The sequence below is a fragment of the Semicossyphus pulcher genome, unplaced genomic scaffold (assembly GCF_022749685.1).
Source record: "Semicossyphus pulcher isolate SPU_LCO1_2020_fin unplaced genomic scaffold, fSemPul1.0.p SCAF_11, whole genome shotgun sequence".
Taxonomy (NCBI): Eukaryota; Metazoa; Chordata; class Actinopteri; order Labriformes; family Labridae; genus Semicossyphus; species Semicossyphus pulcher.
Window position 1 is genome coordinate 26,481,835 of NW_027211615.1, and position 63,172 is coordinate 26,545,006.

The 63,172-nt window shown below is 42.9% G+C and overlaps 2 protein-coding genes across 2 annotated transcripts in view; one reads left to right on the forward strand and one right to left on the reverse strand.

The window, feature by feature from the left end:
- Nucleotides 1-2,028: 2,028 nt before the first annotated feature.
- Nucleotides 2,029-45,866, forward strand: ncoa1 (nuclear receptor coactivator 1). The gene is made up of 21 exons (XM_069687055.1): nt 2,029-2,210; nt 21,198-21,303; nt 27,222-27,388; nt 27,511-27,617; nt 27,740-27,917; nt 30,353-30,532; nt 32,221-32,313; nt 32,836-32,976; nt 33,490-33,637; nt 34,153-35,125; nt 35,222-35,449; nt 37,071-37,419; nt 39,141-39,323; nt 39,721-39,835; nt 39,957-40,125; nt 40,223-40,540; nt 40,662-40,763; nt 41,916-42,342; nt 42,521-42,689; nt 42,779-42,968; nt 44,664-45,866. Exons 2-21 carry the CDS (start codon nt 21,215-21,217, stop codon nt 44,841-44,843), a joined length of 4,506 nt encoding a protein of 1,501 aa, XP_069543156.1. The 5' UTR covers nt 2,029-2,210; nt 21,198-21,214; the 3' UTR covers nt 44,844-45,866.
- Nucleotides 45,867-58,437: 12,571 nt separating this feature from the next.
- The window catches only part of unc93a (unc-93 homolog A), a 9,427-nt gene continuing 4,692 nt past the window's right edge, over nt 58,438-63,172 (reverse strand). The window contains exons 4-8 of the mRNA XM_069657616.1: nt 62,693-62,818; nt 61,346-61,557; nt 61,118-61,253; nt 60,827-60,958; nt 58,438-59,367 (exon numbers count right to left, since the gene is read on the reverse strand). Of these exons, the coding sequence (XP_069513717.1) occupies nt 59,078-59,367; nt 60,827-60,958; nt 61,118-61,253; nt 61,346-61,557; nt 62,693-62,818 (896 nt within the window). The 3' untranslated portion in view covers nt 58,438-59,077. The remainder of the gene's footprint in view (nt 59,368-60,826; nt 60,959-61,117; nt 61,254-61,345; nt 61,558-62,692; nt 62,819-63,172) is intronic.

Here is a 63,172-nt window from a genome sequence, read left to right on the forward strand (position 1 = left end):
AATCAGTGGTGTAGACTTGTCTGCTCTGTGTGCGCTGGAACTGTCTGTTAAAGTGGATGTGTGTCTCTGCTCCCTTAAGTTGAAGCATCTTGCGCTGACAGTTTATAGCTGTGGTGGATAATCTGTCTACTGATGACAGCCTGCATATAATGTAGGTCTTTAATTATTGTCCTGCACACAAAGTCTAATGCTAAAAAACACTATTACGGTCGTATACCCATCAGCCATAACATTATGACCACTGACAGGTGAAGGGAATGACATTGATTCTCTTGTTACAGTGGCACCTGTCAGTGGGCGGGACATGTGAGGCAGCAAGTGAACCTTTTGTCCTTGAAGTTGATGAAGCAGGAAAAATGGGCAAGCGTAAGGATGTGAGCGACTTCGACAAGGGCCAAGTTGTGATGGCTCAACGACTGGGTCAGAGCATCTCCAAAACTGCAGCTCATGTGCGGTGTTCCCGTCTGCAGCGGTCAGGAGCTACCAGAAGCGGTCCAAGGAAGGCGAACAGGGTAACGGGCAGTTCACGGCTCATTCATGAGCGCGTGGAGCGAAAGCTGGCCTTTGTTGTCCGATCCAACAGAAGAGCCACCGAAGCTCAAACTTCTGAAAGTTAATGCTGGTTCTGATAGAAAGGTGTCAGAACACACAGAGCATCACAGTTTGTTGTGTATGGGGCTGCGTAGCTGCAGACCGGTCAGGGTGCCCATGCTGACCCCTGTCCACCTGCAGAAAGCGCCTACAATGGCCAAGTGTGCATCGGAAATGGACCAAGAAGGCTTTGGCCAATGTCCTTCTGGGAAACCTTGGGTCCTGATTGACGTGGATGTTATTTTGACACGTACCACCTACCTAAACATTGTTGCAGACTAAGAACACCCCTTCTTGGAAACAGTTTTACCTAATGGCCTCTTTCAGCAGCATAAGGTGCCCTGCCACACTGTTTTGCCAGCACCACAGGGACCAACAAAATATTAGTGTTAAGGCTGATCTGTTCGTATGTGCTCAAAATGGGTACAGGTGTTTGTTAAAGAGTTGCCTCCCCTTTTCACTGCATACTTGCATACTGTTTAAATGGAGGGGGATCGAGCTTGTGCAGAGTCATGACTTTAAACTCAAGTTGCTGCTTCTGATGCCGCATCTCCAGCCGCACTCTCGCTGTAACAAACACAACCTGCACTGAAATTCAGACCATGTTCATTTGTAAGAGAGAAAAGATGATCAGCCACGCGGTCACTTTCATGACAGCGACACACGATGCAGATGAATTATTTGAGCTTGCTTGTTTTGCTTTTTGGATCATTCAGCGCCGATTTCTTGACCTTGGACAAAAACAATCCACATGCTAACCTTTCTATAGATATCCCAAACATTTAACCTCGACCTGCTGAACTCTGACTCTGACTGAGCCCTGTAATCCGTCTGGTTGACCTCTTTGCTGCCCCTTTATGGCTTTCTACTATTAGCTTCCTCTGGCTCTTGAATGTTATCAGTATTACTTGTTTTCCCTTCATCCTCCACCTCATCAGTTCCTCGTTTTCTCAACTTTTATCAATCACGTCACAGTTATAGGGCTCTCTAAATAAACTTTAGACACTCGGCTTTCGTGACATTTTCTGAGATAGGTAAACAATAGTTCATTTACATGCACACCAACAACCAACTGGACAAGAGGGTCAACTGTAGGGGGTCTAAACGGGATGACTGACCGTTACAGTACGTTAAATCGTCCTCGGTGACTTCATGACTTCTGTTTTACCAGTAGTCTTCTCATATTCATTACTTCCCCATGTTTGTTAATATCCTGAATATTTTAGGACAGATTTTAACATCACTCTTGCAGGGAAGTATTTTTTTGGTCAGAATCACACGTCAGGATTGTCGATAACTTGCATGACAAATTAACTCTCGCCATCTGATGCCTAAACCTCCTGCGCTGCATCCTCACAGTGTTTTCTCTTTCCCCGTTGTCTTCCTGCAGTCAGAGGCCAGCAGGCTTCTCCCTGCACCTGGGATGGTGCCATGTGACCGAGCGGCCGTGGAGCCATAACCCCACAAACCCCGCTCCGTCATCTCGACTCCAAGCTGCCCGCCCACACCTGATCTCGCCTCCCTCCAGCGCTCCTCCTTCCTCCCTTTATCTTCGCTCTGAGCCCTGGACGAGGCCACCACAGCCACCACATGACTCACCCACTGGAGCCCTAGATCAAGTGAGTAACACAGATGCTCGGTGCCGTAGTGTGTTTCACCTTTAAGCCACAGGTGGATCCAGTGTTGCAGCATATTGTGTATTTTGGCTCCTTGTCTTGCAGAACCAACATTATCACACTCTGTTTATTATTCCGCACTGATTCTTACTGCATGTTCTTATCGTGTTACTTTAAAGACTGAAAATACACAGTTCTATTTGTTGTTTTAATGTGTGAGCCTCTAACTAAGACTTAAGGCCATGTTTGTAGGATGGTAGAGGTGAAGTGAGGTCATTATTCAGAGAAAGTACAGCAAGGAGGAGGAGGACGATGACGGACGAGGAGCTGCTTATTTTACTGTATTTAGCTGAAAACGAGCCATGAACTTTTTGGACGGGGTTGTTCCTAACTTTGCTGCTCGTGGGGCTGCAGCTAAAGATTGTTTTCATTCTAATATGTTTTATTTCTGTCTGTTGTTGCATAACCATTATGTCTGCAAATTATTTGAATCACAGCTCTGAAAGCTCAAGGTAACATCAAATATTAACAGCATATAAAAGAGAGAATAGCAGCATATCCTCACATTTGAGAGGCTGGAGGCAGTGAATAGTTGGTCCGCTTCCTTGATAAAATCGTTGATTATCAAAGCAGTGTAGATTAAATTTCTGTTGATCCACTTAAAGCTTAATTGTCCCAGCAGCAGCTGCTAATAGCTTTCCCTTGACTATTGACGAGCCCAGCCATCACTATACATTAGGGCTGCACTATACTGAACAAAACTATTACTATTGACAGATTTTTATGTGATTTTTAAAAGAAATTATACAAGAAACACAGTGTGTTTTCATGTCTATATAAAAATTGAACTTTGAAAACACATTACTTTGTATTATTTGGGACTATTAAAGTGATAATTTTGAAGATTTTGATTTAAATAAATGTCTGTTAAGTCACACAGAATCACTGAATGAGGTAACACAATGGTGATTGAGCCTATGGCTCACTGATGAAAGCCTTTGCATTTGCAGTATTACAGACTGGGTGTCTGTGGTGATATTTGTGGACAAAATCCCAAGCAGCGCCCAGTTAGTGACACGTTTTCCATCAGCCAGCAGTGGTTGGTCTGCCAGAGAGGGTAGGCGGAGCTAAGCGGCTGCTTTTCCGCTCTCTGCAAGTGTCGGGAGTAAACAGTAATCTACTATGGCTGAACAAACAAAGAAGAGATGGATGACTACAGATACAACTTCAACAAGAAGTGAAAATCCAAAGAAAAAGAAACAAACTCGACGCTCTGATGAAGGCATACTAAAAAGGAAAGCGACTGTAGAGGTAGACTGCCTTCTAATCGCCATTTGGTCCCGCCAAATAGAACAAAACTGAGAACTTCGAGATTATATCTTAAAGTCCATTTTCTTCTAACAAAACACAACCTATCCTACTTTTACCACACATGCTTCAGCGATTCAGCCTTTTGAATAGGTCGAGCGAGTTCAGGTGGAGCGCCACGTTTCTTTAGCCTACAAAATAAATACATCTACCATTTCTAACGGCGATCAAATGTATGTTTAATCACCGCATTACCGGTTATGTGACGCCAACCGCTGGGTGGACCCAGAGACCGCCATCACCGCCTTCTCTCTTTTGTTTTTTCATGTTTATTGTCTTACATATACGCCTATAGGAGTGCATATGGTGTGAAATTACGACATTACACGTAAAAATACATAAGATTCATATCTGCCAAACAAACCGTAGGTGAATAGAGAAAAGCTAAGCGCCACGACTACTCACAACCTCATGCCTTGATCATCCGGCCGAAATGATCTGTAAGCAGCGTTGCGTGCTTATTTACAGGCAGGTGACACAAAGACTCTGCAGCTTCGCAGTCAGTTCACTCTCATAAAGGGCTGCACTCCTGTGATAACAGGCGGACCTTTCCTGTAGATTAGCAAAGGAAATCCAGAAACTGGCGAGTTTTCGTTTTGCACAGAGCAACAATAAAGCAGCAGCTTGACGTGTTTCACTTAATTTGCTTCACTCTCGCACGTCCTGCAGTGCGACTATTGCACATGCACACATCGCAGTTGCAATTGTTCAATGATATATCGTGCAGCCTTACTATACATCAGCTTCTTCTACAGAATACAGTGTCCATCCAATACACAGTGACCTCTGCAGATGTCCCTTGTTTTATTGTATTAAAAAATAATTGTTTTTTCTGCAAAGATCGACGTACTGACCGATTCAAAATGCAGCTTTCAAGAGTCATGAAGTTTGAGTAGTGGCACAAGAAGTCCGTAGTGCTGTCATAGTTGAAATGTTATAGTAACATGTCAGTTGTTTTGATTTAAAAGGGCCTAAATGCAGAGGGAGAGAGAGACTTGTTTCATTGGCTTTTGTTGTGTTTTACTGCTGACCTTTATTTGAGCCCCTTTATGTGTTTCAAAGAGCACATTAAGGTTGTCTAAAGACCATCAGTGACATAGGAAGAGAATATTCTTACTATGTAAAAAGAAACGTCTTCAACTGCATGTAAGGAAGGTTTTTCATCCAGATTGAAAAACATGAATCTTCAAGACTCCAATCTGTCTCAGTAAGGACCTAATAGTTCCTCAGTTTAATTCTGAAGAGGCGCAGTCAGTTCAGGCTAAAACAGCGAAGATGGAGAATGCAGAAAGATAATACCCCTCCCTCGCTGGCTCCTCTGCATTATTCCCCTGTGCTGTGCGCTCTCAGCCCCCAAACCCTCTGCGCGGCTCTGCTGAACATCCCAGCTCGGCTGACTAGGCCTCCCTCAGCGCTGCGCGGGTTGAAATGAGGACACGCACGCCCCCGCTCACGCTCACAAATCGCAGCGATGGAGTTCAATAAATGATGAATATTCATGTGGATTTATCAGTCTGGCAGCGAACGTGTTTGAGATTGAAAATGCGCTGTGAAAAATGAGGTGAGCAGAGAAACGCAGAGCGGCTGTGAAAGGCAGATATGCAGAAGAGCCTGTCTAAATAGATTACGTAATACACTATAATTACTATTCCTGGTTTAACTGATATATTTAGAGATATATGCCACTATTTTCTACGATGTCAGAAGGGAAGTTATAGTTTCTTTCAGCCTAAAATGCACTCAAAGCACTCCTCTTCTAAGGACGAGTATACGTCAGGGTAATGCATACTGCATGATTTGTCAGGAACATATTCTTTATGTCTCTCCTCCTAGATCTCACGTTTCTGCTCCCATTGCTACACAGACATGAGAAATGACTGTGGGCAGGCTGTAACTCACTGCTTCTCCACACTATGCATTCTATACACCGAGGATTTGGCCTAATGTAGCAGAGCGTGTGTGGAGCTGTGGGCAGTCCAAGGTTAGTTCTTAGTCTTGGTAAACATCCTGCATCTGGGTGTACACAGATGGTGGGGAACAATGGACTGGAGCCTAACAGGGTTTGGGTTGAGGGGCAGGGGCTCTTAAAGGTCCACGCTAGTTTTGTTTTCTGCAAGTTTAAACCTGTCCAGGCCGTGTCATGCTCGAATTATTTACCTCTGACTATTTTCTCAGCATTCCATAGTGTTTTTAGCAATTTTACGCTGCTGTTGGCTTCTAATAGTTTCACAGTATGGGAAACGACCTTTAGAGGCCTTATACTCATAACACTAAGAGGTAATCAGGCACCGTAAAGAACTATGTTTAGAACAGTGGCAGCTTTTTTAGTCTTTTGGTGCTTTTAGTCGAGTTTTAGTCGACGAAAACTCAACATTTTAGTCCAGTTTTAGTCAATAAAAAGTCACACTTCAATCAAAACGTTTTCTCTCTCCCTCCAGTCTCCCTCTTCTCGTTTTCACCTGTTTGCTTCAGGTAAAATTAACACTTTAAATGTCAGCTGATCATCCAAACAGTAAAAGAACGATGAGTACACAGCATGTAAAGATCACTTTTCATCATCGCTTCTCATGTAAACAGTCTGACTGAAGCAGACAGTCGATGATTGCTCCCGAAGAAGCGTCAAGTGACGCGTAGAACGACCCTTTTTCTGTGAGCGCGCAGCAGTAAGCCTGGGTGACGGAGAAAGTTCACAACCACCTGCATGATACCCGTTATCTCCAACTGGTGTTTGAAGCTTTAAACTATCATGGATGTTAAATGTCCAACAGCCAAACACAAGCATTTTAGTCCCGTCTCGTTAACTATCTATTTTTCTATTTCTATTTTTAGCTCATTTTTGTCTCGTCTTCGTCATGGAAAAAAGATCATTGGCGAACATTTATCGTCATAATTTTCATTATTGAAATTAACACTGGATTAGAACCCAAATTAATCATCTTAAATTCTTGTGATGCATCATTTTTTAATTAAGCAGTTAAAGTCGAGCTGAAACGGCATCTCGAGAGTATCTAGCTTCCGTATCGATTGAATCAGGACGTGCAGGCGGGACATATCATTAGAGGGATTTGATTTGATCGTTGAGAAGTGGGCGTAGACAGACGTTCTCCACAGCGCAGTAGCTAGCTAACTGACCGAGCGTTCTTGGTGCTCTGCGGCTAAATGTTGCAGATTGATTGGTTGAAATTGTTTGGTGCTAACTTACGTAAGCACGTGTGAAATTTAGTTTTACCGGAAGAAAAAATGATCCGATTTTGATATAAGAATATGAAGAAATGGATTTTCTTATTTTTTTTGGCCTATATTGTCAAATAAATGCACAATATTACCGGGAATGTGATCTAAAAGGATTAAAATGACATTTTTCACTTTAAACATTTTATGTATTTTCTACAATACCAGTTAGAATGTATCCGAGTCATTTTGCAAAACACCACGGATTAAAACTGTGATTAGAGCTGAAACCAGAAATCTACCAGTGAATCAACTGGAAAAAATCCTGCAGCCAGTTTCATATTCAATTGGTTCAAGTATATTTTCAATTATTATGCCAAATATTTGCTTTTTCCAGACTCTAAAAATAGAGAACTTCTGTTGTTATTTGACCTTGATTATAAAAAATTACATATTTTAGGATTTTTCTCTCTGTTGAAGACGGCAAGTCGGCTGTTGGAACTGTGATGGCCTCTTTTTAATTATGTCCAGACATGTTGTAGAACAAATAATCAATGAAACAGGTTAATGTTTTCTGCCAATTCATCGCCTAAAAGACCAGCGGAGTAATTGAGAAAAGATTGATTGACAGCCTGAATCATTTCACCTCTTCCAAAACTTCTCATTGCATACATACTTTGTAATCGGTGCTTCTGACTGCATTAACACACAACCATAACAGGCTTGATGTGATGAGGCAGATGTATAACACTTAAAGTGATTGACAGCAGCTTGAGATACTGCTGACGCGAGCGATTCGTTGCCGGTTTATATGAGTCGGATGAATTGAGTGAGAGAGATGAGTTGGCCATGCATGCATGCAGAGCGGTTTCAAAGCGTGGATGTTGTCGGTTTTTACTTGGCGTAACGTTTCATAATTGGTTTGTTGTTGATGGTTCAGCACCTGTGGTGAGGGTCTGCAGCTGATCGGTGCAGAATCTGGAGCACCTTTTTGCTTCAGTGCTTAAACAGCAGCGTGGGATTTTGTTGCAGGATTGAACCTCAAAGTCTGCACATGCTGATGCAGATTGAGAAAATTTGTCTTTGATGTGGCTCACAGTAAGCACATGGGTTGCACCTGTATGCTCCAGTAGTGTTTTTTTCCACTGGTGAGACGCCTAGCAGGGGGAAGTATGACCTCATCTATGCTGCCCTGATTTCTCTAAGAAACGATGTTACAGAATTTAAATAATTTATAACTGAAACCACGTTTTAACTCGAGCCAAAGTTGTAACAGTCCACTTTTGATACACTTGCCAAAACCCTCTTGTCCCTCAGAGAAAGCTCTTCAAACACAATTAGATTAATTTGGATTAGATCAATTATGCATGCAGACAGGCTGATGTTTTGTTTGGGAGAGTAATTCCGGCGCAGCCTCTAAAATTAGGAAAATTGAATCTTTGTGTTCAACTGAAGGTCATGAAATGTCAAATTGCTGCCCGGTTGCAAATAACCTGCAATAAATGCGCTATATTACAAACCCAGATCAATAACAGTCCGACTATATTAGCAGGGAAATTGCTTAAACATGCTTTTAGATTAGTGCAGACAGGCTGAAATGATGCAGGTGTTTAGGTGCGTAGTAGTGGTTTATCAATGGTAGAGTGATGGATATGAATGAATCCGTTCACTCTGTGCTCATGTGGAGGCAACATGCACACAGATCCCATAAATCCCTGCTTGATGCGTCATCACAGCAGGAAATCTGCTCAATTAAACCTCCTATAATGAAGCTCCACACAGACAATAGTGACAATTTATGAATGGAATTCAACATTTCACAATTGACGACACGTTAAGGATCTGTTTCACTTAATATATACGAGTCTATTCCAGGAGTTGGTGTGTCCATTGTTGCCCTGATTGACTGTAGCTGTGTACATTCTCTGGTCATGTCCTATATTCAAGAGGGTGGGCCTTAGCAACAGTGACTGAGCAGCTTCTCATGGAACGTACCAACTCAGTGCAGCAGAGAGGGGTGGTCACGCTGCGTGCACTAGCTCTGTTGTTTTACCTTTGTTAAAATTAACAGCTACTACTACATCAAACCTATGTGAGCTTGTTGGACGTCCCATTTTAGAAAAACCATTGGCATTATAATTGAGCCTGATCCCCCCTTTGCAGCCGTGTTCCTGCAAGTGTGTCTGTGCATTTGTGCCCATTCAGCCCAAAGAGTATTTGCAAGGTCAGGCACTGATGCTGGACAAGAAGGCCTTGCTTGCAATCGACGTTTTAATTCCTCCTAAAGGTTGTCGATATGTTGGACATCAGGGCTCCGTGCAGGTTAAGTGGAGCTCCACCCCAGCTGGTCTAAACATTTCTTAATGTGCACTGGGTTACAGCCACCCTTAAAGAACAAAGGGCCTTCTCCAAACTGTTGCGACATATTCATAAATGTCCAGTTGCTTAAATGTTTCAACACTCATTGCTCTGTATATTTGCTTTGTGTGCAACTTTGTGACTGATCTGTTGTCGCTCCTTGGTACTTCCACTTGGCAATAATAACACTTATACTAACACTTAATACTTTCTATAGTATTTTGAATTTGTTGTCTCTACAAACCGCTGATCCGAACAGCTGTTGTGATACTGTTCGCTGCTTGCGTAGGTATACAGGGCCGTTGTGCAGAGTAAGATATAGTGCCGAGGGGACAGGGCTGTCTGACGTTAAGGCGAAGCGGTGATAAAAAACTAAAATACAACGTACACTTAAACTTTCCTTATATGTCGGACACTTTTAAGTGGCTAAAGCTCTTGGTACTCCTGACCCCGTGCTTAGCTTAGCTTCTGTGTGTACAGCTGGCTTCTCCTGTTCCGTGCTGACCGTTTTCTGTACATAGTACACTTACTATTGATAAGTAGCTCATACAACCCCACTTCTAAAAAGGCGAGCTATCTCTTTAATAACAATTGTTTGATAAAGCAGTAATTAGTTGAGAATAGTCAGTCCATATTTCTACTTTCAGGTACCACTGACTCAGTGTTTACCGCGTCGATCTGCGTAGATTTATGAAGTGACAGAAAAAAGTGCCAAGTTAAAAGTTAATGAGCTCTTTATGACCTATTCTAAAGCCTAAATGTTTGTCACTGGAGATTTCATAGCTACGTATCGGATTTTCTGCACTGTAACGGGTGTAGCTGAAACACCTTAACTCAAGCCCTTTTTACACTGCGGTTCCGCCTCAACACCTTAATGAAGCTCCGCCGTCATGCGGCCGTTGCCATTTTACACTGGACCGAGCAACGCCAGTGTGTGTTTTTACACAGCGTTCTGGTGTTGCCGCAGCTAAACGTGCGCGAGGTGTAAACAAACAGCGCGTGCTTCAAACACGCTCACGGCTCTGAGGCGGAACCACTGTTCCGGCCTGCTGGCGTCATTGTTTACACAGACGCCGATTCGCCTCTGTTACTGCCTCCGATGCTGGGTCAGAGGTGGAACGGCTTTTCTGCTTTTTACACAGAAGGTGGAACGTAACAGAGTTGTAATAATCCAGCCTTGAACTGGCAGTGTAACAGGGGCTACAGATTAATAGAGATGACCAAATGACCTTAGTTACATAGTGCAGGAAGCATATTTGTCCCGGTTACCACTCTGTGCTTCCGATCATATCTGGAGTTTCAACATCATGTGTTCTCAAAGATGCCAGAATATTAAGAATGTACGATACTGAAAGCTTATTTAGTAGACTTAATAGGATAATGTGTTTGATTGTGTCAAGCTTGCTCTCTATTTCCCATCCGTTTACTCATCCCTCCCTCTACGTCTCCTCCCAGTAATCCACATCCTTTACTCCCTACTCTCTACCTATGGTCTCTTCCTCACTCCCTCCTCTGCAAGCCATACATTGCCGCTGTGAGTGTGTGTACGTGCACGTGACGAGTACAGCTCGCAGAATGAGAAACGGAAGGAGGGGGAATCTCTGAAAGAAGGAAGACGAGCCTAAAGACATTGAAACGGCAGGCGGGCTGTAATGGAGAGCCTGTGGAGGCATTGGGCTGTGTGTCTCAGCGGTTTGGCTCTGCTGCGCCGTCGCTGCTGCTTTTTCTTCTTCCTCTTCGGAGACTGAAAGCCCGATCCTCCAGCGTACGTCACACCGAGAGGTGGAGGGGGGGGGGTGAGGTCAGAAGGTGTTGGAGGCTGACCTGGTGTACAGGTGTGTGGATTACACTGTGGTGTTTTTCTTCCTCTTAAGTCTTTGTTGTTTACTGTAAGGCTGGTATGTGGGAAAGTGCAACTGAGGCTATGCTCACACTGCAGCTGAAATACTTCTGATTATGATTGTTTGAGTTTTATGTCACACAGATTGGACGTAATTGTAAGTGCATGCTGTGAAAATGTCACCTTTATTTTAATGACTGCTGTTGGCTGCATACATACCTTTTTAAACAGCTCCGTTAAGGGCAATAATTTAGCAGCTAAGATTGTTTATTCACTTTGTGTTAAGCTGTAGATGAATGCTTTTAGATGTGCTTTGTTTACAGTTATTTAAACAACAGAGTTAAGTGTATTTCGGCTTAGAAAGCCCCTATTTTAATACTTGTTTAAATGAAAGGAAGCAGGACAAAGAGATACGTTAAACTGGAGTTTTTACGTTGTAATTCCCTTTACTGAACCGACCTTTTCATAGTTACTCAGAAAACTGAATATTTTATCGCTGAATTGTGCTCCTGAGTTATGAGAATAAAATTGCCTGCCTTTTTGAGGTAGTTATCGCAATCATAGACGAGTGTCACTTAAAATGCCACAGCCAGTGTTACACCATTATTTGGCTGTAACCACCCCAGCCCAGTTGGCCGGACTTGCAGTGTTTATGTTTGTATGTATACGGGTTGCTGAGTAATTGTTCATGCACGTGTGAAAGTTCACACTGAACTGGGTGTAGACTGTGTGATACCAGATCTGTTTGAAAACCCATTTAACAGTTCTGGTGTAGCAGGTGGTAGCTTTTCCTCAGTCGTGCACGTTTATTAATAAAAGCAGAGAGAGTTGCAAAGTGTGAACAGAGCCTTTATTTTGAAAATCTGCTGCTGAACTTCAGTGCAGTTTAATTTTCAAGAGAAGACCTACTATTATTATTATTCAGGTCGTTTATTACAGGTAATTTCAAATGTGTTAATGTCATTGCATGTTTAACTGTGCAAAGCAGCAGAAGCATGTTAAAGTTAAGGTTCTATACATGCATGTGCACATTGCACAAATATAGTATTCACTAGAGGTGGGACAAAATACCAATATCGCACCACATCGTCGCCCCAACTGGTGTGATACAATTGTCGTATCGCTGGCAGCAAATATTCATATTTTACTTAAAAAGAAAATTCAGCGCTCAAACAGATCGCCCTGCCAGTTTGAGTCATAGCATCATTGTTTATCTTAATTTGTGTCAGAATCTGTGAAACTAATTGCATTGAATAATACATCAATCCTGCACTTCACCTTTCTAGGGGCATTTTATATTCTTTAGTTAATCAGACATCGTGATGTATCGTTATATGATGCTTTTGCAATATATCAATTATTGCAGAATCGCTGTATCGTGGTATTATCGTTATTGTGGGCCACGTGTCACATCCCCGAGTATTAACCATATACTGTACATGATGTACATCCCAATTAAAAAAAAACAAACAGGTTATATGTATGGAATAAAGCTACAACAGGTGATTTATTGATAAGCCAATTGACAGAAATGCAGTATATTCTCTAACTTTTTTGTAGAGCCAGATAGATATGAGATTTTATTAAACCCATAACACCAATTTGATGGGGAAAAAGTCTACTTTAAGGTGGACAATACAGTGCATTTTTAAGGTTAAAACACTTTTCTATGTGGATTATGTACTGTTTTTTTAATTTAATTATTAGGGTGAGAATTGCAGCGTAACACACGATACGATACGTGGCCCACGATATCGATAATATCGCGATATAGCGATTCTGCGATAATTGATATAAATCATGATATCTGATAAACCTCCTCGGCCAATTAATTTTCCTTCACTTTACTCCCATTCATGTCATAAGCGCCACCGCGAGGAGTCATGAAGTAGTGATGCAACGAGTCAAATTCAAAGCAAAATCTCTTTAGAGCGCCAAATATTTGTAACTTAAAATAGGGATATTTGGCACCAGCCTATGGATAATTACACTGCGCGATTTAGGATGACAATATATTGCCAAATCAATATTTTGTCCCCTATTCATTATGCAACGCTGCTCAGGAGGCTGCTTTCCTAAACATATCAATTGCTTTGTCAGCGTTTCTAGTGTAGACCCCTGTTTGCTCAGCTTTGATGCTAAGCTACATGAGCTGCAGACAGTGCTGAAGTTAAAGCAATCATTGTTTTCAAATCTGCCCAAAACAAACCTTAACTCCATAACTCCCAGTTAGTGTTTGTTTGTTTACATTAAAGTCCTTCTTCTACCTTTGTGTTAAACATGCATCTGTCTGAGTTTGACAACAGTAGTGCATTCACTTGACTTCACCACGGCACATGAACTGAAAGCAGCTCTCGCAGTGTCACAGCGTCAGTGTTGTTTGAGAGCCTGCAGGCGGGTCGCAACAAATACAGCCAAATTATTTATATTACTGCCAAGAGTGGATGAAGGCAGCTGGACGCTGAAACATATTACCTTTTAACGCTGATGGTCAATGTCTTGTTTATGTCTTTGGGAGGTCTTAATACAAGCAAAGTTTGGTGGTCAGTGATTTAGCTGGTCAGCCGACACTTTAATACCTCACACTCATGACTGTGCTCGGAGAATTGTGTACACTAGATTTGCAGTATATGGTGAATCCAAAAATGTGTGTTCCTTTAAGAATTATAAATGTTTGACAACTTTGCAGTCGCTTTTATGAAATCTCAGCTGTGGAGAATGTTTCAAGATAACAACCGAGACATGATACGACAGTCTTGACGGTTTATAACTCGGTGTTAGCTACTTAAAGAAATTACATTTTCAGAGTTTGTGGCTTTAAATTTATTTGGAAAATAGTAAAAGACACAGACAGCTAGTTTATGAACTTTTGAGAGGTTGGTTGATTGAGTTCTCATGACAGAAGGAGAGCAGACTAAGGCAGTGGTATATATAATATTATACAACACTTGTTTCAGTGTATCACTCCGCCTCAGCCTGCTGTTCTGAACTCTGTTAATTAACATCACGGCAGACCGTGTGTGTCTACATTGATCAAGCTGGCACCTCTGAATCACATAGCAGACTCGTGTGTTGACGCAGGTTTTTCAGACCCGGGGAAGACCTGCTTATAGATTTTCCCATTGTGTACTCCTGTCGGTCTCTTTTCTGCTGCGTCACCGCGCTGCTCGGACGAAGACGGGTAGAATTTGTAGCTGAGATGACGAGGAGTCGCAGAAGTTACTGACGGAGCATAGCATCACGCCGGAGAGGGGAGGAGATTAGCCGGGTTTTGTGTTCCCATCGATTCCAATCGGAGTCGAGGCGATGATTACCCGGGTCTGAATGAGGATTGTAACATTTCCCACTAAGCAAAAAAGCCAGGTGTTAGCAGGTTTTTTGACCAGTGGGAAAAGGCCTTTATTTCACTGGTTGTTGATAAATGAAAACAAACTGATAAATGTACATGATAAAAACAGCTGATCTGAGGTCACCTGGTGACACAGAGTGCAGGAGAATATTTGGGTTGCTTGGCAACAACAGTCCAGTTTCAGTTGAGTTGGTGGAGCAAAAAATAATCTGTTAATTGATTGTTACTGTTACCTTCTATTTGCCGCTTGTATAACTGTTGTCTAAAAGCAACATCACACTCGAGATCGTGATTCTACTGAATAGTCTGAATAGAATCACAGCTGTGCTGATATTCAGTACGACATCAGCCTCTCTCATGTGATGTTGCTTAATCAGTAATATCCTTATAAACAAAGGAGACAAACCTTTGATGTATAAAGGAGATCAGAGAATGAGACATACCCATACTATGAGAACAGATTGTTGTTGTTGTTGTTGTGTGCATTGACACCTTTTCAACAACCGGCTAGGCTGTGAATCAAACCACCGCCTCAGGTGTGTGTGAAGCAAATGGATTTCAATCTGTCTGGACGGAGATCAGATACCTGCCTGATCCAGCCAAGATGCAGTGACAGAAGACAAACTGTTGCACCGTGTTAACTGCGAGTTTTTACATCTACACAGGTAGAAAAAATATCTGTCAGGTGTAAGTAAAATATTTGACAGATAACAAAGGGTTTCTTGCAATATTTTGCATTATTTTATTCTAAACATTGACACTGTAGGAAGACGAGACTGTAGGGAACCCGCTGACCAACGCTCACAATGTTGCTCTGTTCTGTCTGACCGCAGTTCATCAGGTTTACATCCATCATGTGTGTTCTTGGTCGTCCCTTTTATAAGTTGATTCTGTTGTGATGTGGAGGCAAAGCTGGAGGGGTTTCTGAGTGTAATGATGTTGCCTTTACTGGATTATAAAAACTGACCAGGAGGAAGTAAGTGTTGGAAGGCAAACAGGAAAGCCCAGAAATATCATGACGGCAATGTGGGGAAACCTGGCTGAACTTAGCTCGTCAGTCGGTCACAACAAGCTGTCAGCAGCCGTCACTCTGTAGGAAAGTGAGGCATGTTTTCCCAGTACGAACACAAGAGTTATCGCATGTTTATGTTTTAATTTGTATATAATAATGATCCATTTAAGGTCGGAGTGCAGCATGTCAGAGTTTGTCTTGCCTGGCACTAGATGTCTCGGGTCCAAAATGATGGATTCAAACCCTAACGGCCCTGAGAAACTAATTCCTTGATCCAACTAGACATGAAAATATATATTAACAAGACTAGGTCAAAACCTAGTATGTGGCTGACTGCTTCAGGTCAATGTGCGCTTTTGTGGGCAACACTGGAAGCGTGGCGTGTGCGTGACGGCAGCGGGACGTGTTCATTTTCATTTTAAATGTAGAGAATAGGAGGCTCGCCTATTTTTACCGTGTGCTGCGCGCGGTTCTCGGCCAAAAATACACGTTGAAAATGAATTGTGATGAGTCCTATTGATCTGACAGCAATATTAACATCTCTTCTTGTCGTAAAAGTCACAGGCATGGAGAGTAAATTAGGTCAACACTTCCAGTATGCTTTTTCAAAGTAAAAGCCTGATCTGGAAGTCTCACTCCCCTCATTTGTACACAGTGCTTTTATTTTGAAGTGTTTCCCGGGCCGTTGTTGTTGTTATTTTCTTTACTTTAGTTGTAACTTTTCAGGAAGTTATTTGATTGACTCATTGCGGTTCCTGCTTAATTTTCTTTGAAATAAAAACATAGTCATAAGTCTCCCGCAGGCCATAAGTGTATATGTTAGTAAAAATAAATGAATAACATCATGTTACAGACGTAACTTGGGTGCGATCTCTCCCTCTCTCCCCCTCGCTCGCTCTCCGTCTCTTCGTCTCAGCTCATACGTTTTTCCACTGTGTGTTAATTAAGGTCCCGTTTCTAATGTAAATAAGATCGTCTTCTGTTAAGACCAACGCACGGAAACCTTTGAAACAAAGACCAGAAACTACCCCTGTATATGCACACTGCGGAGGACAGCGGTCACTCAGTCAGTCACTCAGTCAGATACAGACCCATGTGTAGGGCTGACCCCGGCTGTCAGCCAAAAATATATAGATATATATGCTTGCCTGTTTTTTTCCCCAAGATATAATAGACCTAACCCAATGAATGTCAGAGAGTAGAGAGGCCAGAGATCACTCTTATCTTGGGTCTGTTTTATGGACCAAACAAATCAGGTTATTCAAATTCTCACCCATTATACTATAGAAACAATTTATAATGTCATGTTATGTCTTTTTGAATTTCATCGTAGTCTATTGTCACATATCTTGTTGCGATGGTTGCCATTTGAGATGCTGTATTCCTCTATTTTTCCCGAGGACAGTCCGTCACACTAAATAGCACTTATGTTCTTGACATCTTTGTCAACGGTTTGCATGGAGACCCTCAAATATGACTTTAGATATCTATTTTCTTGAGGCTTCTTTTTCAACTCGGTGTAGATGGTACCTGCCTTTCCTTGCTCGGCCTAATCATCATGCAAGTTACACACCCAGCACGCACACGTTTCTCTCTTGTCGACCGTTGATGAACCACAGTCCACTTGGATTTCAAGGGCGCAATGACGTGGACTCAAACCTCTGAATGTCCCGTTCAGGTCTTGGAGCTTATGGTCCTGAACATCATGGAAAACAATTCATGTATCATGTCAACTCTACCTCCAGCAACCTTGTCTGAGTTGTATCTGTACATACACAAGCAGAATTTGGCCATTCAACATCACAAATGAACAGCATCGTCATGGCAACGCTATTATGGAAAGATGGAGCCTCTCTGCTCGGTTTTAAACGGTTGTCACTTCACAATAACCCCAGCCCACATAGTGTTTTTGTGTTATATGATTTTTTTTAAAGTCTTATTAAGGCGAATAAGGCTCCATGTTCATTTGCATACTGAGCGGGAAAGTGAGATTCGATCACAAGTGGTCACTGACTTATGACTGTGACAAGGTGAAGAACAAAAAAATTGTGGCGAGTGAAAATGTTAAGTGGCTAACCACTAGCCACGGTGGCTGGTGAGCAAAAAAGTTAATGTCAAGCCCCTGCACATACTCGTATCGTCAGCTAAGTAATTTGCTTCACTTATCAACAGTCGGGTATTTTATTCTGAAACAATAAAAAGTACTATTAAAGGGTTGAGTATTGCAAGTGTTGTTACCAGAGATGGGAACCACCAGAGGCCCAACGATAAGATATGTTAGGGATGATGCATACTTTCGGCGGATTGATATGATTACACTTAGTCCTCCAGATTGTGTGATTAGAGCTGCATCCCTAGCAACGGTCTGTTCTTCATAACAACGGTCTGTTCTTCATAACAACACTCTGTTCTTCATAACAACAGTCTGTTCTTCATAACAACGGCCTGTTCTTCATAACAACACTCTGTTCTTCATAACAACGGTCTGTTCTTCATAACAACACTTTGTTCTTCATAACAACACTCTGTTCTTCATAACAACACTCTGTTCTTCATAACAAGTCTGTTCTTCATAACAACGGTCTGTTCTTCATAACAAGTCTGTTCTTCATAACAATGGTCTGTTCTTCATAACAACAGTCTGTTCTTCATAACAATGGTCTGTTCTTCATAACAACGGTCTGTTCTTCATAACAACAGTCTGTTCTTCATAACAACGGCCTGTTCTTCATAACAACACTCTGTTCTTCATAACAACGGCCTGTTCTTCATAACAACACTCTGTTCTTCATAACAACGGTCTGTTCTTCATAACAACACTTTGTTCTTCATAACAACACTTTGTTCTTCATAACAACACTCTGTTCTTCATAACAAGTCTGTTCTTCATAACAACGGTCTGTTCTTCATAACAAGTCTGTTCTTCATAACAATGGTCTGTTCTTCATAACAACGGTCTGTTCTTCATAACAATGGTCTGTTCTTCATAACAACAGTCTGTTCTTCATAACAATGGTCTGTTCTTCATAACAACAGTCTGTTCTTCATAACAACACTCTGTTCTTCATAACAACGGTCTGTTCTTCATAACAAGTCTGTTCTTCATAACAATGGTCTGTTCTTCATAACAACGGTCTGTTCTTCATAACAATGGTCTGTTCTTCATAACAAGTCTGTTCTTCATAACAACGGTCTGTTCTTCATAACAAGTCTGTTCTTCATAACAATGGTCTGTTCTTCATAACAACAGTCTGTTCTTCATAACAATGGTCTGTTCTTCATAACAACAGTCTGTTCTTCATAACAATGGTCTGTTCTTCATAACAACAGTCTGTTCTTCATAACAATGGTCTGTTCTTCATAACAACACTCTGTTCTTCATAACAACGGTCTGTTCTTCATAACAACGGTCTGTTCTTCATAACAACGGTCTGTTCTTCATAACAATGGTCTGTTCTTAATAACAACGGTCTGTTCTTCATAACAACAGTCTGTTCTTCATAACAATGGTCTGTTCTTCATAACAACGGTCTGTTCTTCATAACAACACTTTGTTCTTCATAACAACGGTGTGTTATCGAGAAATAACAGACCTCAGATTGTTGTTCTTAACCAATCAGAATCCAGTATTTAACACAGCCGTGTAATAACGTTGCTATACCTCTGTCACATTATAGTATTGCAGATTTACAACACTTATGCAGTATGTTGAATATTGCAGAATATGTTTTACAATTAACAACCTTATTTTAACTGCAAATTAAGTCCCCTATGAAATTGTGTCAACGTTTTGCTTTTATTAAAACAACTTCAGTTTTTTTGTCCAATTTTGAACAATGCATCTAAAAAAAAAAAAGTTTGCAGCCCCTTCAGTGCATAGGAGATTTTAAAGTGATTTACTGCTATTCTTTTTTTAAATAAAACTTAAATGGTATTTGCAACATTGTAATAATTTAAATGTGTGTATCAGTAAAAGATTGCCAGATAAAATAATGTGATACTATGCTTTATCATTTTTCCCCCTAACCCTTATTGCTGCATTGTGGAACTAGTGTTTTGTTTCTGCCACATAAACCAGCAAAGAAAACACCGGTTAAGTGGAAATGTATCTCCACACTCAGTGTGAGCCTGCACACATACATACAGTACGCCCTGGCCCTGAATCTTAGTATGCATGTGGTCGCTCTAAAGCCTCTTTTGATAATCAGGTTTTCTCAGGTCACGATTTGACTGAACCATACTTACAGTTTCAGCTGCATATTCTGAAGCCAAGAATCCCTCAGAAACGGGGCTAATTTGTATTTGCATTGAGTGCTAATGTGCAGCAGCCGTGATCTCATTTCTCGCTGTGGTGGATGGATCTTTTTTAAGTGCTGCGTGTCAGCAGCACAAGAAGGGGCCGAGGAGGAGAGGGGTGATTTGAGGTGAAATGTAAACAAGGCTAGTCAGGAAGGATTAGCGTCCTGTGAGCAGCCTGGCCCTGCGGCGGCACCCGACACTGGGACAATGGCGGCTTGTTTTCTGCAGTTTGCCCGCAGATTTATACATTTTGTGCGTGTGTGTATAATTTGTGTGTATGTCCATCATGTACACATTTAAAGATATAACAACAGGGATGTGATTTCAGTCCTTGTTTTGTGTACATTTTGGCTTCCTTTACAGTATGCAAAGAGTAATTTAAGGCTTTAAGAAACCTGATTTATGTCAACAGACAGGTTATGAATGAAAAAATTCGCCATGTCTGTCTTTATGTTTTGTTGTTATGCCAGGAAATCCAACTGTGCTGCTCTTTGGAGCTTTGTTTGTGCGTGTCTGCATTGATAAATTGCATTTAAATTACATTTCCGATACTAATAAGAGGGTTTCAACTTTAATATTTGCCTTAATGATTCATGCGGCAGCCCTGTTAACTATCCTCCATACACGATGTGCTTTCATCAAGCATTGCTGCGCTTTCTGTTGCCATGGTTACCCTCCTGATGCAGCAGAGAGAGAGAGGGATGCAGACTGTAGACTCTGCAGATTGAAGAACAGGCACGAGTCCATTGATGGAGACTGAGGAGGAATCTCAGAGGCAAACAAGACAAGATATAAGGGAGGATATTAAATTGAATGCAGTTATGTACAATATTAATTCAAACAACAGCGGAAAAAATGCTGTAGAGTTCAAATCTGCAGCAGCACGAGTGTTTTTGTGCAGAGCAGCACAGAGCAAACATCTTTGTTTTATCAAAATTCAGCGATTTATTTTAAGCATATTAATACAAGAATAAAATGTAAATGTATATAATACGATTTGGTAAGTTAAATTTGTATAATTGTAACTGTATAATGCAACTTTAAAAGAATATATAGTGATATAATGTAAGAATATAAAGTATATACGTTTAATTTGACTAATGCAACTGCTAGAGTAACATTTAGGTAACTTTTTAAAACCATAAATTATATATAATTCTTTTAACAACCTTATATTACTTTAATTGTAAGTTAGAAATATTAAAAAATGACTGACTATTTTCTGATTATCTTATTTTATATGTTTGCCTATTTATGGGCTGCGCAGTATGAAAAAGGAAATAGATTTTGTAAAATTGTACTCCATGAAGCTCTCTATTGACGACGTCCCGTTTAATACAGTGCAGTTATAGTGACTGTATGAACGCAGCTGTTACATAAGTGATGATTGTGTCTGAAAACCTGTCGTACAGTTTCATCACAGGCATCCAAACAATAATAACAGAGTATAACATGAACTTGTTGCTGGCAGTGACAGCTCCAGCAGCCACTTGTGTGATAACCTGTTCTGATGAAATGAATAAAGGTCAGAATCAACGGTCGAGCTTTGGGATTTAACTTGTCTTTCTTTACTCTTGTGTTTCTCCTCTGCAGGTCAGTTGAAGCTGAAAATGAGTGCAGTAGGGGAAAACCCTCTGGACCCTGCGACGCCAGAGTCGCGCAAGAGGAAGGGCTCGCCATGCGACACATCAGGGCAGAGGTAAAGAAACACGTTTCTGTTTTGTGAGACGTCACAATAACAATTACAAGGCAAAAAGACATTCCTGCCTTGACATAATGTAGTCATTTTGTGCACAGGGGCATAACAAACATATTATGTTGCCCTCTATACCTGCATTAACAATTAATGACATTATTTATATTTATTTCTAAGCACATAATAATTTCTTATCTTCTGTTTTGAGACATTAGAGCTAAAAGTAGATACACAGAATTTTATTATATTGATTATTTTTATTTTGATAAACTAAAAATAACCTTTAATACCAAACTTTCCCCTGTTTCACTTTCAATAATGTGACTTTTTGCTGCTTTTCTTTGTTAACTATAATTGTAAATGCAAATATTTTTGCACCACTGGCTAGACAAATTCAAACATTCACGCTTTAGGAAATAGTTGCAGGCATTCTTCAAAATATTTTAGGGACCACTGTAGGGCTGCAACAAATTATTATTTTCGTTAGTCAGAACCCACAGGAAGTTGTGAAGCTGCGATTCAGCGAATTCATACAAATGCAGCGAATCGCTGCAACTTTTCGGAAAATTTCCCCCACGGGCGTCGATGTGTACATGACCAAATACTGACCTCCATAGGTCTGCAGTGTTGTATAAACATCAGAGAGTATCGTTTACTGAGTCTTAAACATCTCCAGAACGATGCAGTGAAGCAGACAGCTGCGCCGTCTAACGAGGCTCCAGTGCGATCGTCTTCTTTCATGAGCGTCCTCATCCGGCCTCAAAGTCTTTAATGAGACTTTACACTGAAAACATTTGACACGTCTAATTCTCAATGTCTTCTTGTGATTATTTACCCATGTTGACAACTGTTAGCCGTTCACTTAACCACTTCCTGGTGCCTTTAACTTTACACCAACCAGAGGCGTTACAAACACGAGTCAGTGCTGATCTCGAAGAGTGATTGTACAGTGAGACAGTAATCACCGTCTCTTATCAGCAATAGCAAGTAGCTAAGAGCTTACATGTGTAGCTTCTTCTTTGCGAATATGGATAGAATTGAAATTACTATACCATGGCAATTTCCTTTAGTTTCATTTACACATTTTATTTCTCATCTTCACGCGGAAATTGACCGAAAGTGGAGTCAGAAGACAAACAGTTCGCTCAGTCAATAGATGGCTTTATTGGAGCGTTTGTAGCTTACCATGGATGTGTAATGTGCTGCACACAAAAAACCTCAAAACATCACAACTTGCAGTGCAACTTTTTCAACAGTCTGCAGCGAAATCAGGCTTTTTAGGCTGCGACAATCAGAGAAGGAAAGCTGCTAGATCCTGGAGGGACTGATGGAAAAGCGCTGATTATCGAAACATTTAGGATTTCGCAATGGCCGATCTTGTGATCTCGCGAATCCAGCTGCTTGGGCCAGCGCTCCGCTGCGCTGCAGATCACACACGCTTCCTGTGGGCGAGGGCTCACCTCGCCCTACAGACCAGAACCGCGGCACAGACGGAACACGCCAGACACGGATCCTGTGGGATCGAGATGTTACGCCGCTCATGTCCCTCGATAGAGCTGAGGATACTGATAGATGTGTAGTTGGAGAACCTGTGGCTCACAAAGGCATATCAGTCACTCGTTCGTGTGGAGAGTGGAGACTCTGAGGGGCCTTCTGAGTGCTCTCTTGTGTCTGAAATGTTGTATACTGATCGGGGAACTTCAGTAGAAGAAGAAGCAAACCCATGTGGATGTGTAAAAAGGTTGCGGTTAGGGCAGGCTTTAAGGTAGGTCTTGTAGTAGTTGGTATCAGCTGTATTGGCCCTAGTAAGTGTAAACGTCCAAAGAGACTGACTCTGGTTTGGTAATTAAGGAATGACTGTACTGTACTGTACTGTGCACTGTGTGTGTGAGAATCTATAAGGCCCAATAGCTGATGTAAGCTGATGTAAGAGCCCAGCTAGCATTTTTACAGCAACTACACGCAGCCACTGACCTGCGCATTCACACAGCAGCTTCCTCTCCCCTCCCTCTCTCCCTGCCTCGGTCACCACGCCTGTGTGTTCTGGCTGGCCAATGCACTGACCTACTTTTGCTGTTGTCGTCTCTCTCTCTCTCTCACACACACACACGCTCACATATACACACATTCCTTTTTTTCATGTTTACCACATACCTTGCTCGTCGGTTTGAAAGTATATTATTGAAACTTGAGAGTAAGGTTGAACACAAAGCGTAAAAGCCTGGAGTTTGAGTGTCAGTGCTCGACCTGCTCATGTTCAGCAACTTTTATGTTTACATAATACAGTAACACATCACAGGCAGCTGAGTTGTACTGCATGTTGTCATCTTACCTTTAAGTTCACAAACACTGATGATGATAATTTGTTCTCCACTTTTTTCTCCTGATTAAGTTACATTGGAGTATTTTCTTCTGTACATCTATGTGGGTATACTGTAGGCACTTTAACAGATGTGTCTTGGATTGAAGACTCAAAAAACGTTTTGTTTTGGGTGGCTGATAGATTTGTTGTTACAACTGACCCTTCGCTAAGCCCCTCCCTTGAACAGCCAATGTCCAATCCTACGTTAGCAACCATAACTAGGCACGGGAGGCCTGTCAAGCTTTCAGATGCCATAACGGCGTGCATGTGGAATCTGCAAGTCTGACAGCAGACATCCTCAAAGTTTAGAGAGTGTCATATTTTAGCTTTTTCTCAGCCAAAAACTCAAGAGAGAGAACATTTTGGAAGACCGCACTCGCAGCTTAATCCATCAAAGATCAACAAAAACTCCAAGTTAAGACGCTAGCTAACTTGGCTAGGTTAGCATGTTAGCGAAGAAAGACGGTTCAATATTAATTATAAGTTAATCCAGATCCAGTGTTTGGAGTTAGTTAAAGGGAGTCATAACTAAACATTAGCTTAAAATAAAACAATATACTGACTTACCCTGCTGTGGAAGAACATTGTTGTTCCTGTGTATGACTGTCCTCAGCATGAATTGTCAGGACGTGGGATGCCTGACGCTTGCGTTGGGACCGGTGAGCTTCTGCCTGGATCCTCTTCATTCTCAACACTCCGTTGTCGTCCTTTCTGTCGACTTCTCTCTGATATTCGGGAACTGCTTTTCCAGAAATTTGCTCTTACTTCCCTTGGAACATCTCTCACTGTTATAGTTGAAAACGCCACAATATTTACATGCCGGTACGAAAGCTTGACAGGCGTAGCAACAGTAACCAAGGGGGGCAAGGGGTCAATTCCATCTTTTTTCATTGTTCATGCCATCTCTTAATTTTTCAAATTCCAAATAAAAATGTTGATTGATCATTTAATCATTTATATGATGTTTTATTTAAAGTTATAATCTCGAAGATCTCAGTTTCGCTCTCTTTGGCGGCACCTATGGCGATAAACTGTAATTGCGGGAGCACACTTCCCAGATATCCAGACAGTGCTGCATGTGTGACGTCCACGGTTGGCTCCGGTTGTAACTCTTGATTTTCCTGGCTGACGGTCGCTTTCCTTTTTAGACTGTTTGCTTCATCTGAGCGTCGAGTTTGTTTCTTTTTCTTTGGATTTTCACTTCTTGTTGAAGTTGTATCTGTAGTCATCGATCTTTTCTCTGTTTGTTCAGCCATAGTAGATTACTGTTTACTCGCAACACTTGCAGAGAGCGGAAAAGCAGCCGCTTAGCTCCGCCTACCCTCTCTGGCAGCCGAACACCTAACTGGGCACTGCTTGTGATTTTTTCCGTGAAAGTTGCACCCAGTCTGTAATACTGCAAATGCAAAGGCTTTCATCAGCGGGCCATAGGCTCAATCACCAAAATGTCACCTTGAATGAACTAATGATTATTTAAAGAAACAAGTGTTTTAAATTTTGGGACGTGTTTCCGCGAGGATAGGGAAAAAAGTTAAATAAGAGCCCTGGTTCCACCGACTTTATATCAAGGCCACATCCGCCGACACATCTCTGCCCCAACAAAACACTCTAAAATATCTGCCTGAATAATCCAGTTTTGTTTAAACCTTTGGACTAACACAGAATACAATATTCACATTGAAGCAGCTGGAACCAGTAAAATTCTGGCTAATTTCTGCCTAAAACGTCTTGAACGATCCACCACAGAAGTTCCCTATAAATGTTCCGTCATGCAAGTAACTAATTAATTACTGCTCTCTCAATGTCGTCCCTCAATGAAGCTGAGAAATATATTGTTTGTGTTCCTGTCGGCCAACAGAACAATGAGCCACTCACAGTCAGCGCCAGGTTGAGGTTATTCTTGTCTGAGCACATCCTCCAGTCTCCCCCAGCTTCACTTTTCCTGCTAATTACTTCCTCACTGTTCTGCCACTCAGAGCCCGCTGTTCTGTATTAGTGAGTAATAACAGTGTGTTCTGCCTACAGTGACAATTACAGGTTAAACACGCGTCTTCTTACAAATGTTAGTGTCTGATTGTTCCCCTCACAGATTATTAGATTTTGTCATTGTTTTGGGAGTAAAATGCATTTGCTTTAATATCTTTAATATAAAAGTTTTTTAATTCACTTTCATTTCATGTTAGAGTTTTGTTTGTTTTTACTAATTGTGCTTGTCATCTGAAGAGTGTTAGGATTCTAAAGTAACTGTTTTATTATGTATCAGTACAGATAATATAGCTCAAAGACCTGATTAATCTCTATTTACAGATTAATTTCTATTTATTTTCATTTGAAACACATTCACAAATATAGCGGACTATCTGTTTTCACCACGTCGAGTTTGCAATCCATCTAGCTACCAGTGCTACAGCTGAGCTCAGCCTACGGTAACGTTGACTGTTGTGGGGATGGCGGCTGCACTAGTGATCCTAACAGCGCATACAGAGCTAGATTATAGCGTCAAAATAAGTGCAACACAATAAAATTCCCACTCTGTGCATTTTATACTGGTAGATTTGTAGACTTGGGCCCTGATTTTGTTATCTGAAGTGTTCTGGTTTCACTCTGTTGTCGAGTAGTATTGGCAAGTTCTGTATCAGCATGCTTTGGTTGCATGCAGGTGAAACAGTCCATGTGGAGAGCAAAAGAGGCGTAATCTGCTCTGTAAACAAACATGTGCATATAAGTGCAGCTTACAATCTGCTACCCTCCAATTCCACAGGATCTGTCTCCGGCGTGTTCCGTGTGCGCCGCGACCGCCAGAGTCGATCGCGCCCTTTCAAGCCAATGCTCGTGATTCCACAGCACGCGCCGCGGTCCGTCTCCGGCGTGTCTCCGCTCTGCTTGACTAAAGATATGCGCCCGGTCTATTTTTGACGGAGGCCGCTTCAAGCACGCGTCAAGCTGAATAGAGCAGATATCGCCGAGATCTCGTGAATCCAGCTGCTTGGGCTACGCTGCGGATCAGACCCGCTTCCTGTGGGCAAGGGCTCGCGCCGTCTGATGGACAAGAACCGCGGCACAGACGGAACGCGCCGGACACGGATCCTGTGGTCTTGGTCTAAAATCCTTTATTGGTAGCTGCTGGTTACACAGCAAGCTCCAGTGGCCGTCACTCCCAGAGGCCATATCGTTATCAGACAATAACACTGATTGACTTAAAATAAACCTGTCAATAATTAAATAATCGTTTGATTTTTCAGATAAACATTCAAAGCTTCACAGCTTCTCAGAATTTGAGAATGAGCCTCTCTGTCGTACATTAAAAGACATTTATTTTGGACAACAGAAATCCATTTGAAGAGCTTATCTTAGACCCTTGGTAAAAATGTTCACACTTTCCTGATGTGTTATAGACCAAAATATTACTTTAGAAAAGAAAAGCTGATTAAACTATACAAAAAACAAGCCCTAAATCCCTTCTCACCTTTCTACTGTAACTTTATAAATAACGACTCACTGTAAGAGATAACACGTCTGAACCTCGCATCTGTCTAAAAATGTGTTTTTCATTCTGCAGTCTGGAGAAGCGGAGACGGGAGCTGGAGTGCCGCTACATCGAGGAGCTGGCCGAGCTGCTGTCATCCAACATGGGCGACATTGCCAGTCTCAGTGTCAAACCTGACAAGTGCCACATCCTCAAGAGCACCGTGGACCAAATCCAGCAGATGAAGCGGCGTGAGCAGGGTGAGCACACACACACACACACACACACAAACTACAATATTTACTCCTGTGATTAAGCCTGAATGCTTTGTGTTGATTCTGTTGTTGTGCTACAAAGATTTGTCCTTGTTTCCCCCTGACAGAGAAAGCAGCCCTTCTGTCTCCGGATGATGAGGTGCAGAAGAGCGACATCTCCTCCAGTAGCCAGGGGCTGGTGGAGAAAGAGGCACTGGGGCCCATGCTGCTAGAGGTGAACAATACACACACAATCACACACACGCAACATTTTCTCCCCAGCACCACTGCTGGGATTTTTCACTCCCGTCTCAACACACGCAATCTGATTCCCCTCTCCTCTGTCTCCTCCTTCAGGCCCTCGATGGGTTTTTCTTCGTCGTCAACCGGGAGGGCCGCATCGTCTTTGTCTCTGAGAACGTGACCGGTTACCTTGGATACGGCCAGGAGGAGCTGATGACCTCAAGTGTCTACAGCATCCTCCACGTGGGAGACCACAATGAATTCGTTCGTAATCTGCTGCCCAAAAGCCTGGGTGAGTGGGCTGAGACCGGTCTGCTGTCTAAGCGTCCTCGGTTTAAGATGCCAATGGCGGGTATTTTATTAAAAGATATTTAATAATTGCATTTGAATGTCTTCACATTCAGTGCCAGTGGAGCCCTTTCAAAGAGGCAGTAAAACTCCTCTTGAAAGTTTTGGCTGCAAAATCAAGTACAAGAAGACCTTCATACAGATAATAAACTTGGATTATAGAGCAAAATACTGCAGCTGAAGTAAACTTTAGGATGGATATAGAAAGTTAGAATAACAAACTATTGAAATATTACAAAGACACAATTTAAAGTTTGTTTCATAAAGCTGCGAATTGTCCAGGAGAGAGGAGTCAATGTAAGGAGGCGGCGAATGTGTGGGTGAGTTTTGAGGAGTGAGGGAAACAAAGGCTTTCTTCACTTTCTTCACAATTGCTGAAGATTTTTTTAATTTTACAGCTGCAACCTTGAGAGGTAAGAGTATAATGAAAAAGCAGGAGGCGTGAATGAGGTCGCATGAGGACAAAAGACAGAAACAATATTCACCTCGGCTCTCCTTTCTCCTTGGAAACAGAGATCTCCAAAACAGGAGAGTCTTTCAGTGCAGCTTCATGCCGACTTATATAAACTCAGAAAACTTTAAAAAAAGTTATATTCTTTGTGATAATTGCAGAGTAGATGTTCTTTTTAACTTTTATAATAGTTTTGAATGTTTATTTTTACTCAGATTTCAGATTTATTCCAAACTTCCAGAAGCTTTAATCACTTATATGTTTAGTATGGTTGTAAATCACAACCTGCTTATGAGCGATCACAAATTAAAGAGGTGAATTCTCCCCTGGAAAAAGACACTGTCAGTCAAAGCTGGTGATAAAAGCAATAATATTTGAAATTGGCGCCATAGCTGTGGAGAAAGTTGTGCAAACAGCTCTTGGTTTCGCCCATTCTACATTCCTACAACACCCAGAATGCATTGCGTCCCTCCCTCTGAAAGGAACAGCCCTGCGAGAGACGCTGGAGTGAAATACTAGCGTTTTAGAGTCAAGGACATTGATCGCTGCAGGCATTGGAGGTCTGGCGGAGGTTTTCCAGGGCCCATTGGAGAAGCAGATATCGTCCTCTAAAGGCACAGAGCAAAATTGCTAATGATATTAGCTCTCCATAATAGCATGATGGGACTGAGGTTGAAAATCGGCGAACTGGCCCTTTAAATCCAAGGGGAAAACACTTACTGTAAAATCTGGAGTATAAGATGCAGTCTGTTTTTGGGGGGTCTCCCACAGGGAAAAAAAGGTTTTCTACAGCTGTCTATTCATAAAAACATGTATACAAATTATTTCAACACTATTATTAAAAACACACAAATTACAGCCTACCATCTGTTTTCACCTGAACGAGTTTGTAATCCTGCTAGCTACCTGTGCTGTAGTTGAGCTCAGCCGACGGTAACGTTGATTGTTGTGAGGATTGCGGCTGCACTGGCGATCGTGACTGCGCATGTCCGTGACGAAGCTTTAGCTAGATTGCAGCGCCATCGTCTGGGTCAGATACTGTAACACAATAAAATACCTCTCCGGTATATCTGTCGCACCGGTATTTTTTTTATTTTTATTCTATTTAACCAGGAATAAAGCTCCTTGAGATTAAAAATCTCTTTTTCAAGAGTGTCCTGGCCAAGACAGGCAGCACATTAATAAATAAATAAACAAACAATGAGCAGCCATACATGCAAACATAACACAGAATATGAGACTATAATACAATAAAAGACATGAAACAGGTGAAACCAGTCACTCTTTGTCTCAAACAACCACAACCATAAGTATCTCAAGCAGAACATCTACAGCCAGATGTGTCTGCCTCCACGTGATTCAAGAGCACCTTTAAAGCATCCAATGAGACCAGCTCCTTTAGTTCCAGGTCTTTTAGTAATTCGTTATGGGAGCAGCACACTTTTTCCCCACTTTACTAGGACGCACTCCACTTTTTAGATGGAGAGAAAAAGAATTAAAAGTGCCTCTTGTACACTAAATGTTAGGGTGATTTAAAAGCAGTGTTATCAAAGAAGCAGCTGTTTGTTTGGATGATGTGGTTTAAATAAATACTGTGTCCTGTCGACCATGGTGTGGACTACTTGCAGTCATGCTGAAGTATCCCATGAGGGTGTTTGTTAGATGTTTAAAAAGTGAAGTGTCTTAAAGGTGCCCTTTGACATGTTCTTTAAACAAATCTACTGTTTACATGTTGCTCACCCAAACACGACATGTGTATCCTTTAAGCCAAACAAACCCATTGAGAGCATTTCCTTCCTCATGAAACGTGCAACACTAGCTTCGTAATCTGCAAGACATTTGTTTATTTCTGTCTTGTCAATAATAAGAGTACATTTTATTTTACTCACTGATACTTAACTCTGTGTTTATGTTCCTTGTCTGTGCAGTAAACGGTGGGCCGTGGCCACAGGAACCTGCCCGCAGGAACAGCCACACCTTTAACTGTCGCATGCTGAAGAGGCCGCCGGACGAGGTGGATTCAGAAAATCCAGAGGCTCGGCAGCAATACGAGATCATGCAGTGTTTCACCGTGTCACAACCACGGACCTTGCAGGAGGAGGGAGATGGTACATAGACACAACAACACACACGCCCAACAAGTGTACACAGTTTACAGGCGATGAGTCGTCATTTAGTCGAAGGCATCAATACTGAGGATTTAAAGAAGGAAATGAATGTCGGGAATGAATCCAGTTTAATAAAACAAATTGATAGATGATAAACTTTCTTTTATCATCTTTTCTCTTCTTAACTCACGAGTGAAAGTTCTGAAGAGCTAAAAAAGATGGCATTTCATTGTTTTGGTGCAATGGCCTTGATAAAGTCGTATGATGTCGCTCCTGCATTGCAGATTAACTGTGCAGCTCTGCTCTGCCTGCTCATTCTGATAAGCAAAGCCCCCTCATGTACCTCACGGTTTCTTTCCATTTCTGTATCCCGGTGCCTGTCGTTTGCATCAAAGCTGTGATTGACGGCTCATTCAGCACATTTCCAAGCTCGTTTGTTATACATACAAAGAAGCCAGAATAATGATTTTATAAGAGTTTAATCGGGTCTCATAAATATATTTTTACCACCTATGAGTGTCTGAGAGCGATATTAGAAATATATAAATGTAGTGTTTTGTGCAGATAAGACATCAATGTAATACTCCAAAACATGTGTGGGCTTTGTGTGTACAATCGGTTTTCAAACTGAATGAAATCTGCACTCGGTCTGATTTAGATTTTTTCAGCTTCCTCACTTTTTTGGAATAAGGGTTGCACATGTTTATATTTAGTGTCATTTCATGGCCATTGTCTACTTCTGTGTTTTGACCTTTGACCTTTGACGCCTTTATTTAGCAGTGTTCATTTTGTTAACGGAAATTATGACGATAAATGTTCGTCATTTTTTTTCCCCTGACGAAGACGAGACATTGACGAGCTTAAAATAGATCTTTGATGATAAAAACTCTGACGACATGTATGATTTGTTTTCGTTAACGAGACGAGACGGGACTAAAATGTTTATGGTGGCTATCGGACATTCAAAATGCATATTCTGCCCCACTGTGAGTCTAATCTGTCCGTCAAAATACGTGTAACTGGACAACCCGGTTAGAGATAACAGGTATCATGAAAGCGTTTATGAATGTTCTCAGGATTTCTGCTTCAGGCTCTGTGCGCGCTCACAGAAAAAAAGGGCGTTTTACGCGTCATTTGACGGGCGATCATCAGCTGTCTGCTTCAGTCAAACTGATTAAATGTGAGGTGATGATGATAAGTAATCTTTACATGCTGTGTCCTCATCGTTCTTTTACTGTATGGATGATCTGCGGAAATTAAAGTGTTAATGTCACCTGAAGCAAACAGGTAACAACGAGAAGAGGGAGACTGGAGCAGGGGTCATGTTTTGAAAGTAATGACTGTCTATTGACTAAAACTGGACTCAAATGTTTTGAGTTGTGGTCGACTAAAACTATAAAGGGTAAAAATTACTAAAATGTGACTAAAACTAAGAAGCATTTTCATCTAATGACTGAGACTAAATCTAAAATAGCTGCCAAAATTTACAGTTATTTATAGAGCGAGGACAGTGGGTAGTGTCAGAAACAGGGGAAGAGAGAGTGGGGATGACACGCGGCAAAGGGCCGAGGGTGGGAGCGTCGCATCAGGACCGCTGAGCTAAACCGGCGCACCATCTTTTTGATAGCAGTTCTGACACCTGTTTCTTCCTGTGTCCCCGTTCCCACTTGTGTCCTGTCTTTCTCCAGACCTGCAGAGCTGTCTGATCTGTATTGCCTGTCGGATGCCTCGAGCCCAGCCTTTCAGCACTGAGTCTTTCATCACCAAGCAGGACCCCACAGGTAGCACACACACAAAAAAGACACGCGCGTAGAAACAAGTACAAAATGAAAGTCCCAAAAGTCCTTGAATTACCGGGACACAAGAAAATGTTTTCCACATGGGCACAGTCATGGAAAAGGATCGTTTCCAAAGGCATATTTTTGGCTTACGTTTCTGGAAACTAGAAAAACATGCAGATACTTTAATACATGTGAAGACAATGGAGGAAAAGCATTTCAATTGTGCACAATCCTTTTTGCAGAGTTTCTCTGCTTGTTTTGTGTAGGACAGTTGCCTTTAACATTTATGATCTCACTTTTAACCCATGCACTGACCCCTTTACAAGAGAAAATAACCTTTAAACATTATTTTATTTCCTTACATAATAATAATTTAAAAAAGTAGCATAAACAGACATCTTAGGAGATGTTTGCACCCAAAAACAATGTACATTTTCATCACCTGTGTGGAGGCTTCTGCAGATGTCCAAATCTGTGTGGACTAATATTTGCACGTGTGTGTGCGTGTGTGCTCCGCTGCAGGGAAGATCATCTCCATAGAAACTAGTGCTTTGCGAGCGACAGGCCGGCCTGGCTGGGAGGACCTGGTCAGGAAGTGCATCTACGCTTTCTTTCAGCCGCAGGGCAAAGAGCCCTCCCACGCCAAGAAGCTGCTGCATGAGGGTGAGTAGCAGCGATTGATTGTTCAGCTTTCACTCGCAGAAATCATTGACAGGCGCTGCGCCAGCTTCGTCATGGTTACCGGAGTTTCAGCTCCACTTCAGTATCATTACAATGGATCGACTTCAATACTGTGATTTCAATAACTTTTCAGAGTAGCTGGAGATGTGTTGTGCGAGGTTAGCTCTCATTAGTATCACCTTTAGAGTGTGCAGGGCTACAGATTTATCCGGAAAGCAAAGAAAGCAAGGTGACATTTTTAAATAGCTTTAGTTTTGATTGACAAAATAACATGCAAAAACATCAGATATACTCAATTTGCTATGTAAGAAAAGACCAAAGCAGAAATGAATCACACTGCTGAACCTGTAACAATCGAATGTTTAACATTTTACCTCATTTAAGCGCAAGCAAATTCTGGTTTGGGTTGTTTTTCTAACCCTGTGTTTGCCTCCTTCTTCTGCCCTGTTTGTAAATGTGTGTCTCATATGAATGCATGTTTTGTTTCTCCACCAGTGATGACCCACGGCACGGCCATCAGCCCGCTGTACCATTTCACATTAAGTGATGGCACCCCGCTCAGCGCTCAGACCCGCTGCAAGTTCTGCTGCCCCCCCAACCCTGACGTACAGCCCTTCATAATGGGCATTCACACTATTGACAGGTACTGTGTTGGACACATACACACACACTAATGCACAGATTTCCATGCATTCATTTAGTGCATTATGCAGATATAGTAACAGCCAGTCCTGTCTTACTCTGCTGTGATTGGCTAGGAAAGCTAGACGTATCAAACTCAGGACTTCTGACGAGGATAAAGTGAAGGAAAAAAACGTGGATATTTTAAGCTAAACTCATGAAGTGGTTAACAAAGTGAGATGTTGCAGTTTTGTTAGCTTCAGGTAGGAATAGATAATAAACAATAAACAATAAACGAGTTCATATAGATTTTTGTCCTGAAACAACATGGGCAAGGAAGCTGTCAGTTTTGCTGTAGTCTTCCACTGATTAGCAGAACTCATGAACTCATATCATCCTTAATCTAGCTAACTAGAATTGAGTACAGGAAGCTAAATATATGTTTAAACCAGGATAAGACTCATAACATGGATACCAGCATGTATGCTTTTTTCTGCTCAGGTTACAGTTACCTCTTATTGTCCTCCTTTCTCTCAGGGAACACAACACTGCTAGCTCTCAGGAAAACACTAACCCCAGCCTTCCACCCAACCTCGGCAGCCTTGCCCAGACTCCCTCCCGCTCCCCGTCCCTTCCTCCCGGCAGTAACTGGACTCAAGGCTCAGGCGTTTCTGGCAACAACAGCAACGCCTCCCCCCACGGACACAACCCAACCACACCCACAGGCTACCTGACGCCCAATCGGACCTGCTCCCAGCAGGTCAACAGCCCCTCTCCTTTGAGCAGCCCACTCACAGCCACCCCTACCTCTTTTATGTCGCCCAGGATGCCACGGGCCAGTCCTGGGTCAGGGGGGAGTCCTCGGGTACCGGGGAACCCCTTCTCTCCTTCCACACCAGGCCTCCATTCCCCAACAGGGGCACTAAGCAGCGGAGGCAGCCTCAACAGGCAGCAGTCTGGGGGTGATAGTAGTAGTAGTAGTGGTGCCAACGGTGGGTCGTCGGGGACCTTCTCCCTGTCCTCTCCTGCCCCTCAGAGACAAGCCAGTACACCCACCGGCACCCCTACTCGGCCTCCATCTGCAAAACCCCCAGAGGACGGAGAAGGAGGGGGAGAGGACTCTGGTAAAGCCCCCCTTCCTTCTGCCTCTCCGCTGGGAAACCCTAGATCGAATCAGCTCCTGGATAGCAATGGGACGGGAGCTGAATCTAACAACAACAGCATCCATTGCACCTCATCACCTCATCCTCCGAACCCTCCTCCTGTCCCTCAGTGCCCTGCCTCACACAGTACGTTAACAGAACGACATAAGATCCTGCACCGGCTGCTCCAGGACAGCAGCCCCAACGACGCCTCCACCACAGCGGAGGAAGGAGTAAACAAAAATCAACTAGAGATCAAGAAGGAGCCGCCTGCCAGTCCTGCACTGGCTGCAGGAGTTCCCAAGGCCAACTCCAGAGAGCCTCAGGACCATCAGCTGCTCCGGTTTCTCCTGGATACAGACGAAAAGGTTACAATTAAATATAGCCCTCACATTTCTTACTTTCCCCACCTTTAAACCATCCTTGTTTTGCATGTTAAACTAACATGTTATTTGTCTTTGAAGGACTTGGGGGACCTGCCGCCTCCCTCTGCTCTCAGCCTGCAGACGGTTAGAGTAAAAGTGGAGAAGAGGTCCAGCGGGGAGGGGCCGGGCTCGACGGGGTCTACTGCCGCAGCAGCAGGTGCATCTAAACCTGCAGGAGTCGCCAGCAGCCCGTCTTGCTTAAGTCCTAAATCGAGCCCTGTGGGAGAGAACCGCAGGGACAGCCGCAGGGACAGCCGGGACTCCACGGTACAGTTGTGATCTGCAATAACCAGAACTACCTTAAAAGATCAAGGTTTAAAACCGTACCTTAAAGTGATCTTTATCATTCCTAATCATCTCCTTTTTTTCAATTATATTACACTTATACTGGTATCTGCTTTTAAAATACCATATTGGTAAGGTTTTGGATCCCAAGAGGATTAAATATACACAAGTTCAAAAGTGTTCTTGCTTATCTTCACAACCACCTCGACCAATGTGATCAAACTGAGTAACCGACTGAGCAATCCTTTTAATCTAAGGGAGCTTCGTTCTTCGTTCGATCGTTCACGCCTCAACAATATGGGTCTAAATTCTTCATGTAAGATCAGGAATTATATATGTTGAGACAAATGTATGTATGTTGGGGGTGGGGGCAGCCGCGAGCAGTCAATATTTTTACAGTCGCAAGTTATTTCATTGTTATTCTTCTGCGTCATGACGTCAGTCGTTTTTCAGCGTGTGTCATTCGTCCACTGAGCAGCTCCAGTCAACGCAACGCTGTCTAAGACGACGGTGAAGGCAGCAGCGGAGTCTGACTCGGTTCAGAGTGAAGGTTTCCGTGCGTGCGTGTACATGCGCGTTGGCCTTACCGCGAGTAGTTGTTTTATTTCTGCCATTACGTTGAGCACATTTCTTTGTGTTGGGAATGCTATAAAAACAATAAACGTTTGAATAATTGAGGAAGATGAATCGTTTAGATTAATCGACTAATCGGTAAAAGAGGAAGGGAAGGAGGAAGGGTGGAAGAATTGAGTAGGATGGATGGGTATAAGTGGGCTTGTAGGTGTGGTTTAGGCATCGTCCTGCGCTGAATCATAACACCTGCTAGCTAGCTTGTAGGTCTTGTGCATCACAGGGGAGGGACACAGTACTTTAACAAAGCTTTTCAGTAAACGCAGATATTACTAAAACCCCCAAGTGCAGGATGCAGCATCGACAGGAAGTGGCAAACTCTTACATATATCCTCAGCTACTCGGGGAAGATACTGGGACATAGCTATCAACAGACCTGAGATATATGCATCAGAAGTTTGGCCTGATGGAGAAGAATGAATCACAGACCGTCATGAGAAGTAATTAACCTTTGAAAAGTAATTAACCTCATTTAAATGAAACCAGGTTTAAATTAAACTGCATAGTATTTGTGGTGAATCTAACCATCAACCGCCAGTAAATGATTCAGGCTTCATTAGGACGGCCATGACACCCAAATCATAACTGTAATAATCCAATAATTGAAATGTGTGACTTCTTTCAGGGACCCGTTCACAATTAAGCACGGGTATTTTCCTCTATTGAGCCTTGCTCCCGCATTGGCAGCTCCCCGACAGCCGTTGTAAATCATGCTGGATGTTTATTTTCTTGGACTTTGCCTCCACTGTGGGCTCGGCTACCAGCTGCAGCCTTTGAAGCTCGCTGGCCTTTGACCTTTTGTCTCTCCCCATCTCTCTGTCACTGATCCTCTGCCCCCCCTCTTTTCTGCCACCCATTATTCCTTAATTCTTTACTCTTTCACTCCATTACACCATTCATTCCTCCATCCTCATCTTCTTGTTTCTATCCCCTTTCATGTGTTTCTGCTTTGCTCTCATTTTCCCGCCCTCAGATGTCGGGTGGCCCTGTTGACATGGACCCTCTCACCCAGCTGCTGCCTGGCCTGAGAGGCCCGAGTGGGGCCAAGCAGGGCAGCGAGGATTCAACAACCCCTGGAGGAGGCCCCCAGCTCCACTCTCCAGCCCCCCAACCCCCAGCCCAGCTCCAGTCCCCCGTGCCTCAGCTCCAGTCCCCCCTGTCCCAGCCCCAGTCCCTGCCGCAGTTGCATTCACCATCACCGCAGCTCCACTCCCCCTCCCCCCAGCTCAAACTGCAGTCGCCCACTCAGCTCCAGCCCGGCGAGGCCAGCACTCCCCGCAACGTCAATGTGAAGAGAGAGCCTCCAGGCACTCCTAACAGAGGTACAGTTTCCGCTCCACGGGGAGGGAAGGGACGAGTTAAGCATAATATACCACTTATGGACAGTGAAGAGCAGTCTCAGTATTTAGGCTGGGAAGCTTTTTTTGTTCAACATATTTCAAACGCAGAGGAGAGTCAAAGTGCTTCACACCGGCAGAGAAATCATTAGAGTGACTTTTAATAACGAGGAAAAACAGTTATACTTAATTTTATTAGATAATTTAGTAGATAAATTGTCATGATTTTGCATTTGGAAATAAGAAAAATACTTATTTATTGTTGTTATAATCATTCGTAGTAGCAGCGGTAGTGGTAGTAGTTTTAGCAGTAATAGCATTAGTAGTAGCAGTAGTGGTTTATTATCATAGTAGTAGTAGCAGTTTTAGCAGTAATAGTAGTAGCTGTAGCAGTAGTAGTAATGTTAAAGTAGCAGTAGTAGTAAATGTAGCAGTAGTAGTAATGTTATAGTAGCAGTAGTAGTAGCTGTAGTGGTTTTATTATCACAGTAGCTGTAGCAGTAGTAGTAAGTGTAGCAGTAGTAGTAGCTGTAGCAGTAGTAGTAAGTGTAGCAGTAGTGGTAGCTGTAGCAGTAGTAGTAAATGTAGCAGTAGTAGTAATGTTATAGTAGCAGTAGTAGTAGCTGTAGTGGTTTTATTATCACAGTAGCTGTAGCAGTAGTAGTAAGTGTAGCAGTAGTAGTAGTAGCTGTAGCAGTAGTAGTAGCAGTAGTAGTAGTAATGTTATAGAAGCAGTAGTAATAGCTGTAGTGGTTTTATTATCATAGTCGTAGTAGCAGTTTTAGCAGTAGTAGTAGCTGTAGCAGTAGTAGTAGTAGTAGCTGTAGTGGTTTTATTATCACAGTAGCTGTAGCAGTAGTAGTAAGTGTAGCAGTAGTAGTAAGTGTAGCAGTAGTAGTAGTAGCTGTAGCAGTAGTAGTAGCAGTAGCTGTAGTGGTTTTATTATCACAGTAGCTGTAGCAGTAGTAGTAGAAGCTGTAGCAGTAGTAGTAAATGTAGCAGTAGTAGTAGTAGCTGTAGCAGTAGTAGTAGAAGCTGTAGCAGTAGTAGTAGTAATGTTATAGAAGCAGTAGTAATAGCTGTAGTGGTTTTATTATCATAGTAGTAGTAGCAGTTTTAGCAGAAGTAGTAGTCTTATTGTTATTGTAGTACTAGTAGTAGTAGCACTGGCTGTAGTAGTAGTGTTATTATTATGGTAGCAGTAGTAGTAATAGCAGCCTCCAGTTCAATAGTATCATCCAGGCAGGTCTCTATGCATTCATTCATTTACCTACACATTATAAGTCTGTGTGCCGCCTAGTGGCTATTAGAAGGTACTGCAGTCTTCATCAACCTGATGAAACACCGGTGCAGAATTCCATGTCCATAAATGTTTCTAATGTTTAGTCTGTTTGTCAGTTTTATACACTAAAGGTTCCTGTATTGTTTTTCATTTACAAATAAACAGACTGTACAGGCACTCTGCATTTCAAAGGCCTTTAAACTATTGCACGTCTTTGTCAGGGTGTTAAAGGCCTCTTTAATCTTTAATGTGTTGCCTGGATTGTCTTTTTATTTGTCAAATTTTGTTCCGCCTTTTTTCCATGGGAGTCCTACACGTTTCTGATCTAGTTCTAGAAAAATCTCTTTTTTGAATTTGTCTTTTTTATTTGTCATTCATTGCTATTATCCCTAATTTTCTCTGTGCTTGTTCTTGTGTTCCTCAGGGCTCGGTGATGGCGGCCCGCCCTCCGGCTGCAGCCTCCAGAGTCAGTCATCCTTCGACTTCTGCAGTCCCCCCACTCCAGGCCAGACGCAGGCGCAGGCACAGGGAGACCCATACCAGACTCCCAAAGACAGCAGCCCCTTTCCAGAGGCGGAAGTTATCAACCCATTCAGTTCAAGCACTGGTACGCAAAAACAAAACAGTCTTTGAACCTGTAACGTGATGAAAGTAAAACTGTGGGAACTGAGTGTGTCGTAACTTGACACAGAATCTTATGTAGCAGGAAAGCTTTGTTTAGCTGACCTCGTATAGGTTGAAAGTCTCCATACTCGCACATGAATGACCATGCTGCACACCACCACTGGGTGTGGTCAGACTGTATTATGTTACAGTTATGAAACCACAAGTGACATAGCAGTACACAAAACCATTTAAGACAGCAGCACAGTCTTTGAAGTGAGGTCAATATACAATATAATTATAAGGGTTGAATGTGATTATTTTAAGTCAGAATTCAGTGTTTCTTACGTTGGTTAATTTGGAAACTTCTTTATTAAAATGTGTGTAAAAATCTGTCTCAGGCCTATCCAAGATGGACGTGGGAGACTCCCAGTTCCAGCCTCTGGCCCTGTCTGACACCTTGTCCTTTGACGGTCTTGGAACCCCTTTGCAAGCTCCTTTGGCATCACCACAAGAGTAAGTAGTGCTCGACTCCAAACACCCGTCTGACTCCCAGTTTCATCATTTAGCTTTCAATTTTTCGAGATGTAGACGTGATGTTTGTGCGCTGAGCTGCTGTGTTCCTCTGCGCGAGCAGGCAGTGTGTGCCCTGCACGCTGGATGAAGTGCTGGGCCCTCCGACCACGCCTGAAGGCCGAAACGATGAGAAAGCTCTGCTGGAGCAGCTCGTCTCCTTCCTCAGTGGGACCGATGAGAGTGAACTGGCTGAGCTGGATAAGGCTCTGGGTATTGACAAACTGGTACAGGTAAGTGTGTCATACCTGAGAGATCTAGGCAGTGCATGTGCGAGTGTAACGAGGGTAGTGAGCATTGTTGATATCTCTGTTGTCTGCTTCTTTCCAGGGAGGATGTTTTGACCCGATGCCCCAAAACTTCCCAACCCAGCAACCCACTGCCTCCCCAGTTCCCCTGGACCCTAAACTCCCCACCTACCCTTCCCAATTTACACCAGCTCCTCAAGCTCCGTTTCCTCCAGAGCTGGCCACCGTGGGACCCCAGGGTCTGGGGTTCGGAGCCCCCAGAGGCGCCTTCCCCGCTGGGACGACAGGCATGGGGCTGAGGCCGGGCCTGACGCGACCACAGGGGATCAACACCCAGCTCAGGCTGCCACCCAACCAGCTGCGCCTGCAGCTGCAGCAGAGGCTTCAGGGCCCACAGCAGGTGAGGACACAGAGATGGGTATATTTTGTGCTTCAGTTCATTGGGAACACACTCTATCTTCCTCTCATCCTCCAACAACTACCTGACCTCTGCTTATTCCCTGTGCTCCTCTCTGCCTCAGCTCCAGAACAGGATGGCAGGCATGAATCAGTTTCCAGGAGGAGCCCAGCATGTGAACATGGGGATCCGTCAGGGGGTCCAACAACCTCAAATGCCCTCACAAGTGAGTCACAGCCGCAGCATGTGATCCTCCTGTCACCCCGATTATCCTCTACTGTTACACACTGTTTACACAGATTGAACTCATTTGCTGAAACATGCACTTAAAGCTGCTGTAATCAATGTTTTTCTTTTATGGAAAGGTTTTGTTGTCGTGAATGAACCCAGAGATAACTATCAGCTCTCAGAGCGTTTCAGCAGGTTTCAGATTATTGTTTTGGTTTCACAGCCTGCAATTTCCAGCAGCCAGTCATTTCCAGCAGCAGCAGATCAGCAAAAAAAAAAACCTGAGAATCACTATAGAAACTAGCAAGTGAACATATTTGTGACGGTTCGGAACCGTGATATTAACCCGGACTCAGGAGCAGATCACACAGACGGGGGTCAAGGACAAAAAGGGTGTTTATTAACTGAAGGTGCACTAGATGGAACTCATGGGCTGAGGCGGATAAGGGGCTGGGAGTCGAGAAGCTCTGATGAGGGATCCAATGAGTCCAGTGGTGAGAGGCGGCGCTGAGCCGAGTGGAGAGTGAAACTGATGATGGTCGGTGAAGCTTGGAGAGGGGATCAGTGAGATGAGGTGTTTAACGGGTGAGACCAAGACTTATGCCGAAGAGGAGGGGACGTGGAAGAGGGTAGTGGGTTCTGGTGGTCCGATGGTGGAGAGACGAGGGCGAGTGATACGGTTGAAGCGTGGAGAGGCTGGGTGGAAAAACAGAAAGGTTGCGCAGGTTAGACACAATAAAAAAAAAAAAAGAGGCAACAATTACGAGAGGGTTTGAGCCTAGAGACACGAAACGGGCCGACGTTACCAAGTGAAGAGACGGAAATCATCTGGCAGCGTAGAGAAGGAGAACCAGGAACAAACGCAGCAGCAGGTGATTAGTTGACCAGAAGCAGGTGCACGCACCGACAGCTCCAGCCACCGCCCACCAAACCCAACCTCTGCAGGGGAAGAAACACGGGGGGGCCAGTACACAAACACACAGTTAACACGTTTTATTTGTAAAAAAACCCTTCAGGTGCTAATTTTGCCTTACATTAACCTTCATGTCTTATAATAAGCTCTCAAGTCAAGTTTTGCTTTCTTGAAACCTGCAGATTTATTTTGTATTTACGTTGAGTTTTCTGTAACAAGCCTTTCCAAATCTCTCAGCAGCCTCCGCTGAACGCCCAGATGCTGGCCCAGCGTCAGAGGGAACTCTACAGCATCCAGCACCGCCAGCGCCAGCTTTTCCAGCAGAAGGTCATGCTGATGAGACAGAACATGGCGGGCACTCCGACCGGAGCCGTTGGGACCATCGGAACCGCCAGAGTCCCAAAAGGTCCCCCGACAACGCCTCAACCGCAGCCACAGCAGCAGCAGCAGTTCAACTTCCCAGCAGGGTACAGCCCCATGACGGGAAAATCCCCTACCTCACCAAGTCACTTCAGCCCCTTGACCGGGGGCCCTCTGGACAACAAACTGTCCACCAGAGTTCCCCTGAACAACCAGACGCTGATGGCCGGCGTGCAGGGCCAGTTCAACAGCACCGTGAACTCCTCACTGCAGCAGGGCCTGTTTCAGCAGTTTGGAGGGTCTGGTGAGTTCAAGGACTCATGTTCAAACACACTCATTGGCTGAAAAGCAGAGTAATAAAACTCTATATTTTCACAGCGAGACAATTAAAGTATTCTCAAATTATCAAATCAAAAGATAACTTGTTTTCTAGTTGTCCATAATTTGTGTTAATTGATCTACCTTCTTTTTTCTCCTCTAAGCTTTGGTCCAGCAAGACCCACCTTTCCCTCCCGAGATGAGCCCGACCAGCCCGTTATTGTCACCTCAAAACTCCACCTCCCAGAGTCCTCTGCTCCAGCAAGCCCCACCTCCTGGCTACCAGTCACCAGAAATGAAGAGCTGGCAACAGACGGGCATGGCCAGCAACAGGTAAGTGAGGCTGATGCGGTCGTTACATTGTTTTAAAGGTGTATAATAACTGTGTATGAGGACTACTCACATGTGTCTGTGTGCTGCAGCCTGTTCAGTCAGTCAGGACAGAGTGCAGGGCAGGCGTTTGGCCAGCAGGGGGTTTACAACAACATGAGCATCACCGTCTCCATGGCCGGGGGCTCGGGTGGTGTCGGCTCATTACCTCCCATGGGGCAGACGGTCGGCTTGAGCAACAGTAACCTCAGCAACGTGGGCTCAGTGTGCAGCGACCAGCAGGTCAGTGACTTTGAACCTGCAGGATATTATTGTCTTGACAGGCTGTTGTCCTTCTCTCTGACTTTGCAGTGCAGGGGATGCATTCCCCTTAAAGTTCAAGCCATTAAAGATAAGTGTAGCTTGTGGAAAGCACACTGGATGTAATGTCATCACGGGGGTATCAGTCACTGTCGCCCCCTTTGATTTGCTGCCTCTTCAGTTTGATTGACTTGAATGAAAATGTGTGTTTTGCAGCTTAAGGATGTTTTCATTCAACTCTCTGCTTCTGTCATATTAATGCATGATTTTTTGTGTAATATGGGAGCTCAAGTTGGACATTAGTTCACTAAAACTTTTATATTTTTGGGGAGATTTTGTGTTCGTAATGTCAAAACAACTTACCAGATGTTTGGTTAGTTTGTCTAAGCTATGTGTAATGTTTTTGTTCATACTCAGTGTCAAACAGACGTTTAAAATCCAAATATGTCAGCTGATAAGTGACAGAAATTACAGGTATGAAGATGCTTTAGGTAAATTAATAGCAACGTTGGATTTGCATAGTTTAAGTGGCAGTAAAGTATATCCCTTTCATGTATGCTCTGCACTCCTGAAAATTGTCAAGGTGGGCTGCATGTGTGAACGCAAACAGACAAATTTGTCACCCCGACTTCTTCCTGCCAGCCTCCTAGTGAAATGTCTGCAAGAATCTGGGGTGAGTCGATGTGTTACGCAGCAGATAATAGTCAGGAATTGACCGTTAATATTCCAGAATTCCGACCATTAACCTTTTTCCTCTCAGGGCGAGAATCCACTCTCTGCAGCCACACTCGACACCGGAATTGTGCTGCCAGCTTTGCCCACTTGGAGTAGATTTCCCTGAAATTCCCAGATGAAAATTTCACAGGCCATATGGAATTTCAACCTGCCGTAGCCACGCAGCGCTGTCATCTTCGGGACTGTGTCTTGCCGAGTACAGAGATGCAAATGATGGGTCGCACTGTGCCGCTGTCCGTCTCCTGATGTTTTATCAGTGGAGGCAAAGGCTGTATAAGTTTATTTTTAAGTTCTCTTAAAGCCCATCTAATACGCTGATACTATTTTTGTAATTATTTATTTATTTATTTAGCATATTTTCCCACCGGACATTCTGGTAGATACCGGCTAACGTAAACCCTGCATTCACCGCGAGCGAGGTGATGACGTTTATATCATGCAGCCGGTGTGAAACCAGAAGAGCGACTCTGACAGCATGATTAAAAACATCCGAGGTTGAAGAAGAAGGATCATTTACAAGACGACGACAGCAAAGATGTCTGCAAACTGGAGAGATGAAGGGATTCAGGAGCTGTGAGGGAAGATGCTGAAATTGTAAACTTTTTGTCCTGCCTCATGAGAAAATCTCCCGCTGTGAGCGACGTGTGTGAAAGGACAACTCCGGAAAATTTAAGGGGTTGACTGTCTTGAAAATTTCTGGAAAGTATCAGGAGTGCATGTGTGAAAAGGGCTTATAGGTCTACACCAAATTTAAGGGGTGTAACAGTTCACAAAACTCCCAGATATGGGGCTCACAGTTTGGTACATTTCCTGTACAGCTGGGAAACTTGTAGAAAATAAAATTTTTCTCATTTAATTTAAACAAGTATTAGATAACAATAGGTGGATGGTATTGCAACAGCCGCAAAAATCCTTGTATCATGGTCGTGTTTGTGTCTGCAGGTGCAGCAGGTTCAGGTGTTCGCGGACGTCCAGTGCACAGTGAACCTGGTGGGCAGTGACTCCTACCTGAACCAGGGCTCCATCAGCGCCGCGGCCTCCCAGAAGGCCCCCGTACCGCAGGCCTCCCAGAACAACCAGGCCCAGCAGAAGAGCCTCCTCCAGCAGCTGCTCACCGAGTGACGACCCCAACCCACCTCCAGCTCTCCTTGCTCTACCCTCTACTTCTCACTTCTACGCCTCCTCCTCGGAGGTCCGGTGCACCAGACCCATTGCTGTCTCTGTCTCACCTTTTCGGATGGATGGATGGAAGGATGGATGTTTGGACGGCCGCAGTGTGTCGGCTCAAGAGAGGTTGTCGGCTGGCGGCCTCACCACTTCTGTGCGGCGTCGGTGGATTCCGGGCTGGTTCGTTTTACCGCCCAGAACTTAAAAGAAAAGACTCAAAGTCAGAAGGAGCAGCAGTGTATTTAAACCTGCCTGTCTAATCTGTCTGACAACCTGTCTGTCTGCCTCAGCCTATTAAAGGCAGTGTTGTCTTGCTGCTCATTCCTCGGTGACCTACTTCCTGCTTCCTGACCCAAGAAAACAACTGCGACATCATTTGTAGATTTGCCAAGTTGTCGTCACTGTCAAATCAGGGCCGGCCTCCTCTTTTTTTTTTGTTGTTGTTGTTGTTGTTTGTTTTTTCTCTGCTGGACCGTCGCAGCAGAAGCAGCAGCAGCAGCAGCAGCAGCAGCAGTGCATCTTGGGAGCATGAGTTCCAGCATACAGCTGAGCTCTTTTTAAAGTGCGGGGGATTATCCCGCACAGCAACACCTCTGGCTTTTTTTATTTTTATTTTCCTCTACCTGTCTCTCAGCGATGTGGGAATGTTTAAGGTTTCAGACCTCTGTGGCATTGTGGGATAGAAGCTCAGTATCAGCTGGTTCTGTGACTGTCTCTCTCTATCAGCTACAGTGCCTGGTGGAAGTTTGAGTTTTTCCCAAGCTCTGCTTCTTCTTCTTCTTCTTCTACATATTATTCTACCTTCTGTTTTTATTTCGTTGGTGGAATTGTTTTTGTTTAAAAAATCTTCTGCTCTCACCGTCATCATCATCATCTTCATCTTCATGATCATCAGAACAAGCTTTGACAACAGCCAGAACGGATGGATTAGCGGATGGATCGATGGATGGATGGGAGACAGACGGGATGCTGCTCAGTTTGGAACTTACGTGTCTTTCTCCCCGACGGGAGGAGGTTTTATTTTTATTATTTTTCAAAGTATAAAAAATAAGACTGTTATGATTATTTAACTGTCTGTCCGTCACATTTTACCCCTCACCTCAGCAGCTGTGAATACAGAGCCCTGTTGGGTTCTCTCTCTCTCTCTCTCTCTCTCTCTCTCTCTCTCTCTCTCTCTCTCTCTCTCTCTCTCTCTCTCTCTGTGTATCTTTCATGCTATCTCTCGGCCTATCAGTGTTGTTTGCCATGTGCACCATGCAGGCGGGTAGTATTGTACAGTACAGAAGGACAAAGACTTGGGGATGAGCTCACTCTTCTCTTGTAACTGCTTTCCTTTAAGAAAAAAAAAAGAGTGTAATTAATTGATGACTCAGAACAGCAAAACTATGTATAATGTGATTCGATCCAGGTTTTATTTTTAGTTTCCTTTATTTTCTTTTAATTCTAATAATGTCACCTCATGGTTTTTGAGATTACTTTCATTTCTGGCATCATGATATTGTAAACCCGCTACATGTTGCAGTGGAGGAGGAAGTTATTCCATCTTCTGAAATGTGAAAAGAAAAAATTTAAAGCAATTGATTTTTTAAAGGTAGAGCTAGATTTCGCTCCCGCCCTGCGCGACAAGAAGCCACGACTTTTCTGGAAGAGAGAAAAAAAATGGGTTTGATTGCTTTTTTTTTTTTTTGCTTTGTGGTAACCAGGGAGCCATCTTTTCTCGCGTTCTCCTCTTTTTTTTATTCTTATGTATGTACAATACTTTCAAGAGAACTTTTAAGACAGTACATGTGTTTGTAACCATTGTATTTAAAACAAGAAGAGCATAATGATACCTTAAAGAGCGGCGTTTGCTGCGATTACGCGACCTCTGGCGAAGCTAACGGTACTGAACCGCATCAACGATGCGCTTGTGATCGCAGCAGAGGTCCCGCTTTAGGATATCGTTCCTATATAATGACATTTAAATAGAGGCTTTAGTAATAGAGGTTCCTAACAAAGATGTGATGGATGATTAATTTAAAGCTGTCATGAAACAGAATCAAACAGGGCGGGTTGAGTCGCAAAAAAATCTCGTTTTTATCAGTGTTGTTCCCCTCTAAGGAATCTGGGGTTTTTTTGGGACTCAATCCTCGTCCCCCTCCACCTCTGGTTCCCTGATGAAGACTTCACTCCACTGGCGACACACACACATGCAGTTTTCTGTTGACTACTGTTGCTCAGTCAGACACTGTCTCTCTCAGCGCTAACAGACCTCTGTTAACAAACAAAAACCACACATAGAAATATGTGCTGCAAGGACTTTAGAAAGCTCTGCCGGGATGCTGCCTCTGTTTGAATATCGAGTCTGACACATTACGCTCTTAGCTTTCAAGTGTAGGATGCTACCTGGAGATGTTCTGTCTCATTAGCTCTCTTCATGGGATGCCTTAAAAACATGGTATTTCGTCCAGACTTAAGTACAATGTAGAGGTAAGATTATAATCTAAACTACAATATTTTAATTAACTTAACGTAGTAGTTTTGGTGCCTAAACCTAACTGTAAACGTCAGCACCAAGACGACTTCGGGCTTATATAATAATCTAAACTCCTGCTGCAGTGAGATCAGAAAACAGACCCACATTCTGAGTAGATTTTTGTTGTTTGACATAATTTAGTCTGTCTAAATTGTCATAAGATTCTTATTAAAATTAAATATATGTTACTAAGACTTTATTTATTCGAAAACTCCTTCAGATGCGGCCGACAAATTCATCCTCCTTTTTCCCAGGCCACAAACGTACCATCTGGTGCGTCCTTCGTGGCCCAACGTATCCCAAGATTCATTGCGCACCAATTCAAAAAAGATGGCGGACTCTTAAACGGTCGAGGAATACACTTTAAATGTAAAAGCTTTTGGTTTCAGCTCAATCCGAAAGCTAGCGATACAAATGTAAAAAAAAACGAAAGGTCCTTGAAACAAATGATCTTTGGAATAATAGGTGAAGTTTTTAGATATGCTAGCTAGTTAGCCCGCTAGCTACATGCTGCTTGGCGACAGATTTGTCGTTTAGTGATGCAAGGGTAAGGGCGGGAACAGCTGGTGACGCAAACAGGAAATCCGAAGGACGAAATACCGTATTTTTAGGGAGTCCCCTTTCTTACACAGGATGAATTCTGTCAGGGAACATGCAGCTGTTTGTTACGACCACAAAGGTCCTCAGCGATGTTAAAAATCCGCCACGACTTCAGCACAAATCACTCGTTCCCTGATTGAACTCATCCTGCTGTGAATCACTTTGTCAATCTTCCTTCAGTCGTGAAAAATCAGAGGCAGCATCAGTGGAGACGTTTTTAACACAGCTTCGACCTCACATTCAGATATTAGGACTTGTCATTACACCCCTTTAACATCACAAGGTCAACAACACATAGTCTGATGCTACTGCAGTGGGATAGGGCTCTCCTGTGTACTTGTTTTACAGAGATACTACAAACACCGTATGCAACATAACCCGGATACAGAGGGATAGTATGCAAGGTCAACATTCCACCCACCGACTCCTCCAATGTTGTATGATGTGAGAACCACTTTGTGCTCAGCTGCAGACGCTCTGTGTGTTAATGTGCACGTCGATGTGTCCAAACAGAGGCCCAGGAAACGTCGCCATCTTTTCTTTCTTTAGAATTTAAATGCAGGACACTCTGCCGCCCGCCCGGACTCGAATGTCTGCCAAGACTGTCTGAGATGGGCTTTTATTTTTCTATTTTCTGTGTGTATTTATTAGAGAAGCATGTGGATAAATCACCACCTCTTTATTACCTCATTGTTGTTTAATCTGGCAGGAGGTCGGCCTGGTCGTCTTTCCTTTGGACCGAGTTTTCACACTGTGAGCAGCTTGTTGGATTGGTTAGCTTGCAGGGTTTAAGACCGTCTTCTACCCGCAGTACCGACGTTTTCTGATACACCTGCTTTACGCGACCTTTTTACAAAGATCAAGCATTTTGATTTAGCACTTCTAGCCCCCGAGCACTTCTTAGATTAAAGATAAACAGAGAGAAAAATGTGTTTTATGAGTTTTAGGGACTGTATCATCAGTAAATCTGTCGGCTATTTCTTTAGATTAATTGTTTAATCTGTGAAATGTCTCAAATTGGAAAGTTTCCCAGAGCTCAAGGTGACATTGTCACGTGTATCGTCCAAAATAAGTCCAAACAAATAAGAATAAACAGAGAAAAGCGATGAATACTCACTGCTGAACGTGGAAACAGCGAATGTCGCTCCTTTAATGACCCAACAATGTAGCTACTAATTTCAGAAATGAGAATTGTGCTACATCCTGTTTCTTCCCCTTGATCTGGGCCTCCACAAGCTAATGTCAAATGTACTGGTGTCTCAGAACTTCCCCTCTACCTCCAAACTGAGGCTTTCCATCACTACACATGGCTTTGTGGCGAGGGAAAGATTAAAGAGGGGGTATTATGCTGTTTCACATTTTAAGACATACGTATAATGTTACAATGTTGGATATCCAGACTAAACGTGGGTGAAGTTTCACATCTGTAGGTAAAAGTATGTTAAGAGTAATCCCCAGGCTTCTCGGCTCAGTCTGCAGGCTGCTGTGACGTCACAAAGTGCAGCCTCAGCAGGCCAATCAGAAGAAAGCGGGCTTGTAGGGGCGGGGTTTCTTAAAGGGACAGAGCTGACTGAGTCGTTTCAGGCAGAGGCTGTATGAGGGCCTGCACAGAGCACCAGTGCAAAGTTTTGACTGTAAATTATGCTAAGCTACTCCACAGGTATCACAGAGGGAAATATGAAGCTTGAAATTAGCATAATACCCCCCTTTAAACTGTTTTTTACCTTCAACTTAAGTTTACGATGCAGTTTCCCTTTGATTTTAGGACTAATTTAGAGTGTTGACCTGCTCCAACGTGGAGCTATTCCCGTCCCTTTGCAAAGCAAGGAAACAAAGAGACATCGAGTTCTCTCCTCACAAACTGTTAGTCCCCTGCTTGCATGCACTTATATCCTCGTCCATTTAGCACTTATTTGGCAGCACTGTCGGAAAGAAAAAGCCCATCAATCAAGAAACGATTTGGTGTCTAAAAGATGCGCGTACATCCTGTAAATGTCCGCTTGTCTCTCACAGTGTGAACGCAGCGCTCAGACCCTCCTGTGCCACTGTTTGGTCGATGTATTAAAGATACTCTGAAGAGCCAGAAGCTGCACAAAGTGGAAGAATGTATTTTTGGAAGGATTCTGCCAGTTTCAGCCTCCTCTCGTTCCTCTGCTCTGACTCTTTCACACATACAGTATTGAAACCCCTCCTACCTCCTCCTCTTCCTCTCTACTCTCACTTTTCTGCGTGGAATAGGCATTCCTATGGAAATGGTTTCCTCTACAAAAACCCTGTTAACTGCAGAAAACTCGACTCTCAGCTCATCCTGTGTTTTTAAAAGAAAAAAACCGACATGCCAAATACAACCAATGCATATGTACTCTTTTTATTTTGTATGCAACAGCCATTCAATGAAACGACAGTCCCTCCTTCCTCACTACGATTAACAGGTACAAGGTTAGGTTCTTTTTGTAACGTTCAAGATGTTAACATGATGTATATAACAGAGAAATGTGAATATGTATTTGTTCAGAATCAACAAAAAAAAAAGTAGTGCTCCGAGTTTGTGGTAAAAAAAAACAAAAAAAAAACTACTCGCCTCCGTCATGTTTTTATTTTATGTTTTTGATTTTCTACTTTTTTATTTTTCTGATGATGTATGTATGTATATGACTATCAGTGAGTGCGTATGTATGTGTGTAAGTGATTAATACTGTATATCTGGTGTTCTCTAAGATGGAAAAGTCGAAGATGTCCTGGTTTGATTCTTCTCTTCTTTTTACTCTTTAGACCCTGCACAGTACCTGTGGGTGTTTCAGATTAACTATGCCAGAGAATGGTTTTTAGCGACTGCTGAATGTGATTTTACTGAGAGAGAAGCAGTGTGGACTGGCTTTTTGTACGGGTTAATTTAAAAAAAAAAAAAAAAGGCCATATTATTTAATTTTCTCTGTTGTCAAAAGTTTAAGCAGATCTGGGAGAGTGGAGCCTTGGTTTCATGGAGAAGCATTGCCTGGTTGTTGTGTGTCTCAGTGGGCTGTGTTTCCTTTGTTTTCTTTTTTCTACCTGTCTGACTGATGTAGCCTTTTTTGCATTTGTCAATAGTAAACGACCAAAGCTTCAAGATGTTTGATGGAAATCATATGCAAACCTCATCATCACTGGACAAGACATAATGTAGCGCCCCTTCCCCCCCTTTGTTGTTCTTGTTAAACTCCTCACACGGCGACGTTCTTGCATGTTTCTCCTCGCGCGTTTCTTTCTCTCAGCCTCTCGGCGACACGATGTCCCAAAGTTCAGATCAGATCAGCGACGTCTCTTTCGCTTTGCCGACGAGGTCTTTTGTGCCTGAAGTGCTATCACTCGTTTACAGGAAGGAAGAAAACATTGCAACCGATAGCTATGCACCTTACTGAAAGAAGCATTTCCTCACTTGTAGATTTAACACTGGAGCGATTATTAAGTAGATATTAAAAAAAGCCCCGTCAGTGTAGTCAGAATCTCCCTCTCAGTGACTTTAGTCGATATCTGATGACCTTTCTCAGCTTTGAATCTTCATTCTTTAACTTTATACCAAACTTGAGGTGCCTCGTGTATATACTTTCCGCAGTAAAGATTGCTCCTTTGCTGTTTAACAATAGTAACCTTGTTAACCAGGGTTTTTTTAAACCTTTTTTCACCTTTATAAAAAAATAAAGTTTACTGTATTTTAAATGACTTTTTTACACGCATAGAAGATTAATCAAATTGTTCCAGGAATTTGCAAATACAATCTAATTTTGCACTTTATATCGGATTTACTTGGAGTGAAAAGGCCATCAGAAACTGTCTCAATCAGATTCGGAGATAGGTAAAAGCCCCCTGAATGTACCAAGAAAATGTTAATTTGAGTATAGCTCAGGTTCTTTATGAAGAACTTGACGACGACAAATTGTACCTTCATTGTAAAGTAGTTCTCTCTCTGTCTCGTTCTGTCTTTCCTCTCTACACCAACCGATCCTCAGTACAAATACTATGCCAATCTTCTTCAGGTGACACCCCCGCTCTTCCCCTTCCCCTCTGCGAACTGTTAAAAACCTCCTCTCAGAACATTCCTGCTCACGACGCTTCGCTCCGTAGCCGCCGCCAATCGCCGCAGTCAATCTCCTCGTGTTTTTCCTTAAACCAAGGTGGACACTCGCTTGTTATTGTTAGCAAAAGTCTGGTTTGTGTGAGACTTAACCTCTGCTATCTAGCAACAATTGTGCACTGACATGAACGACAGCACGCTCACTGTGTTGCTCGTCCTCTCTGGTTTTTGCTTGTCTTGTCACACGTTTGTGCTGCCTGATGTAGAAGATCTTGTGGTGTGCGCGTACCAGGATTGGGCTAATACTTGGTGTAGGATCGGGCTAATATCTGATGTTGGTGTGTGATTATTTGGGCATCAGGGAAATTTGTAACAAAAGAAAACACCTACCACGATTGGGCTAATGCCTGGTGCCAGATTGGGCTAATATCTGATGTTTGAATGATTGTTTGGGCATCAGGGAAATTTGTACTGGGCTAATGCCTGGTGCAGCATTGCCTGGTGCAGCTTCGGGCGAACGCCTGGTGCAGCGTCGGGCGAACGCCTGGTGCAGCGTCGGGCGAACGCCTGGTGCAGCATCGTGCTAATGCCTGGTGCAGCATCAGGCTAAAGTCTGGTGCAGGATTGGGCTCATATCTGATGTTGGTATGATTATTTGGGCATCAGGGAAATTCATAACAAATGAAACACTTAATTGAAAAGATGATGCAGTTTTAATTTTGACTTTTTTCCTCTAAAATAGTCAAATAATTCCGATACTCCCGCCCGTCATTGGTCCAAACTGGTATCCGTGCACCACCAAGACTCTCCACTGTCCTTTAACTCCCACTCATTCCTGCTGCAGGTGTTCAAAACTAATCTCTCCTCTCTGTGAAAGTTGCCACAGCATCAGTTGTCACGTGTTGTAAGTGCTGTCGTGTTGGGACTGAGGTTGGATATGGTTCAGAGACTTTAAAAGAAGAAGGCTTATTATTGATATGAACTCACCACTCTGTTGTTTTTGGGGGCGGTAATGCTTTCTCTGGAGAATTTGAGTTAAAAAAAAAAAAAAGTGACCAAGGTTCCACTTTCTCCCTTGTACAAATTAATATAAATAAATATATATAAATATATATTATACATTTTACTCATTTTTGTCCAGTTTTGTATATTACACTCATGTAAAGTTTGTTTTTAAAGAGGCATCGGAGCAGCTATTACAAGACAATATGAGTGACATTGTTCATCTGGGAGAATTTTATGCATGTTATATTTTCTCTTTTTCTCTCTCTCTCTGTCTCTTTTAAGACCCCCCATCCCCCCTGTTCAGGTGTGTAACGTGAATATAAAGAAATCTACCTTTTCTTTGGAATGTTGTAGACAATCAGTCTCAGGCCGGGTCCAGTCCCTGCAGGGAGTGAGAGCCCTGCAGGCTGATAGACAAACAAAACTCTTACTTTTTTTTCTTTGACGATTTATAAAAATACAAACTCTTTATTTGCATCTACTGGAAGTCTAAATTTGGAGGTTTTGTTCATTCATATGTTCGTGGCTGCTCAAGTTTACACACACACTTCTCTACTACACTCAAAACACAAACACCTCGTGCATTTGATCCCTCTGCTTTTGTTTTTTCCAAGGTGAGGATGCCAACCTTGAGGAAATGATGCTTTGACTAACAAATCTATAACATCTATGAATGTGGGAATGCAACACATTGCAATAAAAGCACCATTTGAAATGCAAAATGTCGTCCCTGTTTGCTCTTTGATACCCTGAAGTTGTCTTTTAAAAGGAGGTTCTGTTGACGTCTGCAGGTTTGCAGATGATGCTGTTGTTTATGTTGGAGTCAGCGTCCAATCCCGTCCAAGACCGGGTTTCCGCAGCTCCTTAAAAAGTCTTAAAGTCGAGGTGAAAGGAAAAATGTAATTTTAATCCTTTTAGATCACATCCCCGGTAATATTGTGCGTCTATTTGACAATATAGGCCAAAAAAAATACAGAACATCCATTTCTTCGTATTCTTATATCAAAATCCGATCATTTTTTCTTCCGGTAAAACTTAATTTAACGGGTGCTTACGTAAGTTAGCACCAGACAATTTCAACCAATCAATCTGCAACATTTAGCCGCAGAGCACCAAGAACGCTCAGTCAGTTAGCTAGCTACTGCGCTGTGGAGAACGTCTGTCTACGCCCACTTCTCAACGATCAAATCAAATCCCTCTAATGATATGTCCCGCCTGCACGTCCTGTTTCACTCGGAAATACGTCACGATATGGATGGAAGGAAGATACTCTCGAAATGCCGTTTCAGCTCGACTTTAAATTAAAATCAGGGAAGTTAAGGTCATATATCGCAGAGATGTGGACTTGAGACTTGTACTCGTGACTCGAAGTCACTGTTTTGAAAAGTAAATGACTTGAGACTTGACTTGACTTTAGCATCATTATTAGACGGGCTGCTAACACCTTGTCTTTTTTCTTTATAAAGACAGATACTACAGATAAGAGTGCTGGATCTTCCATCCATACATTTTATTTACTCTGTTTTCCAGTGATTACGAGTAATTAGGGCCCGAGCACCGAAGGCGGTGCGAGGACCTCTTGAAATTGAAGGAATTATTATTCTTTCTTTCTTTGTTTGTTTGTTTGTTTGTTTGTTTGTTTGTTTGTTTCTGGTGCCAAATGAATCGCATATTTGGCGGCTTTAACATGCCCCAAAACTCATCAAATTTGGACTGTGCATCAGGTCTGGTGAAAAATTTGATATTTTGTGGGTTTCGCAGATGACTGTTGCAAAATGGCTCCATAGCGCCCCCTAGAAATTTTCAAAAACGCCTCCCCATAGAGGTTACTTTCACCTAGGTGTATGAAATTTGGTAAGCATATTGAACAGCCCAAGATGCACTAAAAAGCCTCTTGCACCCATACCTCAAACCCAACAGGAAGTCAGCCATGTTGCTTTGAATTTCAAAATAAGACGTGTTTTTGGCGATTTCCAGGGGTCATACTTTAACGAACTCCTCCTAGGGACTTCCTCCCAGACTTTTCAAAGTCGCTCAGTTTATTGAAAACACATTGAAGATTAAAAGTTATCAAAAGCTTGAGTTTTTGAGAATGGGCGTGGCCTTGGCTGGGGGTCAAAGTCTGATGTTTTTTGGGCAAAATGCCAAAAAATGAAAATCACTGTTACTCTCACATACAGTCTTCTATCCTCTTCATATTTCACATGTCAGACAAGAATCCCAGCCCCAACACAATTACATGAAAATATTTCCCATCAGGCCTAGCGCCCACTACTGGAAACAGGAAGTGACATGTTTTACTCTACAAGCCCCTCCTCCAAGATGGTAAAACATATTAACCTCAAATTCATGTCAGGAAACTCTTAAGATCTTGATTAAGGTCTGTGACAAAACTTGGTGAGGTTACAACAGAGGGCGTGACCCTGGCGGCGCCACGAATATAACCTTCGCCATGATGCCTCGCCATGACATTTAGGCTGCGATAACTCGCCTGAACTTCATCGTGTCTGCACCAAATTTCACATGCTTGATCAGAGTCCCGCCCTGAACAGATCTACACACTCCTTTCCTTACCAATCCTATAGCGCCACCCACTGGTGACAGCCTGTATCAACTCTCATATACATTGTCCAATCTCCACCAAATTTCACAGGTTTGATGAGGGTACTGCCCTGAACACATCTACAGATACATTTTTCACTCAAAGTCATAGCGCCACCTACTGGGCAGAGCCAGTACTACCTCTCACATACAATGTTATATCAGCTTCAAAATTTACATGCATGATTATAGTCTCGGCCTGAACAGGTCTACATATTAATCTTTCGCTCATAGTCATAGCGCCACCTACTGGGCAGAGCCTGAATAAACTCTCATATACATTGTCCAATCTCATCCAAATTTCACAGGTTTCATGAGGGTACTGCCCTGAACACATCTACATATACATTTCTCACTCATAGTCATAGCGCCACCTACTGGGCAGAGCCTGTATAAACTGTCATATACATTGTCCAATCTCCTCCAAATTTCACAGGTTTCATGAGCGTACTGCCCTGAACACATAGGCATATTACTTTTTCGCTCATACTCTTAGCGCCACCTACTGGGCAGAGCCAGTACTAACTCTCAAATAGATTGTCCGATCAGCTCCTAATTTCACATGCATGATTATAGTCCCGGCCTGGACAGATTTATATATACATTTTTCACTCATAGTCATTGCGCCACCTACTGGGCAGAGCCTGTATCAACTCTCATATACATTGTCCAATCTCCTCCAAATTTCACAGGTGTCATGAGGGTACTGCCCTGAACAGATCTCCATAGGATTTTGGGTGATGCTGATAGCACCACCTACTGGTGCACAGCCCCTGGCTGCAGCACATGCTGTGGCTCATTCACACTCTGCTGCTGCAGCACGCCCCAAGGCTGGCTCGTACCCCGTGACCGCGACACGCCCCAACGTGGCCACGGGTGCGAGGGCCCGTTCATCGCCGCTTGCGGCTTTAATTTACGTTTGTTTTCTTGAGATCTTATTTATCTCTTTATCTCGAGATAATGCTGCACCAACATCAGATGATCATAACTTGTATCCCCACAATTGCAAAAGTATAAAACAGACATAGAAGCAGGCTTAACTTACCTCATTAGTGTGGGCGATGGCAGCATGGCATGTCCCGCTCTGTGATATCACAGTGAGCATCCTGTTGTTTTGTTTTCTAGATCGCAGAAAATTATCCCGTTATCACGAGAAAACCAGCTTTGTTTTCATGAGATAACGAGAATAATAAGTCAAGATCTCAAGAAATGACTCGTTATCGCGGGGAAATAATGTAAACAAAATGTATGGACGCATGTCCGCTTAGGGCTTCCGTAGGTAAGAGAGGGGAAACATTACATTTTAGTCAGATCCTTACCTGAAGTATTACAGATTAATATTACAATATAGTTGAAAATACAGTTTGATAAAAAATATAGTCGGCTAACACAAGTCTATTAAAAGAAGTGACTCATTTTTAGAGGAGTAACTGTCACAAAAATGTTAGTTACAGAGTACTGTAAGTTCTGTAAGGTGAGGCTGAGTGTTCGGGCAGTGATGCACTTCAGCCTCTTGTGGCCAAAATGAGAATTGCAACAATAAATATTTTCTTTTTTTTCACTTACTAAACTTTTTACACCTTATTTAAAACTAGAACCACGTGAGAGAATACAATTAAAGTGTAACTGCACCCACAGGTCTGAACAGGTGGGTGTTTCCGGCAGCTCAGTGACGTCCCCTCCCCTGGCCAGAGAAAAATGGAGAGCGTGGATTTAGATTCTAATTTAGATTACAGCTCAAAAAAAAGTGTGCAGTTACTCTTTAAGTAGCTATCATTAATACCTTTTTATAAAATAAGAAAACTTACTTGCTTCAGAAGCTGTCAAAAAGATTCCTGTTTGAGTTTACCACGGCCTTTCATGTTGTCCACAGCATTGTAGGACACTTGAAGCTGCAGTAGGTAAGATGGAGAAGAGAGTGGACTCCGCCATGAAACAACGCTAAACAGCAGCCGCATTGAGAACAAGCTAACGTTAGCCTGACTGCAACACCAACGCAACACAGCGTCACAGTAACCGCAGACATCGTTTTTTAAAACAATTACAGCAGAAATGAAGCTGGGGAAATTACCTGTCGAGCAGAACTGTCTAACTCAGCATCGCTTTTTAACCCTTTCAGGTCCTGTAGCTCTCTCCACCTCAGAAATGCTGCTCCAGTGTTTACTCTCGTTTCGTTTCTGTCTCGATCCAACTCTTTCTTTTTAGCTTGCTTTTCCTCATTTCTCTTCTTCTGTTTAACGGTCTTTGTAGTATAAACCTAGTCAGCAGTGGAGGGATGGGCAGTTTGTTCATTCCCGGTGGTTGTTTTAAAGCCTTTGTGGACACAAACCGGCTAACGCTGCGCACACTGAAGAAATTGAGCTTGACCGTGTGAGCATGCGCGGAGGAGTGGTGCTGCGCAGCGTGTGATTGACAGCAGCCTGAGAGACTGCTCGGCTCTGATTGGTTGTTGTGTTTCGAGGGCGTCGGATTTTTTTTAGAAGCAGGAGGAGGAGCCAGAGGAACAGACTATCTCTCTCATGTACTGCTGCATGTTTAAAGTGACAGTTTGAACAAATATGACAAAAAGTTAGTTTTAATAATGTTACCTACTACAGCTTTAAGCAAACATGTTAATAGTATATTGACACAACACTTAAGAAATATTAATACATTTTATTCAACACACAGACTTTTTTACAGTTATCATTTTAGTTACAGAAAACAAACATTAATAAAAATATACAGTATTGCTTTGTTGCATTAGAAAATCTGTTGGTGAGATAATTGGACACATTCAGACACAAGAGTCCAGAAACACTGTAAAGGAAACAATACATTAAAGAACCTAAGATTGTTGGTCTATATATATATAAAGATGGATGACGCGTCTCAAACCTCCTCTCGTACAGAAATGAAGCCAGGAATAGATCGGATGCAGGAGCCTGATTTGTCAACAGAGCTGTCAATCATGAGGCCACACCCCCTTTTTTTAGCATCAAATGAACTTATCAGAACAATGAACACTTGGATGTAAATCAGCATGATAAGAACTAACTATAATGACAGAAACCATGTCTGAGAAAAATGTATTTGACGTGTTTTGATTTTATATTTTGACTCATGTCCCATCTGTTAACATGGAGGAGGCGGGCTTTATGACCTATACTGCAGCCAGTCAGCAGGGGGCGACAGAGAGGGTTTGGCTTCACTTTAAGGGAGCTGTCATGTCGGCCATCAAGCCAGTATTACTGTGTGTAGTGACATTTTTCATGTCACTTTTTTAGTTTAAACTCGCTGACTTTTCAATCGTGACATTATTATTTTCAGTATTGAACCAAGAGAGGCCGAACTAGTGAAATCAGTGTACAGTTTTTACTGGTTACCAGTAAGGAAAAACATGCGGACAGATTTTTTGATTCACGTAAACTTCCGTCTCTACATTTGTGTCTGGCAGATGATCTTGCTTTCGTTTATTGCAAGGGTGTCTTTGTGACTTGTGTAGGTCCCCTTCTCAATAGGAGGCGTGGGGTTCTTGTGTTCGTGGTACTCCACTATGGGGTAAGTGATGAGGGTGACCACCAGAACAGCCAGCAGGATGTACAGTTTATACTCCAGGCACAAGAAGGTGCTGTAGGCGAAGGCGATGACGAAACCAAGCGACTCCCACATTCTGTAGTTAGCAAACGCTGCCTCTTTTGCCCGAGGGAAGAGGACGCCGTAAAGAGCTGAGGACAAAGAGCAGAGCAAGGACAACACAAGTTAGACTTCCTCTTCCGTGTGCTGCATTGTTTTCAGTCCAGTTAGCAACTTGAGAAGCGAAAGTGTGTCTGGATCAAAAGTGAAGCGAAATTCCCCCCTCCCCAAATATGTCAGCAAAATAAACAGCGTCATTTGTTGGTTCATTACATCCACCGGGGGAGCGCCCGGCTGCACTCTGGCTTCCTTCAGCGGTATGAAGCCGAGATTTTAGCTGAACTTTTTGCAGATGTGTGTTTATAGAGATAAATAAGAAGCTAAATCGTCGTCAGACGTCCGCTAATCTCTATTTAGCTTCTTATTAATCTCTATAAACAGACATCTGCATGCTAACAGCTAACAATCTGTTCTCGTTCTAAAATTCAACTTGAGATAAAAAAACACTTTCTAAAATTCATACTCACGCCTTCAATTTATACGTTTTTATTAGGGCTGTCAATCGATTAAAATATTTAATTAATCGCATGGTTTTCCATAGTTAACTCACGATTAATCACACATTTTTTACCTGTTGTAAATGTACCTTAAAGAGATATCAACTTATCAACATGGGAATGGACGAATATGCTTCCTTTATGCAAATGTTTGTTTATTATTGTTGCAACGTTCCAAAACAAAGACAAAAACTGTCCAGAATATTCTACAGGATAACCTCAAAGGTTCTGCACGCTCAAAAAACATGCTGAAAGCATAACATGGCAAAATGAAGCAACAACAGACGGACATTGACCTGAATGTAACATTCCTAAGTAACAAGTCACTGAGTCTGCAGCAGGAGATAAAAGTAACATCATGTTAGTCAAAGTTTAATCACTTAAAGACATTTTTTACAACCTGGGGCTCTCTGCATCAGCTGAGTGCTCGGCCAACAAGTGGGATATAAGACTCGACGTACTTCGGTGGTAACTCCGTTCACATCGACAATACAAATACCTTTTGTCTTGTCCATAGAACCTTCTAGCAGGGCTTTGAGGCTGAACTTTTTCTTTATCCATTTCTGCTCACAGAGGTTTGTTTCTGCTTGCTATATACCGCTGCATCGCTTCCTGATTTCACAAACTACAGGGCGGCTGGAGGGTCATAATGATAGAACGTGCATGCGTTAATAGCGCGTCAAAAAATAAACAGTAGCATTACCGTGCATCACATCGAACGCAAAGCGAATATTTGCCTCACGTTCCTCGGGCGTGTTTGACCGCCGCATCAATATTGGTGTTTAAATAACAGCCGAATGTTCGCCCTTCGCTTCCGAAATGGAGGAGAGGAAGCGGGGCTTATCTCCATGGTTACCAACGGCGTCAGGAGAATCTCGATGTTGATAGGCTTTCGCTACACCAAGTGAAAAGGGTTCATCTTGTGGAGAGAAAGAATGTCCCCAGTAAATTTAAGACAAGTTAGTTTGACTTTAGAGCCATTGGCGTTTCTTACCATTGGTCTGAGTTTGCCAGATGGCGTCCGACATCCCCCACAGAGCAGGAAATACAAAGAAGATAGGAAGCTGGTCGGGATTAGGCTTCCAGTATAAGAGACCAATGATGCAGCCAAAGTTGGACATCGCAGCTGAAGATGGACAAACAGGCAAATCAAATGTCAGCAGTTTGTTTAGATCGGACTCGTTGTGCATTTGGTCTCCAGGAAGTTAACAACTAATTCAGTTTATTAGAAAGTAACCACTCATACATGAATCTGTATCTGTGTAACTATAAGAGAGATTTGTACCCAGGAAGAAGAGTGCGGCTCTCCCGGTGTAGCGAGCGAGTCTCCCAAACAGGAAGGAGAAAATAGAATTAGAGGCTCCGAAACACATCATCACAAAGCCGACGTAATGGATCCCCAAAGCACACGTCACGTAGTTCTGCACAGAGACACAGCATGGATTTTATTCATTCATCATTACATTTTTAACAGATCACGACCGCATTGCTTCCTGTTTGTGGATATGCTGACCTTGGTGTACTCCCCGGAGAGGAAGCTCTGCTCGAAGCCGCTGTACATGGTGAGGGGGATGAGGGTCAGCAGCCTCCAGTCCTTCAGCAGTCTGAACGTGGCCAGGAACGTTTGGCAGAACGGCTCCCGGTTCCCCCGAAACTCGCTGGCCTGCTCTTGGTCGATGTTGTCCAGAAATATGGCAATGATGAGGATGGCCAGCAAACCGACGCCTGCCACACAACACACACTGTTAAGTATAACAATTAAAGGATAGTATACTGGTGATACCAACATCTGAGACTATAATCATTTCCGGTTTTGTTATCTCTAAAAGCTTAGAGAAGAATATATACACTCACCGGCCACTTTTAGGTACACCTGTGTAACTGCTCTTTAAAGCAAATATCTAATCAGCCAATCACATGGCAGCGACTCAATGCATTTAGGTATGTAGACATGGTCAGGACGATCTGCTGAAGTTCAAACCGAGCATAAGAATGGGGAAGAAAGGTGATTTAAGTGACTTTGAACGTGGCATGGTTGTTGGTGCCAGACGGGCTGGGAGTATTCTGCTGTACTCACAACCATCAAGAGGGTTTACAGAGAAAGGTCTGAAAAATAGAAAATATCCAGTGAGCGGCAGTTCTCTCAAAAATGCCTTGTTGATGGCAGAGGTCAGAGGAGAATGGCCAGACTGGTTGGAGATGCTAGAAAGGCAATGGTAACTCAAGTAACCACTCATTGAGCCTTGAAGCAGACGGGGTACAGCAGCAGAAGACCACACCGGGCGCCTCTCCTGTCAGGTAAGAACAGGAAACTGAGGCTACAATTCACACGGCCTCACCAAAACTGGACAATAGAAAATGGAAAAACGTCGCCTGGTGAGTCTCGATTTCTGCTGCGACATTCGGTTGGTAGGGTCAGAATGTGTCAGCATGAAAGCATGGATCCATGCTGCCTTGTATCAACGGTTCAGGCTGCTGCTAACGGTGTGGGGGATGTTTTCTTGGCACACTTTGGGCATCGTTTAAACGCCACAGAGATTCACGGGATCATGGATGTGCAGCCGACAAATCTGCAGCAACTGCGCGATGCTATCACATCACTATGGACCAAAACCTCTGAGGAATAATAATAACTTTATGTAAGTCACCATATTTAAGAGCTTAATCGAACCTCTGAACACGTATATCTTCGCTGGTGATGCTCTCCGTTTTGGGGACTAGTTTATCTAAATATGCCGGTCAGTTCATTTCCAATCAGCCTTCGTGTTTAAGCACCATAGAGGAAATTACTGTTATGGGAGAACATGCCAAAACAATCTTTCAGACTTAGTAATGACGCAAAAGTAAAAGATGTTGTTACCGATGTAGCACCCGACGAGGGTCCACACCAGCTTCTGTGCAGGTTTGGTGCTCGTGCTGTTGCTGCTGATGTTGAGGCCGCAGTCTCCGGCTCCACAGGCCAGCAGCTGCTCCTCCGGGATGTCCACTGTCAGGAAAACAGTACGTTAAAGTTAGATGGACAAGAATGCAACAGGAAAATATAAAAAAAGCATGGATTTAATGGCCGTTGAGGAGAATAGTTTTCCAACAAAATGATGCAGATATAATAAGTTGGTAAGCAGAGATATTACTGTGAACATTCATCCATCCATCCCTTATCTCTACCGCTTATCCTGTTCAGGGTCGCAGGGGTGCTGGAGCCTATCCCAGCTGTCATTGGGCGGGAGGCCGGGTTACACCCTGGACTTATCACCAATCAATGACAGGGCTGACACACAGACACCCTTTTACACTCACGTTCACACTAACAGGAAATCTAAGAGTCACCAATGAACCCAGC

What these genes read in the sequence shown, in the direction of transcription:
- ncoa1 (XM_069687055.1), top strand. Translation starts at nt 21,215, where the DNA reads ATGAGTGCAGTAGGGGAAAACCCTCTGGACCCTGCGACGCCAGAGTCG. An exon ending in TCCAGGCACTCCTAACAGAG is followed by an intron (nt 37,420 to 39,140) that starts GTACAGTTTCCG and finishes TGTGTTCCTCAG; the next exon opens with GGCTCGGTGATGGCGGCCCG. An exon ending in CAGTGTGCAGCGACCAGCAG is followed by an intron (nt 42,969 to 44,663) that starts GTCAGTGACTTT and finishes TTGTGTCTGCAG; the next exon opens with GTGCAGCAGGTTCAGGTGTT.